The 60,948-nt window shown below is 44.4% G+C and overlaps 2 long non-coding RNA genes across 3 annotated transcripts; one reads left to right on the top strand and one right to left on the bottom strand.

The window, feature by feature from the left end:
• The first annotated feature begins 3,215 nt into the window (after positions 1 to 3,215).
• On the top strand, positions 3,216 to 22,382 carry LOC122224119. 2 transcript variants are annotated; one of them, XR_006204657.1, is made up of 5 exons: positions 3,216 to 3,644; positions 7,318 to 7,530; positions 8,247 to 8,341; positions 21,648 to 21,756; positions 22,237 to 22,382. It is a non-coding gene; the product is annotated as an uncharacterized LOC122224119 (long non-coding RNA). The 2 variants fall into 2 exon arrangements; XR_006204658.1 differs by lacking the exon at positions 7,318 to 7,530.
• Positions 22,383 to 29,727: 7,345 nt separating this feature from the next.
• On the bottom strand, positions 29,728 to 35,837 carry LOC122224117. The gene is made up of 3 exons (XR_006204656.1): positions 33,623 to 35,837; positions 31,996 to 32,124; positions 29,728 to 31,531 (listed from the first exon to the last, which is right to left on the bottom strand). It is a non-coding gene; the product is annotated as an uncharacterized LOC122224117 (long non-coding RNA).
• Between the last annotated feature and the right edge of the window lie 25,111 nt (positions 35,838 to 60,948).

Here is a 60,948-nt window from a genome sequence, read left to right as displayed (position 1 = left end):
TTTATTTATTTTGAGAGAAAGAGAGAACAAATTGGGGGAGGGGCAGAAGGGAGAGAAAGAATCCCAAGCAGGCTCCACACTGCTAGCACAGAGCCCAATGCAGGGTTCAAGCTCATAAACCGTGAGATCATGACTTGAGCCAAAATCAAGAGTTGTATGCTTAACCAACTGAGCCACCCAGGCACCCCAGGAGAGCTAATATGTTTTTAAAAAGAAAGAAAGAAGATGAAAATAAAAAGTGTTGGCAAAGATGTGAAGAAATTGGAACCCTTGTGCACTGTTAGTGGGAATGTAAAATGATGTAGTCACTATGGAAAAGAGAAAAGAGTATGGCACTTCCTCAAAAAATTAAAAATAGGATTATCATATGATCCAGCTATTCCACTTCTAAGTACACACTCAAAAGAATTGAGAGCAGGGTCTTGAAGACATATTTGTACATCCATATTCATAGAAACATTATTCATAAAGTGAAAATGTAAAAGCAACCCAAGTGTCCATCAATGAACGAATGAATGAATAAGCAAAATGTGACCTACACATAAAATGGAATATTGTTCAGCCTTAAAAATAAAGGGAACTCTGACAATTACTGTAACATGGATGAATTTGAGGACTTTATGCTAAGTAAAATGAGCCAGTCACAAAAAGACAAATACTGTATGACTCCACCTATATAAGGTACTTAAGAGTAGTCAAAATCATAGACACAGAAAGTATGATGGTGATTGCCAGGGGATAGGAGAGGAGGAGGAAACGGGGAGTTACTGTTTCATGGGTATAGTTTCAGTTTTGCAAGATGAAAAGAGTTCTAAAGATGAATAGGACTGATGTTTGCACAACAGTGTGAATTTACTTAATACTACTGAGCTATGCACTTAAAAATGGTTATTATAGTAAGTTTTATATTATGTGCTATTGAGTTTAATACAACACATAAGCATTTAATCGTCAAATTAACACCTTAGTGTAAACTCATTCATCAGGTCTCTTAGTTCCTGAAAGGAGGAAGAAAGTACATTTTAATAATGATAAGGGAGACAAAGTTATAGTAATCAAAACAGTGTGGTACTGGCACAAAAAAATAGACACGTAGATCAATGGAGCAGAATAAAGAGCCCAGAAATAAACCCGTGCTTATATGATCAATTAATCTACAACAAAGGAGGCAAGAATATACAATAAGGAAAAGACAATCAGTTCAAGAAATGGTACTGGGAACACTAGTCAGCTGCATGCAAAAGAATTAAACTGGACCACTTTCGTACACCACAGGTGAAAACAAACTCAAAATGAATTAAAGACCTAAATGTGAGACCTGAAATTATAAAACTCATAGAAGAAAAAATAAACAATATCTTTGAGATCAGCCTTAGCAATGTTTTACTAGATACGTCTTCTCAGGCAAAGGAAACAAAAGCAAAAATAAACTATTGGTATTACATCAAAATAAAAAGCTTTTGCATGGTCAAGGAAAGCATCAACAAAACAAAAAGGCAATCTACTGAATGAAGAATATACTTACAAATGAGTATATTTTGGATCTTATATCAAAAATATATAAAGATCCAAAATATATAAAGATCCAAAATATATAAAGAATTTATAAAACTCAACATCAAAACAAACAACAAATAATTCAATTTAAAAATGGGCAGAGAACCTGAATAGACATTTTTCCAAAGAAGGTGTATAGATGGTCAATAGACATATGAAGAGATGTTCAGCCTCATTAATCATCAGGGAAATGCAAATTAAAACCAAATGAGGTACCACCTTACACTTGTTAGAATGGCTAATATCAAAGGCAAGAAATAAATGTTGAAGAGAAGTGTGCAGAAAAGATAACCCTCATGTGCTATTAGTGGGGATGTAAAATGGACCAAATACTGTGGAAAACATCATGGAAGCTCCTCAAAAAATTAAAAATAGAAATACCAAAAGATCTAGCAATTCCACTACTGAGTATTTACCCAAAGAAACCAAAAACACTATGTGAAAAATTGTGTGCACCCCTATGTTTATTGCAGCATTATTTACAATAGCCAAATTATGGAAGCAACCCAAGTGTCCATGCCTAGATGCAAGGATGGATAAAGAAGATGTGGTATACAATGGAATATTGTTCAACCATAAAAAAGAATGGTATCTTGCCATTTGAGACAACATGAATGGACCTAGAGGGCATTATCTTACATAAATTAAGTCAGACAGAGAAAGATAAATACTATATGATTTCACTTATATGTGGAATAAAAAATAAATGAACAAATATGGAAAAAAAATAGAAACATATCCATAAACACAGAGAACAAACTGATAGTTACCAGAGGGAAGAAGGGTGGGGGAATAGACAAAATGGGTGAAGGGTCATGGGAAGTAGAGGCTTCCAATTATGGAATGAATAAGTCATAAGGATGAATGGTACAGAGAAAGGAATATAGTCAATAGTATTGTAATAGTGCATGATGCCATGGTAACTACGTTTGTGAACATAGTATGATGTATAGACTAGTTGAATTACTATGGTGTACACCTGAAAATAATGTGACATTGTGTGTCAACTATACTTCAACTTGAAAAAAAGAACAAGAAAAAATTGAGAGAGCAAAACAAAATATCACCTTCATTACTAATAGAGTTGAAGCAGGAAAAAGAAATAATGATATGAAAGAAGAAGAAGGTAAGACCCAAAGACCATTTGCCCAAGGAATACCTATGGGTCCTGGAGCCTGAGAAATGTAATATCTAGAAGCAAAAGGAGGCCATGTGCTAAAGGAGAAGAAGGAAGGCACAGAGTCGAACTGCCATCCCCTCAGTGTTCTAGGTTCTAAACTTTGTCCCCAGACTTCATACCCTCCTTCATACCTATAAGGCCCTGCAGCCTCTCAAAGCCCTTCCTGCTATTCAGTCTCTGACAGTCTGGACTTCATTCTACTGCTTGTGCATCCAAAACTTGCTCCACCTAGGAACTTTGTGCCAACTGCTTCCCCCATATATTTGAATTGTTCCCTCTTTCACCTAATTCAGGTTTTTATTCAAATCTCACCTTTGCAGAGAGTGGTCTCTCCAGGCTACTCTTTCTGCAAACACCCCCTTCCATCACATTCTATTCCCTTACCTGCTTTATTTTTCTTCAGAACTTGTATTGTTACCTAATAATAGGTCATATATTTGTTTATGTCTGTCTTACCCACACAACAAGAGCTACAGTAGCTACCATCAGGCACTACTGTAATCCCAGTTTATAGAACTGTGCCTGGCACTGAGTGTTCAACAAATATTTGTTGAAGGCATGAATGAATGATTCTCTTGACAAGGTGTCTGGGGGAGCTATGAAAAGAAAAGGGCTGAACAGCCACGATGGAGCAGATGGAAGTCAGTCCTGGAGGCCCACTCTCACCCCACACCAGGCAGCTCTAACTCACAGAGCCCCCAATGCACATTTTGCCACCTGTCTGTGCTTGACTCTGGCCCCACACTGTGCTGGCTCTCAGATTCTCCCCCTTATGAATGTCCTGCTCTGCCCTGCTTTACTTCAAATGATGCTGAACACTCCAGAGCCCAGGAAAACTGGGTTAGCTATTAGCAAACCCTTTGTCCATGAGGCCTAAGCAGAAGCTGAGCTACCAAAGTCCTCACAGGTAAAGTCTAAATTTATTACCAAACTTTACACTACTCTACTCTCTGCCATGATCTGAGCCCCATCTACTCCTCAGGTTCATCTTCAAATGCTGCCCCAGTCCCACTGCCCTTCTCTGTGTCCCCTGATGCATTGTGCCCAGGTCCCTTGGCCTTGGTACCTGCTATTCCTCTCTCTAGAATCACCAGCTCCTCACTATCAACTGCCACATACTTGTCCAACCCACATCTGGACAACTCCAATTAGTCTTCAAGGAGACTCAGATGTCATTCCTACAGCAAGTCTCCCTACCTTCTTCCCTGCCATTTTAAACCCCCTCCGGAAGAAATCAGTCACAGAACATTCAATCTGACTGTTAGAGAAAGGTAATTCTCAACAGAATGATACGTCCTTAATGCTTTGCAAGAATCCTTTCTAAGGACAGTTTTTCAAAGTTACTAATCGGAGGGTCCCAAGATCTCTTATTAAGAACAATGGGATTGCTGGGGCACGTGGGTGGCTCAGTTGATTGAGCGACCAACTCTTGATATTGGCTCAGGTCATGATCTCAGTGTTGGTGAGATCAAGCCCCCTAGTGGAGCTCTGTGCTGACAGCATGAAGCCTGCTTGGGATTCTCTCTCTCCCTCTCTCTCTTGCCCCTCCCCCACTCACAGACTCTCTCTCTCTCTCTCAAAATAAATAAATAAATAAACAAACTTTAAAAAATAAAAAAGAATCATGGGATTTATTCCCCAGGTGAGTGTCATGAAATTTGTCTCCTGTGCAACCACAAGACAGTTGACAGAGGAAAGCTTAGGCTTCATGTCTGTATAAAAGAAAGCTTATGGTTTTGATGTACTAAGAAATATTAAGGAATGGGGATGCCTGGGTGGCTCAGTCAGTTCAGCGTCCAACTCTTGGTTTCAGCTCAGGTCATGATCTCACAGTTCATGGGATCATGCCTAGCATTGAGCTCTGTGCTAACAGCTTGGAGTCTGCTTGGGATTTTCTCTCCACCCCCCTCTATGCCCCTCCCATGCTGGTGTTCTCTCTCTGTATCTCTCTCTCTCTCTCTCTCTCTCTCTCTCTCTTTCTCTCTCCCTTAAAATAAATAAATAAACATTTAAAAAAAGAAATGTTAAGGAATGGAAGGCACTGAAGCATGCGGCCTTTTGGGGGCATGCCTTTGCCTTTCTTCTTGCATTGCAGTTCTTAGCAAATGGTGAAGTCTTATTTTAAATTACAAGTCTTGTCCTTTTCACCCAATGTCTCTCTTCTATAGAGGTTCCCTTGGCACCCCTCCTTCAGTCTTTACAAATCCCCTGTAATGGCTGGTATCCTGTCTGACTCCCCTACTAAAGCATAAGCTCCTCAAAAACAAGGATGGTTTCTTACTGGGTTGCATCCCCAGGACTTATCATAATGCATGACATGGGGTTGGCACATAGTACATTCTCAGCAAATGCTTATTGAAGAAGTGACTAATTAAATGGATGGATGGATGGATGGATGGGCAAATGGTCCAGCAGAAAAGACTGAGGCTCAAAGAGTTTAAGCGGCTTCTGCCAGGTCCCTGATGCCAACAAATGACAGAACTCAAGGCCTCCATGCTTTCAGAATTGGCTGTAGGCAGTTATTTCTGGGTCCAGTTTCCCCTTCCATTCCCCAGGAATCTTTCCTGATGAATGGGGCCCACATGTGGCCTCATCTCCCTTGGGGCCTAACTGTGACATGCAAACCAGGCCTACTTTTCTGAATCCACCCAAAACAGGTGAGCATGTAGCAATCCTGACCAACACTGACCACCACAAACAACAGCTACCACTTGTTAACCAGGCACTATGGTAAGAGCACTTTCACTATCATTTCACTTGACCTTACAACAATCTTTTGAAGAAAGAATATATGATTCTTATTTTACAGAAAGGAAAATGAGGCCCAGAGAAAACAAGTAAGTTCAAGGTCATTGTGTTAGAAATTGGCAGAACATGGAATCAAGCCTAGAGGAAGCTGCCTCCCAAATTTTAACAAAGTTATGAGAAGCAGTGTTGCTCCAGGTCAAGATCCTGAGCTGTAGGATGAGTAATGGCAGCCCCTGCCCAAAGTATTTTCCATTCAAAGTCATACTTGTATCCAACATATCTTATTTCTAGTCTCATCTTGCCACTAATTCACTGTGCATCCTTGAGTTAGCCTCTACCCTCTCTGGCCTTGGATTCCCAACTACAGAAAGAAAAGGGACTAGATTCAATACCATGGGGCCCAAGAATCAAAAAAGCATGTCCACAGGGACCAAACTGGTGATGTGAACCAGTGGAGTGCATGAATATAGGTGATGACACCCACCATGGGTAAGCAGAGAGCTATAGCAGGTAGAGGATGGGCACCTTCTATAAGAGGTGGCTGGTGTCCCATAATGTCATCTTTTGATCAGAAATATCTTGATTTTTAAAAAGATGTTTATTTATTTATTTATTTTGAGGGCAGAAGGGCAGAGAGAAAGGAAGAGAGATAATATCCCAAGCAGGCTCTGTGCTGCCAGCAGAGAGCCCAATATAGGGCTCAATCTCATGAACTAGGAGATCACGGTCTGAGCTGAAATTAAGAGACACTTCATTGACTGAGCCACCCAGGTGTCCCAGAAATATTTTTATTTTTAAATGCTGGCCTCTATGAGACCAAATGAAAAAAACCATGAGCAGTTTGTCTCATGTCTTCCCATTATTTATCACCATTGTGTTCCCAATTGGGGAGCTGAGGTCTGCAAAAAGAAGAAGGTCAGTGAAAGAAAAAGGCTGGGGCAAATAGATACACAGCCCTGAGAAACAAACCATGAGGGGAACCTGAGCTTCTGCTGATCAGAATAACCAAAATACAGAAGATAGAAACTGCCAAAGCCAAGGGCAATGCATGGTATTTAAGACAGCCTAGAATAGGTTAGAGAATGGAGTCAGCCATGCTAATTCAGCCACACAAGTCCAGAAGGTACAGGGAGAGTGAATTTCACTCAAAGAGAGTGGTGAGTGTTTAGATTCATGTTCCATGTTCAGTGTAGAGCAATGGTTCTCAAACTTGAGTGGGCATCAGAATCACCTGAAGACTAGATTGCAACATCCATCTCTAGAGTCTCTGATTCAGAATGTCTCAGGCAAGGCTGAGAATTGCATTTTTAATAAGTTCCCTGATGGTGCTGATTTGGTTGGTCCAGCGATCACATTGGTAACCAGTGGGAATTTGGGTTCTGGTGTATGACTGTTTATGTTTGGAATCAGGGTCCATCGGTTACTAGACACTGGCAAATTCACTAAATTTGTCTGTATCTCAGTTCCTTCCTTTGTAAATTGAGGGCATTATTAGTATCTACTCCAAAGATTGTTTAAAAATTAAATTTGACAGTCTATATAAAGAGCTTTGAAAGGTGCTTGGAGTATAGTAAATACTCAGTGAATGCCATCAAATATTTCTGTTAGTAAAAGTATTTCAATGGAAGCTAAAGTGGGAGTACCTCAGGACTCGTAACACAGGAGCTGTATGATGAGGAAAGAGGAGAGAAGTTACTGGAACCCAGAGATGGTGAGGGTTATATGGAAAGGACTACATGAAAACTTCAGTTCTGGGGAAGAGTCAACTGTGACCCCATAGGGAAGGAACTGGAGGAATAATTACTCTGACTTCACTTCTCTCCCTACTTTAGTCTGCTGATGCTCCCCACTGGTGGAACTCAACCAGCCAGAAGCTTGGAGGGGCTGGGAAAGGGAGCCTATTGATGTAGTCCATTATAGCTCAGTCTTCCAGGGCACAGAGAAGGATGGAGAAGGATGGAGAGAAAACTGGAGGAACAAATGTAAGACACCAGCACACTTTGAAAAGGGCCTACAGATATTTTTGTCTACACCCCCACCTTGAGGTAAGGTGACCCCTAACCCAACTCATATTGGTGAGCCCCAGTGAAGGAGCTAATAGATTTGGTCCACATCCTGAAATGCTAGTCGCACATCAACATCAATCTGGTCACTGGCATTCCTGGCAAGGTGAGCCAGAAGATCCTGGTTTGAGACCTAGCCAAGGCTCTGTTAGTGAGCTCATTAGGCACCAAGCTTGGAGAAAACTGAACTCTTTGGCTTTCTGTAAGGGATAAGAGACCACCTTGGAGGAAGCAGAAAAAACAGGATGAATTTAGCAGAAACTTGAAAATAAGCACAGTAGCCTGATATATAGGACCAGCAGTGCCTAGGCCCTGGCTCTGGCCCTGAAGCCAACTCTCTGACCTTGATGAAGCATCTCTCCTGAGAGCCTCCCTCTCTGAAAGACAGTCACTCTCACTCCTGCCCTCTTCATCCACCTTGTTCCTCCTTATCCTTCAAGAGGTAGGGCCTGGAAAAGAATTCTAAGATGTGCTAAGTTGCCTTAGGCTCCTTGGAGGAAACCACTAGAGCAATACCTGATATAATTGTAATTGCTCATTATCTAAAATCGGACAGAATGAACTACTGCAAAATAATATACTGTAGGGAAGGAATCTGCTGAAGCAACGACTGAATTAAAATAGTTGCTACTAAATGTTTTCCTGAGACCAGTAACTTTTGGTGCTCTATTTAGTCATATACTGGTTTTCATCTCCAGAATCCTTGAACAGCACTGACGCTGTGCACTTCCCTGACACTGATGAAGAAAGTAGCCTGGAAGAGGCAAGTAGCCAGCTCTCCAAAAATATCCAGGTACAACAAAGCATAGAAGATATCACAGGGAGTTTACCATGGTAAGAGAAGATAGTATGTACAAGTATAGAGCACAATTATATTCACTGAAATCTGCAGTTGGAAAAGTAGAATTAACAGGTGGAAGCCAGAAAGGGACCTCAATGAGAGATGTATCCCTGTCCCCTGGATTCAGGTAAGGTGTCATTAACCAGACCCAAATAGCCTAAGGGACTTACTGGGGTCATCAGCCAGCTACTCAACCTAAATGTAAAATCCCTGCTCAAGCTGAAATACAAGGGAAACTTAAATAGGAATTATCTGTTAAATAGGCACAAACTAGATTTGGTTTAAGAGTAAGAGCTCTGCAAAAAAGACTTCCAGAATCCCCAAGATCAAGCCCATCCTGTCATAAAAGAAAGAAAAAGAAAGAGGACATAGAAGCCCACATTAGAGCTTTCTGAAAGAATTGAGTGATTCTGGGGATGTTGAACAATGCTTCACGTAAGGAACTCCCAGAATACCTCCATATGGCTTCAACCACCTATCCAGGTTCACTCTCTATCATAATATTTGTTCTTCTTCCTCCCAAAGGATGATGCTTGCATGGTAAATGAAAAGCAACCGAGAACCTCAAACTCCCTGATTCTTTGTTTTGCAGTACTCTCAGGGTCAAAGACAGCATCAGAAAAGACCTGTCCCATAGCAAGCAAATTGCAGAGCCTGGACTATCGCCAGGTTTCCTGAATCCCTTGGACCTCATTCTAATATTATTTAACATCCAAGTATCACCACCAAGGCCAAACGAGATAAAGAATGGTGATCCCTGATGTTAACTCACAATGCCTACCAGCTGCAGAACAATCACCTTGCATTGTTCCTCTGAGCAGGCAATCTCTACCTATAACTCATTCACTCATTCATTCATTCAACTAACATTCATTGAGTTCTTCTGTGTCTGGGCATTGTGTTTCAGTGTAGCCAATGGACTGGAAAGGAGCAAGAGCAGAAGCTGGGCCCAGACAAGAGATAATTAGTGTCTGATCTAAGGCAGTGGGCTAAGGAAAAGGAGATGTTAACAAAATAGGATTAAGGAAGTAAAATTAAAAGGATTTTGTTATGTATTACCTGGGATCGGAATAGGGGAGGTGAGAATAAGAGAAGACTCTTGTATGATTCCTAATTTCTGGATAGAACAATGGAGAGAATGGCAATGCCCGTCATGGAGACAGGCATACAAACGGAGACAGAGATGAGCACATTCAGAGGAAAGATAAGGAGCTCAGTTTGGGTCATGTTGAATTTGAAGTGCCTACAGAATATTGAGAAAGGGAAATCCAGCCAGGTCTGGATGTCACAAGATGTAGAAGAGGATGACATCATCCAGGGACAGTAATCTGGGGACAGCCTCACTAAGAGGTGAATAGGAAGAAGAATCCACATGAAAGATTGAGATAGAACAGTCAGAGATGTGGGAGAGGCAGGAGAAAGTAGGGCTTAGGACACCAAAAAGGAGAAGCTATCAAGAAAAATACAATAACCAACAGTGTCCAATGTTATTGATTTGTCATGTGTGATGAGAGTCCATAAAAATACTGGATAACAAAGGGGTCTCCAACGTTGGTAGTAAGATCATGTCAGAGAAGGGTAAAATAGGATTATCGCTCCCCCAGGCCTCCAGTATGAAGCTCAGCTTTTGGCACCAGCCATAGTACCTAAAGGAGTGTAGCATCCTAGTTTGGGCCTGATCTGGGACATAAGCCAGATCCCAACACTTTAGAAATGATGGTCCAGCACCACACACTGGGGAAGACAAATAAGTATGGCTTTAAGAAATTTGAAGCTCAAATAATTCCCCTTTTTAAGTTTATTTATTTATTTTGAGAGAGAGAAAGAGAGAGAGAGAGCAAGTGAGAGTGAGGGAGGGGCAGAAAAAGAGGGAGAGAGAGAACCCCAAGTAGGCTCCACACCAACAGCCGCATAAAATCTGACATGGGGCTCGACACAGGGCTTGAACTCATGAACCGTAAGATCATGACCTGAGTCAAAAACAAGAGTCAGACGCTTAACTGACTGAGCCACCAGGTGCCCCTTCTCTTTCTTTTCCTTTAGCCCTGTACACATCAGAATAGGCTAGACCCATGGCACAAAGTAAGGTTATCCATCAGTTGCCTAGTCAAGTGGATATTAAAGGATCTGCTGCCCAAGACTGGATTCTCTCCAACATCCAGGCCCCCAGAGTCCAGAACCAAGAATCTGTGGCTGTCTACCCCTACCACCTGAATGGTAATCCCTTCACAGTCTCTCCTGCCTGAAAAAGAAAGAGCCATTGCTCTTCGAAGCCTAGAAGCCCATGCCTGGGAAGTGAGAGAGAATGGAAGAGACTGAGCCAGCATGTGGAGAGCAAAAATGAAGGCAGTGGTTTCTGGGGGAAGATTCACTTTTCCCCAGATAAACAGCTGCCTGCAAACAGCCTACCCTTATATGCTTTGTTCAAGTCAGGACCCTAAAAGAGGTCTGCTTCTCACCAAGCCAAAGCCCAGATTGACAGCATCTTTTTGCTTTTCCCCAAACCTCCACTTTCTATGCCATTTGCCACCGAGGGGGAAAACATCTCCCATTTTGAACAGCACGAATTTAGCACACGTGGGCATGTCTGGAAGGGGAAGCCATGTGGAGGATGGCGATGAGCTTGTCTCCAACTCCACTGACAACTCAATAAGGGGAAATTGGCATAATGCTGCACTGGAAGGCACTTGAGATAGCAAGTGAATCACAACAAAGTTTAAGACTTGCACAATACCTCCTCCCTTTCCCAAATGGCCTTATGCCCATTGTCTCATTTAGTTCAGGGGCATCCCTATCAAGTAGGGTAGATTAGGATCAACTCATCCATTTTTCATTTGGTCGCTGAGAGTTATGGAAGGCAGATGGCAACAGAGTCAGAACCATGGGTTCTGTCTGTTGGCTTTTAACTCCTTCTACACTACCTAGTATCAGCCAAGGGCTTGAGGAACTGGAATGAATAAGCAAAAGTTGAGGCATTTCCTCCTTAGTACTTAGGACAGAGCCTGACTGTCTTGACTAGATCATACGGGGTACACTCCAGAGGTGAGGGCATGGATCTCAAGAGCTCTAAGACTGTGGATATTTGATGCTGAAGCAGAGCTGGAAGAAGAAAAAGAGGTGGGCACGGGCTTGGCAGAGCTTCCGTGAAGCCTCCAAGAAAAGCCACCAGATCTGGCCTGGTAGACAAAATCCTAGGACCCTGCAGTACTGGAAGCCCAAGCCAGTGGTTTAGTTTTTTTCACATCTTGGAAAATGGAGCATCTTATTTTTAACCTTTAAACAGAGGAGTGAGTAGCAGTGATGGACCAAGATAATGGTGAATAAAGGAGCCTCTGCAAAGCTTTAGGCAGGAATTGTGTCCACTCTGCAGAGCAGCTGGGGCCCAAGTCAGTTAGGAGTGCCTGCAGTTAGGAGCCAGAGCCTCAGGGCAGTTCAGATCCCTTGTCTTGGGACATCCCCTACTCAGTCTCCTGCTCACATCAGTCAGTGATGTTGGGAACAAATATATTGTTTGATCCAAATCCCCGAACTCCTCTGCCTCAAGCAAGGTTTTTCAGGGGAGCCTCCATAGTCTCTATGCTGCATCTTGTCACTGCTAAAGTGCAGTAGTTCCCAATTTCTCAGGCAAAACCCTGACCCCTACCCTTTCTGGGGCTTACGCCTTACCTGTTCAGGAGGGCATTAAACTTAGACCCTTGTTTATCCAAAAATCTCCCCTTACCGAGTTTTCCTTGAGTATAAACTTTCTCCTTGCAATTCTGGCTTTGTCCATCAGCAGTGAACATCTAACTGTGTCAGCTTAACTACAGCCTGGCTTCAGGTCAGGAGGATTTCTTTCTATAGTGGAATCCTAAGTAACTGACCATAGTTGCATTAGGAAGGGAGAGAATGGATAGATATCCGTTTAAACACTAGCATCCGTAGAACATTTTCTGTACAGGAAAGGTACATGTAGCAATGATCATTGAGCAAATGATTTTAAACCTCTAATAGGTACTAAGCACTGTGGTAGGTGCTGTTCAATTGTGAACAGCCCCTACTCTCACAAAACTTATGGTGGACTTATAGACAAGGAAATCAGCAAGTACAGTGTGATGTGTGCCATGACAGAGGATGCACAGGTACTATGGAATCACATGGGTGGGAGAACAAAGTCAGACTTGGATAAGGGGGTAGTGTCAGGGAAGGCTTCCAGAAGAGGTGACATCTAAGCAGAGATCTAAAGGGAGAGTAGTAGGTTGCCAGGAAGTAAAGGGAGGAAAGCAGTTGAGTATAGCTGGCATAGGAGCAAAAGACTTCTAAGAAATTAAAGAAAGGAAGGTGGAAAAGTGCTTAGGGCATGACCGAGCAGAGCCTTATGAGCTATGGTAAGCAGGAGACCTTTCTCCTAATGAAAATGGAAAAGTCACTGAAGGGGATTAAGGAGGTGAGAAGTATCATCAGATTTCCATTTCAGAACATGCATTCATGCTTCTATGAGAACAAATCTAAGCAAGGAAGGGAGGATGTGTGGACAGTGTCCAGAAGGTTACTGTGGAGATCAGGCAAGAGATGGGGAACGAGAGTGGGCCATGAACCAGGATTACAAAAGTGGGGCCAGGAAGGGGAGGACAGGTTCAGGACAAAGAAACAAACTTGCAGGATGTAGAATCATCACTCACCATGAAGAAAGGAGATAGGAGAGTCAGGGCTTGTGACTGGTAGATTCTTACTAAGCAGGGTGAGGGTCAGCAGAGGAGAGGCAGGTTGGTGGGAAGAAATGCTATCTCGCAAGGGAGCCAGCAAGACATCTGAGTGGGGGTGTCCCATAGGCAGTTAGCTATGTGTGTCCAAGCTCAGAGGACAGATCTGGGCTACAGCTTGGAGTCTGGGAATCATTAACACAAAAACTAGTAATAAAGCTAAGAGAGGGGATAAGATGACCTGGACAGAATGGGTAGGTAGAGAAGAAGGTGACTCAGAGCCCAGCCCAGAGGAAAACCACAGTGTCCGAGTTGCGTAATAAATGTCGTGCATCAGCTGCAAAGTCGGCACTGCCTAATCTTCATGACCCTGAAATTCAGGTCTGTCTCTACAAGACTCTCCCTCAGATTCCCACACTCAACCTCACCCCAACATGGGTCCCCCATAGGACACGCTTCTCCGTGTTGACTCATCAGACACTGGCTTGAGCTCGGAAGCTCCAGGCTAGTGATTAAATGTGTCCCTTATATATCTCCTACTACAAACTGCAAACCACGTAGGATAAGTACATAAGCGTACAAGGATGTACTTCTGCATCAGGGACCCACAAACTTAGGTGTACATAAACATCCCTGCACATAAACACACCCACACACCCTACAGTCTGGATTAGGTCATTTATGTCTACTCAAATGGAACATTAGAAGTGACTTTGAACTACAGGTTTTCCCCTAAAAAAAAACAAAAACAAACAAACAAACAAAAAACACTGGCCTAATAAGCAGTTACAACAGAAGGAAAAAGAATAAAACGTTTGTAGAGATTCTTCTTTATGTCTTATTCCATGATCAAATTTAATCCTCATGGCTAACCTGTAAAATGGGTTTTAGAATCCCAAAGGGATGAAGACCAAAATGTTCTCCTGTGCCTCCATGGGACAATAGCTTTTATTCTGGAGAAGGGAGAGTAGGAAAAGATTCTAACAGAATCTTTGGCATATGTATGATATACAGGTTGACTTTCTTTATTCATTTAAGAAATATTCATCACTGTCCTACTATGTACCTGGAGGCAAGAGTCGACCAAATGCACGTAAATATAGACATTCCTTAATTAGGATCCTGTTTACACTCATGATGGGCTGTAATCATTTTTGTGGGACTGTCTGATTGAGCCTCCTTAGAGAAGGGCTGTCATAGCTGCTTGTCAGAGAGAGATGAAGTCCTTGAATTGAAGGCTTCTGTGGGAATTACAGTCTTCCATTTTCCAGAAAGGCCACCACTGTTCTTTACTTCAGCTAACAAGAGATTACCTTTCACAACTGAGCTACAAATGGGGGCCTAATTGATGAATTTGCTAATAGCCTTCCCTTTATAGTGGCATTAGCCTAGTTGGGTCTTAGCTGTACCTCCCTCGGGTGAGGCCTCACACACAGTGATATATTCTGCTAGATTTATGGCTAAGAGGACAGGGAGTTTAACTCAGTAATTAAACATCCAATTTGCCACATGAGACTGGGAAATATCTCCATCCTCCCTCTTCCTTTTGCCTGTGCCTCAGTTTCTCTCGGTGGGAACGGGGCGGGGGGAGTTATCAATCCACCCAGTAGCCAACAGGTAGGAGTTTCTCTCTTCTTAGCCGCAAGGCTTGTGAAGGGCACAGAGAAGTCTGTGATAATGGGCCTTCCCTCAAAAGGTCTGCAATCAAGCATGATTGAGACTCTCCCATCCCCCATTTCTCTCACATTGTTAGGGACCGAGTGAGGTTTCCATTTCATTCTTAAGATGTTGCCAAACACCTGCTTCCTAGAGCTTGGAGTGGGGTAAGCCAGCCTGTGGGTCCCTCCTGTAACTGAAGCACTTCACTTGAGGACTAGTGGCCCCTGGGAGGGGGCTGCTAAAGAGCCTTGTTTTCAGTTGTCTTCATGGCTCTGGCAGGCTGACCTGAAAATGAATTGGTGATTCAATGATTGTATGATCTGAATCAAAGACGCCCTCCCCTGGCCACTGTGCTCCATCCAGCTCTACTGAAACTGGTTCCCTGACATCGGTGGTAAAGACCCTTTATTCATCCACTCCCCCTTTGGGATGGCACTAGATAAGCCCAGATTACAAATAACAGCTAATCTTTCTTGAGCATTTACCATGTGCCAGACGTATGTTTTTCGTGAAATAACCCATTTAATCCTCATAATAACTCAATGGGATAAAGTGCTATTACCATATCATAGATGATGGGCCAAGGCACAGATGATGATGGTAACTTGCGCAGCAGGCTGATAAGCTGAGATCCGACCCCAGGCGTGCCAGTCCCAAGGGCTGCACACTTCCTGTCACACAGAACTGCCTCAGGGGAGAAGTCAGTGGCCCACATGATTTAATTGTTTGGAAGGCACCAAGAAAATCCTTATCCCTCCTGCCCTCCAGAATTGCCCCTCAAATAAGCTGGTAATGGGCTCACAACTCTACCCCCAAAATAATTCCTCTGGCAACGACAAAGCAAATCTCCTGGGAGGATGAGGGGATCTAATACATGGAGCCTGCTACTGACAGGCTCCAATTAGCTATAGTCCCTTTCTCCTGCATGGAAGTGTATCACTTCCTTCCCAGATTCCCAAAACCTTCAGTGGGTGGGAGCTGGTGTAGGGCAAAGACGAGAATAAGCTTGAGGTTGGTGATATGGATAAAAAAAGGAGAGAGGCCTGAGTCAACAGCAGAGCACATTCCAAGTCTGAGAATACCCCAACTCAGCTACTTTCTGGCTCTACAACTGACCACCGCAGATTCCCATGTCTTCAACTGCAAAATAGAAATAGAAGGAGTTGCATTGTAATCTTGTTGTATAAATTAAATACGGTGATGCTTACAAAGTACTTAACACTGTCCAATGCACAGTACAGACATTAAGATGGCGGCTCTTGTTTTAATTATTGCTACTACACAAGGAAGGAAAGCCTGATAAAGACACTGAGAAGTCCATGGGCAAAGTGGACCGCTGAGTGAGCGGGAGGAAAGAGACTTGAAGGAGGGAGACTACCTTCATCGACTTTGCAACTACTCTGAGGCCTTTATGTATTAATTCAGTCATTTGTCAGCCATTTCAGCTCAGACCTACTGTATGTGGACACTGTGTCAGATGACGTGGTGGGTTGAACCAAGCTGAATCAAGTCCCCCTCCCCCAAAAAGTCCTAACCCCTGTTGCCTAGGAATATGACTTACTTGGAAATAAGCTCTTTGCAGATGTAATCAAGTTCAAATGAGGTCTTACTAGATTAGGGTGGGCTCTGGTCCAGTATGACCGGTGTCCTTTTAAGAAGAAGAAATACAGACACACACACAGGGGAGAAACCTATGTGAAGATGAAGGCAGAGACTGCAGCAATGTGTCTACAAGCCAAGGAATATTGAACATAGCTGGCAACAGCTAGGAGCTGGGGAAGGATCAAGAAACAAGCTCCCCCTAAGAGCCTTCAGAAGGAACTGACCCTGTTAGCATCTGGATCTCAGACTTGTGGCCTCCAGAACTGCCAGAGAGTACACCTCTGTTGTTTTAAGCCAGCCTGTTTGTGGTTCTTTGTCACAGCAGCCCTAGAAAATAAACATAAGCGATAAAATTACCAAGATACATTTAAAAAACAAAGTTCTTGTTCTGGAATCTTTGCTATTCATTTCACCCCCAGAAGAGGCTGGATGAGAGTCCAGGTTTAATCCAATGGCCTTGGGTCTGGCTTCCAAAGAGGCATACTTTGTTAAACAAGAGCTTCTCCTCTGGCCCACCAATTAGGACTCCAGGCTGGTGCATAAGGATATCTTACAGGAGTAGGCGGTGTGGAATGAGGATTGTCCCAGCCACAAGTCATATCAGGTCCCTGCCACCCACAGGGCATCACATTGAGGACTGTGAAAAGTGAGGATTGCAGGGTGGTAGTGGCGGCAGAAAAAGAAACCCTGGAAAACGAAAGGTGGGGGTGAAGTCTTGTTTTCAATTTCTTCCAAACCCACCATTCCTCACATCTCCTTTTGATATCTCCATTCTTCCTCTTCATAGTTTAAGTTTCTACTCTGGTCCCTCAGGTGCCTTCATAGCCTGGTAGGCTGGAGAAGAGAAAGCACAGGTCTTGGTGGCTAGAAAACTAGAGTTTGAATCTTAGTTCTACCACTCACTATTTGTGGGATGTTAGGCAAGTAACACTAACTGTCTGTGTGTCTGTGCTTTGGCTTTTTCATCTGTACAATAGGGATAGTATGTAACTCATATATGTTATGTATGTACATCTGGCATACATTATATAATGCATGTGTGTATGTATGTAATGCACAATAGTATACATTGACCAAGATGATATATGCCAAAGCATTTTAAATGTCATGTGAAAAGGAAAGAGATCTCATTATTCACAGTTCCTAGATCTTATGTACAGAAACTCTGGTTTCAGATATCACGTATCAGGACATACTACAAAATTAGCACAAAAATATAAAAACAATAAATCAGATGCTATGTTTAAAGGACCAATGCCAGTGTACAAATGCCAACATATAAATGGCTTTGACCTAGGAGTAAACCAGTCTCAATACCAGCACTCAAGATCTCTGTGATACTGGACAAGATTTTCCATCTTGTAGTTTAAATGATTTGTGTTTCCATCCAGCTCTAAGGTTCTATGACTTTATGAAAAAGTGCACATCAAGCTGTTTGCTCTTATAAAATTACACTTTAAAAAAACTCTTTACTTATGGGTCACCCATTACAAATCTGGGGAAAGCTGTGATGCTTGAGGGAATTCTAATAACAAGTGAAGCAGAAAAGCCATTTGATGTGTGAAATATCCAATGGGCTGGGTAACACTGGAAAGGCAAGTTTTCTTGAACAATCCTCTCCTGGTTATTCATATGAGAAGGCTAATGTCAGAATATCAGAGACTGGGTTGGAATACCTTGGAACAAAAGCCAGTAAAGAGGGTGAGACAGCCCTAATACAGCCCAAAATGCAAAAACAACCAGCCAGCTTTTATCTCCTTTTAGAATAATATGAACAAAGGTGACTCAGATTACACTAGAAGACATTGAGCCCCACTTAAGGAAGAACTTCCTTCTGAGATACATAAGTTTGGAGAAATCACCTTCTCTAAAACTTTTCTAAAAAAATTTTTTTAATGTTCATTTCTTTTTTGAGAGAGAGACAGAGTGACAGAGCATGAGCAGGGGAGGGACAGAGAGAGACACACACAGAATCTGAAGCAGGCTCTAGGCTCTGAGCTGTCAGCACAGAGCCCGACACGGGGCTTGAACCCATGAACCATGAGATCATGACCTGAGCCAAAGTCGGGTGCTTAACCAACTGAACCACCCAGGCACCCCTAAAACTTTTCAATGAGAGACCCAGCAGCCAACTTTGTGTCCTGGGTGAAGTGTATGCAGCAGCAGAAGCAAGGACAGAGCGACCCTTTGAGAACTTTTTGCTTGTGTTCTCTCCATGCTTTTTTCCAAGTCAGTTCACAATGGCACATAACGCCTGCATTTCACACAACACAATCCGGCTTCCAGTTACCTTGGCAGTTCACATGTTGTCATGCTGCCGACTTTTCCCCTGCTGGCACACTAGACTCCAAGGTGTAAGCACTGTTTTTACAGATGTTTGCATGTTCCACACTGGTGTGTGATAATCACTTTGCATTTCAGTTAGCAAAGAGGAAATGAAACCCACTCCTGAATTGGAGACAAGAGTGTTGTGTTTCACCCTCGTTGACAGCCAAAAGCCAATTTAGGACTCTCTGAAAAGCCGAATTTCCCTGGGGGGTGGGGAGTACGGGGCGGGGGTAGGGGGTGGGATATGGGTATCTTCTTAATGCTCCTGAGCTTGCTTAAGGATTGAAATTGGTGTTTGCTGAGGGAGGAAAAATCAATGTGGATTATGGTTTATGGATCACTTCAGCTGGAGAAGCAAGCAAGTGGGAGAGCTCATCCAGTTTGCACTTTTTCAGCAAGACTCCTACAAGCTAGCAGGCTAATAGCATAAACACCTATCCAGAGCTCACTACATTCTAAACCCTTTGCGCAAATTAATTCACTTAATTATCACGACAATTTGATGAGGCCAGAGAGGTTACACTCAACATAACACATCTACTAAGTTCAGAGCTGGATTTTAAGCCAAGCAGTCTGGTTCCAGAGCTGGCATGGTAAGTTAGCTTTCACACTCTTTGGAAGGAGATGTGAATACAGACCATCCTCAAAGAAGTGGGGCTGGATACTGCCTCCTCTTCTTCTCTTCCTCCTCAGTTCCCTGACTTTTGTGCTATGGGACCACACACTTCAGCTGAAAGGAACTTCCCGAGGAGAGGGATCCCTAAGCCACATACACCATGTCAGAAGTCAGCTCTGTGCTCTCTATAACACTAACCCCCTTGTCCCATTGCAGGATTTTTCCCAACCCATAATTATTATCACTCCCTGGGTCAGTAAGTCAATAGAACATTTAAAAAAACAAAACAAAACAGTCTCCAAAATGACTCCTTTGCTAAAACTCTTTTCTCACCCCTCGGGCTCTCCTCTGAGGTGCTAAAACCCCAATCAGGGAGTCATCACCATAAATAATGCATCAGGCTTTCACTAAGAATCAGTAAAGCAAGGAGCAGCTCAGAAAAGTCCATTATCCCCCCATGGTTCGTAATTGGGCATTGTGATTAATCCATTTATCTGCTATTCAGATGAACACCCCATAGTAAGAGTCAGTAATTACAGAATATTGAATAGGTACATGAATAGCCAAAATGTACCCATGCTTTGAGTTACTGCGGCAACTTGATTCCCAGAATCTTTAGTCATTTTGAGTTTTAAAGGTCCGCAACATTAGCAGAGAGGTGAGAGATAGGAAGCCCAATTTTCAGAATATCCTGAGTGGCTAAAACCCAGAAAGCTCATGAGCTTGCTTATACATAATCACATGAATCAGCTCACATTCAACAATTTATCAACATTTATTATCTGCTATGTGTCGGGCACAGTGTTAAGAACAAGGTATACCAAAGAAAAGTTCTGAAGAGACAGACATATAAAAAGCCAATCATCTTGTAATAAGAAAAGTGAGACGTGTGTTAAGAACACAGAAGAAGGAGAATGAGTACTCACTCCCCAAGAGGGTGGAGGATCAATGCAGATCTGGGAAGGCTGCCCAGAGGAAATGACCTTTGAGTTGAATCTTGCAGGTTAAGGAAGATTTTTTTTTCCAGAGAAGAAGGGAAAAGAGCAGCCCAGGCAGAGGGACAAGTATGCACAAAAGTATTCGGGCAGAAAGTGATCTGTACAGAGAATTGCATAGGACAGGCATTAAAGGACTTTGTGTACTATGCTAGGGGAACTGGACTTTATCTTGTATCCTGTATTCAGTAGGGCAACATGGTAAGATTTTAAAGAGATGTGTGAGCATGAGCAGTTTGGTGCTTTTGAAAACCCACTGAGCAATGATAATGAGGATGGATTGGAGAAGGAGACCAACAGTTGAGAGGCTACTGCCTTAGTGAGGGCAAAAGTGAAGATGACCTGCCTCAGGCACTGGGAGAGAACCGAAAAGGATAGTGGGATGGAACAGTCCGACTAAAGGCTTTGCAGACATTTCAGAAGGCCATATCAGAAAGTTTCTGATGATAGGTGGGGAGCAGAGGTGATGATGCGTTTAGTTGGGAGGAGAAGCCTATCAAGTAGCTGGACAAAGTGTAAATGATACGGATATCGCTTCATGTATGTTACGTTCCAGGGACTGTCACAGTATTTCCTTATATCCTCTGCCTACCCTGCACCATAAGGGAAATCGGCTCAAGTTAAAGGGGACTGAGGCCAAAGTAGTTAAAGAGTGCACTCAGTGCCACCCAGAACGTACCCTGCCCACTAAGCCTGTGCCCCTAGTGTTCCCACTGCCCTAGCTCTGAACTTCACTTATTGAGGGAGGCTTTGCTTACAACGTAAATAGCTTTATTCTTCACTTTTTCCTTCCTGTCTAACAATTCAAATGTCTTTCCCTGTCTTTACCTTGTGAGAAACAGCTTCTCCCATCATCCTTGCCTACCCCCAACATTGTATCTCTCCCTTCCAAAGTATCTCTATCCTCCCCATTCCTTTAACCCACTCCTATTCACACATGACATCTTTTTAGAAGTAGCAAGTGTGGGGCAAAGGGCAGTGAATCAGAAGTGAGGGCAATCTGGAGTGCCTGGATGGCTCAGTTGGTTAAGCATTCGACTTTGGCTCAGGTCATGATCTCCAGATAGTGAGTTCAAGCCCTGTGTTGGGCTCTGTGCTGAAAACTCAGAGCCTGGAGCCTGCTTCGCTTTCTGTGTCTCCCTTTCTCTCTTCCCATTCGCTACTCACACTCTGTCTCTGTCTCTGTCTCTCTGTCTCTCTCTCAAAAATAATAAACATTAAAAATTTAAAAAAAAAAAGAAGTGAGGACAGTCTGTGTTCCAAGACTGTCCTAGCTGACCAGGTGACTTTCAGAAACTGCTTGATCTCTCAGCCACAGTGTCCTCAGTTATAAAATGGGGATATGAAATGAATACTAACCTTTGCTTACTTCACAGGATTATTATAAGAGGAAAAGAGATAAAGTGCTTGCAAACAACACCAACAGAAAGTAGGAAAAGTGCTACAGAATTATCTGGATTGTTGGGCACTACTGACCACCAGACGGTGAGTTGCTTACGGGCAGGGGCCTGGTTGCCTTCATCTTTCAATCTGGAGTACCTAATTATTTCTAGTACAGAGTCAGTGTTTGATAAACACGTTGAATTAACGACAAGGACCACTGCCACCACCAACACACACACACACACACACACACACACACACACACACACAGGTGTCCTTGCCTCTCTCTCCCACCATAATGCAGGCAAACCCATAATACCTCCGCTTTTGGAACTACTGCTCTAGTCCTGGTGTGTTCCAAAAACAGCAAGTTCCTGGAGGAAAACCAAGTGATTGTCACGCGCCTGGATGCCTCCACTGGGCACGTTTGACCAAGTCTGAATTCCTCCCCTTCTCAAGGGAAGTTGCTAAGAACTGAACCCCAGAATCCCTCTCCTCCAAGGAGCCCCAGCTGGGTCTTTCCTTACCCCCTCCCACCTTTGTGCCAGGCATGCGACGTGTTTTTTTTTTTTTTCTTTGCAGGAGCTCAGCCGCCTCTACTGCTGTTTTCATTGATGCCTTGAGCAGACCTGGCATGTGCAACTGCTAAGAAGGGGGGGGAGCGTGGAGCCGCGGGGGAAGCAAGTAAAAATAGCCTGGCGCGCACCGCTCTGCCTGCTCTGGACGCCTTTAACCCTGGCCAAGGTGGGGAGCTCAGCAGCCACTACAGCACACTGCTGAATCTGACAGGGGTCTGCATCCAGACCCCGTGCAACAGCTGGGGTGCGGGGGCTTAGAGACCTGTGAAAACTTTTTTTTTAGAAACCCAGAAGTGGGGGGAGGGAAGAGCAGGAGAAAGCTGTTTCTTGCTTCTAGCACTCCAGCCACCTGGCTGCAGGGACTGCTATGTGCCCACTGGTCCAACACTTTACAGAAGTGCAGCCTTGACTCGGAGCTATTTTTAGCAACCTCTTCCGCGGGTGGGCGATCAGAGGGAGGAGTGTGAGGGGATTGGGAAGGCTAGCTCTCTGCTGTGAGGCTAGGCGCCTTTGCGGGTGGAGAAGAGGAAGTGTCGAGGGGATGAGCATGCTGGCTTTGCCCTAACTCAAGGAGACAGCGTTAGCTGCTGAATGCCCTACTGCTTTCAAGCCCCTGAGCGTGTTTGTTTTTCGAAATCGACAACTGCCAGATGCATACTGCTTCTAATCTCTCAGAGAATTGGGATTTTAAAAGCGTTGCTGCCTATTGCTATGGGGTAAAGGTTAGCTGCAGTTAAGACCTTACCGAAGATTGGAAGGGTCTCTGCATCGTTTTGCATTCCAGCAAGACAGAGGGACAATCCCCGTGCCACACCTCCATCCCCGCCTCACGCTGCATATGGGTAACCATATGTGAAATGTACGGCAGCCCCACCAGACACCCGGCTATTAATAGAGCCCGGGAGTTTGCTCTCTGTCTTTTTCCTGCCACCGAGTAAGGGATGATCTTCACACACATACCCCACTCCGCCCCCACCTCGGCGCACCGTTTCTCCAGGAAGGTAAGGGGGCTGCCCACGCTGATCCCCTTCGTGACTACAGGTGCCTAGAGCCTACGGACTAGTCCAGTTGTAACGACAGCAGGGTCACTGCGAGGCCAGGGAACACAGCCTCCAGTCTTGGGACGCAAAACCCAGCAGGGCTCTTTGCGTCTCTGGGCCAACTCGAGAGTAGAGAAAGGGCAGCTATTGGGCTGCCGAAGGCGAGGGGGGCAAGAGCGCAATCTGAAGAGCTAGAGTGGCCTCCTCCAAAGCCGCTGCAGGACGAATGGCTGTAGACCCATTTCTCCCCTGCAGCCCGCGGCGCGCAGCCCCCACTCGGCGCGGGCTTGGCTGCGGCAGGAGCGGGCGCTGTCCCTGGTTCTGAAGGTGGCCGCGACCAGAGCTCCCTCCCCGGGTTTAGCGCCCCAAGGCGGCTCAAACATTCCAGGGTTGCAGACCTCTCTCCGGCCCAGATCTGAGCGGGAGGGTCTCTTGGTGGTGCCCAAGTCCCACCACCCGCTCGGTGTGGCCCCACCGCGGCCCGGAGCTCTCCGCGGTGCTGCGGGGACCGAGAGCTGGGGGAACTGACTTGAGCCTGAAGGGTAAAGCTCAGGCAGCGTCTGGAGATGGTCAAGGCACCGCAGGGAGCCGACCTGGTCCCAGGATCACCCACCCCAGCTTTGCAGAAAGCTGGGACTCTGGACCCCTAATGAAGCCCAGAGGAGAGAGCAGGGGAGCGCTGCTGCCCAGGGTTTGGGACTTGGGGAAAGAGAAGCGAGCAGCGGGTGGCAGGAGAGGGAGATGGGGTGAGAGCGATTCTTTTGCATTTTCAAAAGGGAGGGGACCTGAGACATGCACTGGCTTTTCCCCCAACACACACACACACACACACACACACACACACACGGCCGGCAGAAGCAAGCGGGATGGAGCCGGGGAAAGTTTGGCACTAGGTGCTGAGCAGCGGCGGCGGTGGCGGCGGCGGCAGCGACAGCGGCGGCGGCGCGGTGGTCCGGGGTGGGCTGCCAGGGTCGCCGAGAGCCCCGGCCCTCTCGCCTCCTTACCTCGGTGTTCTCGGCAGCGTTCTCCGCCATTTTCCTCCTTAGGAGCAGGCAGCGGGAGGAGTGTTTCATGCCCATAAGAGCCAGCAAGGGTTTGATGATACAGAGATAGTAGAGAAAGAGAGAGCTGGTGTAGCTTTAAAAGAGAGAGAGAGAGAGAGAGAGAGAGAGAGAGAGAGAGAGAATGGGAGGAAAAAAAAAAAAAACCAACCCAGCCCCTCTGCTGGAGCGTCAGCCGATACAATCAACTACGGTTGAGTCTTTTCTGCAGTCTCCACTTTGTTTTATTTTCCTCCCTTCTCATCTGCTTCGGATTCCTTCACACAGTTTCAAGTTCTTCTCGCGCACCCGACCCCCTCCCCGCCCCTCTCCACCCGCGCTGCGGGCTAGGCTGGAGGGAGGCAGCCCCGAAGGCTTCGCGGCAGCGGCGGCGTCTCTTCTCCTGGCTGCTCGCAAAGTCCGGCCGGCCGGAGGCAGCCACCAACTCCTCTCAACTTCTGCCGATCGGCTGGGCGAAGCAACACGCTTCCTGCGCGTCTCTCCTAGGGGCTGAGCCGGGTGAGTGGGGGCGGGGTAGGAGGTTCGGTAGAGCGAGCGGCGGCTGGGTGCAGACGGAGGGCCCCCAGCGCCCCCGGGCCCGCCGCTTCCTCCAGGCTCCAGGGGTCTTTTGGCCGCCTCCACCCCCAGGGGCCGTGGACAACTTGCGCGGGGGCAAAGGGCGGCGCGAACGCTGCAAGGCCACGCTGGAGACTCGATGAAAGCAGGCGCCGGAGCTGGGCTCTTGCAGGTTCTTAGACCCGGGTGTATGTCCTCCCACCGAGGACAAGCTCTGGGCAAGATTGGGCCATAGTTACCTCGCCCCCATCCCACCCCACCCCCAACTTCCCAGATCCTCTGTCAATTCTTGGTTCCTTCCTTGGCGAATTATGGTTTCAGGAGCGAAGGGGTGGGTGTCTGGATGAGGGAGGGTCCTTAACTCCTTCAACTCTAAGGCTAAGTGTGCTATCATCTCTCCTTTTCTCCCACTGTCCCTGTCCAGGCACTTGGGGCTCCAAGCTTCTCTCAGGTTGAGAGGTTGGGCCAAAGGTTCAGCCAGAGGTGGCTCGGAAGAGACCATAGGAGAAAGTCAAATGGCTGAGCCCACAGTCCTGTTCCCCTTACCCTAGTCTTCCCCGGCAGCCCCCTGCCCACACATTTCTCTTCTCCCTCCTCACCCCTCCCCCATGGTCACCAGATTTTGAAGTCCCTTTTATGGGAGAGAGGGAGGATGTCACGTACCCATTAGGATTCTCTTGATCCTTTTTTAAGGGAGTTTGGGCGGCAGCAGGGGGTGTGAATTTTTATACAATGCATTCCTGTCTTCACTTTGAGAGCTTCTTTTTCTCTGTCTTACTGGCCATCTGTCAGGCGGGTGGGAAATAGAACGGGGGGGGGGGCACTCTGTCTCTCCCTTTGCAACAGGCCACTCAGGCTGGACTCCTTCAAAGACAGCTGCACTTTCAAGCTTTCAACCCACAAGTCAAGGACAGGGACCTAAAATATGCATGCTCCTTGAACACCCTGGCTCTCTTCACTTCATCCCTGTACTTGCATAGGGAGATCAGTTCCGCATGCGTGCCCTATTTGTTTTATCACCTTTGACAGCCAGGAAATGTGAGCCTGGTTGTCCTCAGCTAACCTCAGGGTCCATTGAAGAAATGGACCAGAATCTAAAAATGCCTCCATCACCTGGTCCTAGGGGAAAGAGAAGATGCATTGCAATAATTGGAGGAGGGAGAGGAGGAGGAGGAGTGGAGAGTAAAAAGAGTGAAAAGATAATGGGCAACAGGCTTGAGTTATTGGGCGTGTGTGCATGTGTGTGCATGTTATATGTGTTTGGGAAAGAGCTAATGTAAATGAAAGAATGAGCCTAACTCCTTAACCTTTTTCTTACTCAGACCACAGACCTTGACTAGTGTTGGGGGTGAGGAAGCAGAATCTTTGGCAACACCTACTTGGTCATCCTCCTTCCCTTTCACACATGCAGAAAGCTGTAGGGGGGTGAATGAGATGAATCTAAGGAATGGCTTTTACCCTCTTGACCCCCATTTTCTCTAAGCAGCTTTCTCAGAAACAGCAGATTTGAGACATCTCATCCTCTACGAAGAGGGTCTCAGTACTATTACAATCAATGAAAATCAGAAAGGAAAGGATCCTCACAGCTCTTTGGTCCAGTTCTCTCATTTTACAAATAAGTACCCTGAGATCAGAAAAAGGAGGCCATTTGTCCATGATCCTTCAGCCAGCTGAGGGAGCATCTGAGAGAAGCTCCCCAGCCTCCTGACTTTCAGCTTTACACTTTTCTCCCACCCTGTTTCTGCCTGTGCAGTGCATCCATTCTGTGACTAACCAGGGAGGAGGGGAGCGGAGACAAGCTCCCACCGAAATAGGCTGCTGCCTGTGCGTGATTATGTTGCTATGAGAACCTCAGTGGGTGTGTTTCCTCCGTTCTCTGTTGAAATCTTTTGCTTGGCTTGGCTTCTCCCCAAGCACAGACACAGCTCCCCTTAGAATGAGGAGTGGAGAGGCTGATATGGAGAGCTGCATTCTCCTGGCAAGAGTTTTCTATTCCAACCCATCCAATGCAGGCCCAGCCTGAGGCTGTGAGTGAGAACCATAGGCCACCATGGTAGCTCCGCAATGGCTAGAGTGAAAAGTCTTGAAAGTGAATAGTCCAGTCCTCTGTTGAGTCACCTTGGAGCAGAGAGTTGTTCCTGCTGTGTTCCCACCTAATTACAAATTCACAAGCAAAAGAATTGTTACTTTAAGAGACTAAGTTTTGGGATGCCTTGTTACACAGCAAAAGATTACCTGGACACTCATGTCCTAGGGTTGTGAGAATTGATGATGTGTGAAAAGTGCCTAGCACATAGTAGGCATCCCCACTACCCCACCATTCACAGGAGTTCAGTCTTTCTCCATCTCTTTTGCATAAGTATGTTAGCACAGCTCTTAAAATATTAAAAGAATTCCACAAAGAATTTACTGGATATCTGTTATATGCCTAGCTCATTAATAGGCACTGGGCTTGACAACAGGCAACAAAAGGTATTGGACTGATCATTGAGGAGCTCTCAATTTATCTACCTTGAATGCTTTGAAAGTGTATAGAACTTTCATAGAAGAGCTTTTGAAGGGATTTAATGGGAGGCAAGAAGATACATAGGACGACCAGACATACGCTAAGAAGTAGGTTAAATATTCTGGAACAAAATGCCCTTCCAGGTAGAGATGTCCTGAAGACACATTTTACTTTACTTACATCTTTGGTGCAACAAGATGTATTGAAGAGGACATGTGAAGTGCTTAGGATAGTGTCTGGCTCATGGGAAGACCACAAACGTTGTGTTAATGCTTGCTAGGCCCTGTGCTAGGCTCTGAGTCAAACATTACAGAGCACTTATTACATGCCAGAGACTCATCTAGACTTAATGTGTCCTCATGCAGTTCTTTCAACAACTCTTTTGGGAAAGTACTGTTATTATCCCTCAAAAACAGATGAGAACACAAAAACACAGAGAATTGTCCAAGTGTTACGTAAAGTCAGGATTCAAATCTAGTATGATTTATTCCATAGCATGACCTTCATGAGGTTAACCAGATTCTGTGAACAAGGCAGTGGTTCTCAAACTTGGCAGCAAGGTGGAGTCATCTGAGGTTTAAAAATACCAGTGCATTTCTTTGACCCCCAGAGAGTATGATTTAGTGAGGCCTGGGCGTCAGAATTTTTTTAATTCTCTAGCTGATTCTATTGAGCAGTCATGGTCGAGGACAACTGGATAAGGATGTGTGGAAAAGATGAAAGTATCCACAGAGAAAGAAGGTCTCTAAGTTATAGAAAGGGCCCCCCAAAACTATAGGAGCCCCACCACCACAGTATAGAAAGCTCCATCTCTAACACAGAAGTTCTTGAGAGCCACAAAGTTCTTGAGAGTGAAAATGTGCTGATGTTTTAGCCAGCATGCAAAGGTTGGAATAAGATTCTTGGGAAGGGTATAATTGGAAAAGTCATCTGCCTTTGTGAGATGCCACAGAGAAGTGAGTTTCCTGCCACTGGAAAGGGTTCAGTCAGACTAATTATTTGGCATAGCTGTTGCAGTGGAACTGCAAACCCTAGAAGGTTTAGCAAGGCCTCTGAGGTTCCATCCACTCCATTCTGTGACTCCTGAATGGTCTCCTCTCATTTCTGAGTCCTCCGGGAGGTATAGACTGTATGGTAGCTCAAGTTCAGGAGGTAGTCAACACTGCCTTGGCTGTTTCCCCAAATCCAGTGTCCCTGCAATCAGGATGCAATTTCTCTGTCTGAGAAAGCCTGGACTCTGGCTCATCCAAATGTGGTTGCTGCAATAAAAGATGTATAAGACATGTCCTGTGTCTTCCCCCCTCTTCCTTCTAGGAGAACCTCACATGTGGCCTGGGCTCACATATGGCCAAGGCACGCTGCAGTGAATCCTTGGCTCCTCAAGAATCGGGCCATAGCCATGATCCATCACTACCTCATGGCAGCTAACCCAGCAGTGTTCCTAATGTCTTCTGGGCCAGATGGGAACCCAGCCAAGGCTGCAGCAGCCAGCTAGCTACCTGGCTGAGCCTCCAGGCAGCCCCACACCTGGGCAGCTTTCCTGTACAAAAACCTGTGCAGTCCTATTTCTCCCTAATCCAAGGCCCAATTATTTCTTAAACTACATCTCAAAGAAGGACTTGCAAGAGTGTCCCCAGTACCTTCAAAGTCTGGGTTTCTTTTGTTTTTTCTTTTTCTGTTAAAACCAGAATGTTATTTCTTTCTCACTCTGATAATGTCTGAGTAAGTCAGTTCATTGTTGTTTTGTGCTGGATATGAAAACATTTGGTTTGATTATTCTAAAAATATCTGAGGGGCACTTTCTTAGTAGTTCTTCATTAATAGCTTAATCCTTGGTGTTTTGTGCCTCTAAAAAACTGAATACCATCATTATCTGCCTTTGTCTCAGGGTAAGAAGGACTTAAAAGACATCTAGATTTTCTCAATGGCCTATGATGGACCCCAAACTTCTTCAGAGAAAGGGAAAGAGGGAGATAGCAGTAGAACCATAAAGGTACTGAAATATTCCTTCTAAAATGCTATCACAACAGAAATTAGTTTTTTCTTCTTGGCAGAACTTGTACACCCCACTCCTTTCTTCCTTTTCAAATCTTTCATAAAGGCTTACCTTTTTCTGGAAAATCTCTCCTAAATCCTCCAAAGCTAACTAGAAATCAATTCAGTTTATCCAGTGCAATAACTCAATACACCTTCACTTTTTAAATTTTTTTAACTTTTATTTATTTTTGAGACAGAACATGAGCAGGGGAGGGGCAGAGAGAGAGGGAGACACAGAATCCAAAGCAGGCTCCAGGCTCTGAGCTGTCAGCGCAGAGCCCAATGCGGGGCTTGAACCCACAGACCAGAGATCATGACCTGAGCTGAAGTTGGACACCTAACCAACTGAGCCACCCAGGCACTCCTGAATACACTTTCACTTCCATTAGCCCTTATATTAAGTATTATGATCCAAACACTATGCTAGGCATGCTAGACTAGAAGATTAAATGACATATCCCTACCCCAATGACACATCTTCCAGGAAGAGTTGGTTATGGATTCAGGTCCTATCAGGGGTCATATGGATTGGTTCTAATAGGTTAGATATGGCTATAATCAATGGTTTATAGTTACATAGGTCTTGCAATAAAAGAATCTATTGATATGGACAGGGAGACCCTCAAGGCTATAGGGTCTGGACAAGAAGCATAGTAGCCTCCATTCAAGGAAGGCTGGGGACACATTTTCTACCAATATTCCAAAGTTTCTGTGTGTTTCCAAAACTTTTGTGGATAAGAAATGTTCAGCCTTGCCTCCCTGCCAGGCACATTATTTATATACATTGATATCACTTAGAGCATAACATATTATGACCTGCCCTAGAGCAGGTCTGATCTCTGGTGTCTCAGGTATAGATAGCCCTACCTGAAAATGCACAGTGAGTGGAGATGGTTAAACAAAACTGTGCTTGATTCCGTCAGTTTCATTTCTGGACCATTTAACCACCCTGATTTCTTTCTTCTCTTCCCAGAAGAAAGAGCATGGGCTTTGTGGTCTTACAGACCAGTAGGTTAACCTCTCCATCTGTGTAAAAATGGCTTAATGGTGATCTCTCTCTGGCAGAAAAGTTGTGACAATAAAATGAGACAATGCAGATGAAACACCTAACATAGTTCTCAGGAAATAGTGTTCTAATGAAAGTCAGTTTCTTTCCCAGCATCTCATCATATAAGACCATGTCTACCTACATGAGATAGACATATGGTGTGATGTGGAGAGTGTCACGCAAGGGTCAGCAGAACTGTGCCCTAGTCCCAGCTCCATCATTAAGTAGGATGGTGGCCTTGAGAAAGCCACTTTGCCTCTCTAAGCCCATTTCTTCTTCTTTAAAAGAAGGGATTTCCTTCCCCTTTATGTCTTATCATTTTATCCATGGTACAAATTATGATTCTAACCACACCAAAATCACCACAAAGACTGGTCACACACATCTCAAACCAAAATGCAACTCTAGTGGCCAAAACAAAGGCTGAAGAGTAGAACAGCCTCTCCCTCCCACTTGTAAGAGAGCTTGAGTAGAAAGTTAATTTCTGTTAATTCCAAGAATTTACAAAGGATACTTGTAGGTAATGCTCATTACAATGTTCACTCCAGTACTGGGCTATCATTAGAGCTTTCCAGAGGTCAAAAGGGGTTTCATTTTTTTAAAACAGTCCTGCTTGATTCTAGCAGCCTCAATGACTACAACCAAACAGTCATTATAAATGGTCATCACCACTTCATATCTCCAACACTTGTCAGGGGACAGAGTTCAGTGGGGAAACCAATGAATTTCTTGACAACACAGACTACCTGGATGTAGTCAGCATAACTTCATTGAAGTCTCAATGATCCGTATCAATTTCCAAACAATGCAAATCAGCAGATGATCCAAAAATTGCTTTTCTTCGACTCATTTTATATACTCAGATACACACAAATAGAATTTCTACCTGTCTAATGATTCTTGGTTTCAAAACATATTCAAATTAATGTGCTGTCCCACAGTACACAATAATGGTCAAAGATGATGGTCCAGAAAGCAGCCAGTTGTGTTGCTGGAGAAGCCAGTCACAGTCCTCTTCTTGCCAGAAACAATCCACTCTGTGGCTACTTCACCTGTGAAAGAACAAAAATCAATTATCACACCTAACACACCAGTCTGGGTCATGGATTGTTCAAGTTATTCCACAGAAAAAAACTACATAAAGGTTAGGTAACATTTTAAAATCACACTGCAAGAGAAGAGTGACTTCAATTTCTTGGACTATCCAGCTATCCATTTAATTCAAATGCAACTGTGGCTTTCCAGAGGAAAGGGCTTCTCCTTTCCTGGGATGGAAATACTGTTTGCAAAGCTAAGAGCTATTTCCTGTGGATATTGTTCTTCTCCTAGGCCCTCATGGAAGGGAGAAGAAGCCCAGTGACCTCAAAATAGTGACTTCAAGCCAAGTGTCCACTCCAGGCCAGGCACTGTGCTAAGTACCCTACTGAGTTCTCACACCATCCCCAGATGTTAGTTGCATTGTTACCCCTATTTTATAGATCAGGAAAGGACATCTCAGAAAAGTTAAAGAGCTTACTCAAGTCACACCCTTGGTAAGGGATTGAACAATGCTCAGAGTCCATGTCTTCCTGACTCCACCAGTGGAAGGAGCACAGACCTCAGAGGCGAACATGCCTGGTTTTCAATCCAGCCATAAACTTCTTATCTGCAAATAAATAAATAAATAAATAAAGTGGATCTGGTAAAACCTACTTCAGGGTTGTTGTAGTGACTGACCCAGAATCAGGCTCATCGTAGACCTCAAAATACGGGCATGATGGTATACAGCATGTGGCCGGATGTGACCGACTTAACTCAGCAAAACTGCATCTGCTCCTATGTTACTCTCAGCCATAAGTACAAGTATAAAAAGTACCCCCCACCTCCAGAGGCCAGAGTATCTGTCAACCTGGCAATGGCTCTAGACAGGGTAACTCCATCTAAATGGCAGCTATCAACCTGTATTCTTGCTGCAGTTCTTACTGTCACATCTGCTTAGTAACTGCCCTAAGTGGTGTCATTCTGGGTGGCATACCGTATTTGCAGGTATAGGGGATGTTGATTTTTTTTTAACTTCTGGAAAACTCAGCCACGGCAGTGGGCAAATCTGCCACATAACTATGTTAGGACTTAGTTACTGCATCCTGAGTGAATGTGGGATTAATCGCAGGAAGGAAGGAAAGATCCGGCACTTTAGCAGGTGGATGGTGGATTAAGAAGGAAGAGAATGATATCAAAACAACTTTGTATATATGCTCTGACTCTCTTCCAGCCAGCAAAGATGGCCTTTTCTTTTTTTGAAAGAAAAATTATATATATATATATATATATATGTGTGTGTGTGTGTGTGTGTGTGTGTGTGTGTGTGTAATTTTTTTTTCCTTTTTGTCCATAAACCCTGGGTCCATAAGGCCCTGGAAGGTTCAGGTTATGCCTTCTGGGAGGCTCTGAACAAATCATGCCTGCTTCCTTCTGCCTCATTTTTTCTCTAGTTAATACAAGATTGGGCTTCCTCCTTCTTCCTGCTGGTTGGGTAATGGAGTCCCTGACATTGTTTTTCTTGCTGCTCTTTCCCAGACTGAGTTTGGAACAAATTTTCTGGTCCTATAGAATCATGACCTAAATTTGGGTGGATAAGAAAGAGGGAAATTCGACCAATGAGCTATTGGACTTTTCTCTAACCAGGGCCAAGGGCTCCTTTCCCTGGTCGTGGGATCAGAGTTTATTTTTGTCTATTGGCATCTCAGGCAGGATTCAAATGATGTAAGAGGAACTCCAGTATAACCAAGCCACTCCAGCCCATCACACTAAATAACAGTTACTCAAGCTTCCCATTCTTGACCTCTCTTTTCAATTTTTTAAATGTTTGTTTTTGAGAGAGAGGGCATGAGCGCAAGCCATGGGAGGGGCAGAGAGAGAGGGAGACACAGAATCCGAAGCAGGCTCCAGGATCAGCTGTCAGCACAGAGCCCAACGCAGGGCTTGAACACACAGACGATGAGATAATGGCCTGAGCTGAAGTTGGACACTTAACCGACTGAGCCACCCAGGTGCTCCTCTTGGCCCCTCTTTTGACAGAGAATCTCCTTACCACCCTCTCCCTTTATGAAGATCCTCCCAAGGGTTTCTAGGAGACTCTGTAGGACCACATCACATGTACTCACATTGAGTCTCTCCCCCCTCCTCCTCCTCCTCCTCCTCCTCCTCCTCTTCCTTCTTCATCTCTGGCTTTCCATAGCCAATGTCCAATGACTTTGAGGTTGCTTTTAGGAGCCTTGCCATTGCCCAAGTTGACAACATCCCTCATGAGGATGCTGATAGCTGTACCAAGGCTGGTCTTCCAGCACTTTCAGCAAATTCCGGATGTCATGAGAAGCAGGAGCAGACTCGGTGAGCCCCCAAGCTCATTCCTTGCACTCCAAATCCCTTCAAGGCTCTTAGAGAAGCAGCCCCTTCTCCTTCTGGTACAAATTCTTCCATTGTTCTGCAAGGGCACAAAGCCCAGTGTCAGGGTGGAATGCCGAGGACACACCATACTTTCTGTTGCTCAGTTTCTTCCTCCCCTGTATTCCACACACAAGATAGTAGTACAAACTTCCCCATTCTTCAGCCATAAACAGAAGTGCCTATGATGGTCGACTCATGCAAATGAAGCCTTGGGGGAGGGGCAGGGACCTGGCTCCAACCAAGCCTGGATACCCATTACACAGAATGCAGTAGACTGAGCATCTTCTGATGGGAGATGGGTGTGGGCAGCACTGTCTTTTCCTTTGGGCTGCCAAGCATTTGTTCATGCCTTGTCAAGGAAATTTCTCACCAGCGTGTCATTCTTATATATTTAGTTGGATGGGTAGATAGTAGCATTTATGAAATGTCTACAACAGGGTGGACCCATTCTCACATCAGCCCCAACTTTGTCCTCCTATTTCAATGAATTCCAAACTCTCTCTGCCCCAGCTTCCCCTCCATCATACCACCACACCGTTGGTTATTAACACTCTTGGGGAAACAGCCCTTGCAGTTTATTAGCTATCAGCTGTTGGTGGCCTTCCAGAGGCATTTACATTGCAAGAGGAGACTCTGGAAGTCTACCTCCAAGTTACAAAAGAATGAATCTCTAATGGTGGAAGGTCAAGCATCAGTGACAGACTGGTCAGAACAGGATTTGTGGAAGGTCATCCTGCCCTCTTTAAAATCATTACACTCATTTCATTCTTCCACTCGCCACTAAGTTGTGGCCTGGCCTACAGGCTGCAGAGAAAGCATGGAGTTCCTTGGTGGGGGAAGGGGGAGGGATAAAGCACTGAACTTGAATCAGGAGACAAATTCTAGCTCCAATTCTGTCACGAGTTGCTGAAGACTCTGGGTTGGGGAGGTGTCAAGATAGGGACCCCTGAGCAAAAGGAGAGGGTGACTATCCCTGCCCTCACAACCGTTTGTAGTTCTGGTTTCCATCTCTTCCTCTGTAATGTGAGGAGTCTGGACAAGCTGAATTTGTGGGTCACTTTCAACTCTTTCAGCCTATTATTATGAACCTTGTGGCTGGCATTCAGTGTAGAGATGCTGTTCCCAAGAAAAAGTATTTAGGAAAGCTTGTGTTTCAAGGGCTCAGGCACTTGGGCCCTAAGAATAAATACCTAACCCTACCTGTCTTCATAGTTGTTTTTCTTTAGAAAAAAAAAAAGATAAGTTTTAAATATCACCTTGAGGAGTTCAAATGCTAATGGTCTCCTGGTAGGAATCATTTGTTTTAAAAAATTATGTCCAAGCTAGACTTGCAGAGAAGTTCTGTCTATAGCTAGAAGTTTATGGGGAAACATGTGAGCCAGGGTTATCCAGGCACATGGAAGGGGCAGGCTGGTGAAATACATCTGTAGACTGGGACTCCAGGCTCTGTGCAAGGCAGCCATAGGCAGCTGCCTGTTCCTCCACCACCTTCCCCATCACACTTCTTACCCTCTGCCCCTGCTATCAGTTTTCTCTGGTTCCATTCAGATGCTTTTAAGTGGCATATAGTGCCTGAAGCATGAATAAAAACATCTGAGCGTCTAACCTGACACTAATATAACATATAAAAACTCTCCACAGCATGTTCAAGAATCAAGAAATCTTTTCTTTTTTTTCCCCTAGGCAAGGATGCCATGAGGTCATGTGCACTCAAAGCTCTTTGAGGGATGGGAAGAACTCTCAAGCTGGTCCTTTCCCCAAGTCCAGTGGGTCTTCAGGGGAGTGACTTAACCTTTCTTGGCAAACAGCAAGTGAAATGCAGGAAAGCCTTCCCAAGAGATGCTAAAGTAGCTGCTTCTTTAGGGGTTATTTTTTTCTCAGCAGAGAAGAGAGTTATCTGAAGAAAATAGTTTAAATTCAGTACTTGGGGCACCTAGGTGGCTCAGTCAGTTAAACATCTGACTCTTGATTTTGGCTCAGGTTATGATCTCATAGTTCGTGAGTTTGAGCCCCGCATTGGGCTCTGTGCTGACAATGCAGGGCCTGCTTGAGATTCTCTCTCTCTTTCCCTCTCTCTGCCCCTCCCCTACTTGCTCTTGCTCTCTCTCACTCTCTCTCTCTCTCTCTCAAAATCAATAAATAAACTAAAATAATTTTAAAAATTCAGTACTACCTGGAGCCAGGGGACAGGACATGTGGCTTCAAGGGTCCCCTACTAAGTTGTACAATCTATGATTATAATAAAAGGACTAAAAAATATTAGCCAGGTTCCTAGGGCTCTTCTGAAGACAGGTGATTGAGCGTGGCTACTTCTCAGCCTCCCTCCAATCTTGAGAGTCAGGGAGAAACTGGGCAAAGGCCCACGTGAGTGGAGAGAGGATTAGCCTCCACAGAGGGCCAGGCCCAATCTCGAATAAGAGAAGCTGCCAGAGAAGCACAAACTCACATCAGGAACATGAGCCCCGTTTGGTTTTCTCAAACGTAATTATACAAAGGATAGAAATTTGAGGGGGAAAAATTACTTTAATAACATGAATTTTTAAAAACCTTCCAAATCTTCCTCTGTGGAGAAGGTCCAGACCACTTCCCAGTCAGAATCTGTGCCTTGGCTTGAATTCTGCTGACCCGTGAGGCAGCCCCATATGCCCCTCTCATGCCCACAAGGAGGCTTCCTGAAGCAGCACTTTGTGGATTCACCTGGACTTCTGGTACCTACAGCCTCCTACAGTATTTTTTACTTTTCCTTCCCAAGGTTGTCAGGGCCCCTTCCTAACTGGTCTTCCCCCTCCATCCAGGAGAGCTGGCAGTTTCCCAAACTGCCAGGTCACTGGACAGAGTTCCCAGAGGCCCAGGCCATGCTTCCCTCTACTCAGCTGGGCACACACCTGATGTTCTGAGTGATTTAAGCCTGCCATTGTACTGCTTCCAATCAAACAAAGTCACAGAGACTTGTTTACTGCAATATAGAGCATCAGTCGGGGAGAGAATTAGTTTCCCCACCCTCATCCTTCTGAACACTTAATGGGATGGCTTTGAGAAGTAAGAGACAGAAAACATTTAATGGGATGAAGGCAACCCCTAGCCATAGGTCTTCAGGCTTCAGAGACAAAAGCAAGGACTTGGATCAGGATTGAGAGGAGATTGCCACTATGTCCTGCCCATTCCACACTTTAATACAGTGAACGTACACAGGCAGCGCAGCTCATACCTTCTGGATGGGGAGTTGCTTCTATTTAGCCAATTGTCTGTGGAGAGAACAGATACATTCCCTCTTCCTCAACCAGATGCAAACTAATTGAAACTGCCCTGCTCTAAGACAGAAGTATGTGACATTAGCAAAAAGTAGGTCCTTGACTCCCATTCCCATCCCACTTCTTTTGTTCTATTTTTCATGACCTCTAGTGATTTTTTTATATTAAATATAATTCATTGTCAAATTGGTTTCCATACAACACCCAGTGCTCATCCCAACAGGTGCCCTCCTCAATGCCCATCACCTACTTTCCCCTCTCCCCCACCCCCCATCAACCCTCAGTTTGTTCTCAGTATTTAAGATCTCTTATGGTTTGCCTCCCTCCCTCTCTGTAACTACCCCCCCTCCCGGCCCCTCCATGGTTCTCTGTTAAGTTTCTCAGGATCCACATATGAGTGAAAACATATGGTATGTGTCTTTCTCTGCCTGACTTATTTCACTTAGAATAATACCTTCCAGTTCCATCCACATTGCTACAAATGGCCAGATTTCATTCTTTCTCATTGCCAAGTAGTATTCCATTGTATATATAAACCACATCTTCTTTATCCATTCGTCAGTTGGTGGACATTTAGGCTCTTTCCATAATTTAGCTATTGTTGAGAGTGCTATTATAAACATTGGGGTACAAGTGCCCCTATGCATCAGTATTCCTGTATCCCTTGGGTAAATTCCTAGCAGTGCTATTGCTGAGTCATAGAGTAGATCTATTTTTAATTTTTTGAGAAACCTCCACACTGTTTTCCAGAGTGGCTGCACCAGTTTGCATTCCCACCAACAGTGCAAGAGAGTTCCCATTTCTCCACATCCTCTCCAGCATCTATAGTCTCCTGATTTGTTCATTTTAGCCACTCTGACCGGGATGACATGCTATCTCAGTGAAGTTTCGATTTGTATTTCCCTGATGAGGAGTGACGTTGAGCATCTTTTCATATGTCTGTTGGCCATCTGGATGTCTTCTTTAGAAAAAATGTCTATTCATGTCTTCTGGCCATTTCTTCACTGGATTATTTGTTATTTGGGGTGTGGAGTTTGGTGAGTTCTTTATAGTTCTTTATAGGGCTAGTTCTTTGGATACTAGCCCTTTATCCGATATGTCATTTGCAAATATCTTTTCCCATTCTGTCCGTTGCCTTTTAGTTTTGTTGATTGTTTCCTTTGCAGTGCAGAACCTTTTTATCTTGATGGGGTCCCAATAGTTCATTTTTGCTTTTAATTCCCTTGCCTTTGGAGATGTGTCGAGTATGAAATTGCTGTGGCTGAGGTCAAAGAGGTTTTTTCCTGCTTTCTCCTCTAAGGTTTTGATGGTTTCCTGTCTCACATTCGGGTCCTTCATCCATTTTGAGTTTACTTTTGTGAATGGTGTACGAAAGTTGACCTCTAGTGATTTTTATAGAGGGAGCCAGCAAATGATAAACTATTTGAATCTGTTATGTCAGAGATGATTCTTTTTCATATACACAATCAAATCATAATTTTCCTGAGTATACAATTCCAGTTCAATATCTTCCCCACCCTCCCCAGTTGTGTGCATACAATTCCACTGCATTTTTGCTTCTAGCATTTCTAGTGAGAAGTCTGCCATTGCTATCATTCCATTTTAGATTTCATTTCAGATTTTTTTTTCCTCTCTGGAAGAAGAGGTGCTTGAACTCATGATCTCAAGATCAAAAGTCACACACTTTCCTGACTGAGCCAGCCAGGCACCCCACCCACTATTTTCTAAATAGTTTTCCTTTAGCCTTATTATTGTGATGTATCTAGTTACAGGTATTTTCTCATTCATCGCCTTTGAATCTTGAGACTTCTATGTTATACTGATTATTTTATACCTCCTGGTAAATTTTACTGTATTGTTTCTTTTCTGTTTACTTCATTCCACTCATCCTATCCTTCTGAAACTTCTTATAGACAGATATTAAAATATCTGAATATGTTCTCCAAATCTCAACTTTTCTTTCTATATTTTTATCTCATGATCTTTTAGGCCACATAAGAGAATTCCTCAGTTTTATCTTCCAGTTCACTAATTTACTCTTCAGTTATGTCCACTCTGATGATCCTGCCCATTTGTTGGTTTTTAAATTTTGTTATGAACATTTTTAGTTTCCAAAGTCTTTGATTTTTTTTTACCAATCCAATATCAGTACTTATTCCAATATCTCTAGAGAAGTCTCATTCTGCTTGGACTACTAACATTTCCTTGGGTGTGAACTTTTTTTAACTGCAGTCAGCACCTCTTTTTCACATTATTGTTTTTCTACACATTTTTGGTGAATCCTACATACACGCCCATTTTTGTGTAAAATCCACGTTAAATCCAGAAAATCCATGTTAGCTTGGTCAGAGGCAAAGAATAGGATGTACTATGGGGCAGGTTTTACTTCAACTTTTCCAACATAAGTGAGGGAAGATGCTTGCTGTTAGTACAGTGAGCCAGTAGGGAGTACAAAAGTAGAAATCCTTCTCCTGGGTTATGCTGGCCATCTGGAGCACTAGTTTGCCTCTCTGACCAAAACATCCAAGTGATCTCTATTACTCACCGCTTACCCTGAGGGGGTCAAATGTAGAGGTGTGGAGGGAATCATCTTCCTGGTAACCCCAACTACTTGCCTTGTTATTTACTACAGGCTTCTTTCTGCCCCATATTTGCTATTTTGAGACCAAAGCCCCATTTTTTAGGAATCCTACAGTAGCATTTGGAGATGTGGCTTCCTTCATCAGATCTTGACTACTTCCCATTCTTCAGGGATTCCTCAGTTTGTGATCTACCAAAGATATCCTTTCTTGTTTTCTAGCACTGGGTGTATTTTTAAAATATATATCATTTTGGGGCATCTGGGTGGCTCAGTCGGTTAAGTGTCCGACTTCAGCTCAGGTCATGATCTCACAGCTCTGTGAGTTCAAGTCCCACATTGGGCTCTGCGCTGACAGCTTAGAGCCTAGAGCCTGCTTAGGATTCTGTGTCTCCCTGTCTGTCTCTCTGCCCCTCCCCCACTCACTGTCTGTCTCTCTGTCTCTCTCTCAAAAATAAACATTAAAAATTTTTAAAATAAAATATATGTCAGTTCTATGGAAATATTTGTCATTGCATATGGGAATTTGGGATGGAAGGGTGAGATTGTCAATTTTTATTAATCCCTCATCTTAAACAAAAAATACATCATATGTTCTCAATAAAGGGTTATTGGTTGAGTGGATTCTCATGCTTCACTATAAGTTTTATTTGAAAATTTTCTACCTTTGAAAAATTATTGACTAACCAACTGCTTTCAGCATGCCCCTCCCCTCATTTTAAGTGGGTGCAGAATTTGGCATCAGATGGTAGGATCTTATTCAGGGCCTAAAGGCATGGCTTTTCTTATTATTCCAGATTTTCCAAGGATTGGTAAATTGAAAAAAGACCCTAATGTTTTTCATTAATAACAGATGCCCACATGAACTAATTAACACCCATTGGTGGCTCCTGATATTGAGTGCAACTTTGTAATCTTTAGGGAATATTAGTAAAATTTGGATTCTAGAGAAGAGGATGGTCCTTGGATAGCTCAAGAAGGAGATAAAACTGGTCTTCTTCTCCTCTGCCATTGAAGTACATGTAGAAGCTCAGGGATACTGTACCATTTTATGTCATCTGAGTGAAAGCCATGGTACAAGTTTCTGTCCTGCAATTCATGCTCACAATCCAGGAGACACAGCCAGCAAATGAGACATGGCTTCCTACAGAATGTGGAAGGGCCCAAGCCAAGGATCTGTAGAATAAATCTCTGCATGGGGTGGCAAGGTAAGTGACATGCCATCACATATAAGCTCATGAACAGTTATAATATATCATAAAGATTCTGATTCCATTGGAGAGTTCAGTCTACCCCTTCTGAATAATGTAGCCACTTCCCTACAACTCACCAAAGCCCTGTCATGTCCTCAAGGTCTCACTAAGTTTTATTTCCATGAAAACTTTCCTGTGGCCTCCCAGCCCACAGGGAATCTTTTTTTTTTCTTCAAACATTCACAGCATTATGGACAGTGTCACTGACTTTGACATCTCATCTTATAGTTTTGTCCTACTTTTAGCCAAAGTTACATCCAACAACTGTGATTATGCAGAACACAGGTTAAGGGAAGGAAAAAAATCTCAGAAAAGTAAGGAGAATAGTTATCACATTGTCCATGCAACACTCCAACCACCAAACCAAAGTTTATTAGCCTTAAGTTGAATATAAAGATAAGCTTGCTCGTTAAACAAAAATAATTCTCTCATTTCTCCAGTCAATCCTCAATTCTAATGGTTACAGCCAGTTAGAAGCTAAACAGCTAGAAGTTGACAAGAAATAACTGCCATTGGTTTGCAAGAAAGAAGCACCAACAACTGGAAAACTTTGGGGGACATTTAAGGAAAGGTCAAGTTAGAAAGAGATGAAATTGTGTTCTGTGAATTCTATTTTATAAGGCAGAAGATATGACCCTTTTAAACACCTCCATCAAAAGTATTTGAATAAAATGTTTCAGAATTTAAAAGTTATAAGAATATCTGCTGCAGGAAAATCCAGGTACAAGGGACACCCCATGTCCCAAGTGGAATAAAGAAAACTCAAACTACTTCCCCCTTCTGTGCTGCAGATGCTTAGCCATTTCTTGGCCGTGTCTCTTGACTTCTCAATTGTAAGATCCAATAGGGCAGGGTAACACCTTCTGTTCATTTCCCTCTCAATGACTGAATACACAGAAGATGCTTATGCATGCTAGTTGAATGAATGAATGAATGAATTCATGCATGCATGCATGTATCTAAAAAACTGATCCCTTCCTCTAACTTTTATTTTCAGGCCCAATGCCTTTCATTATTCTGGAGAAAGATTAGGAAGTGGGTTTTTAAAAATAATTTTTGAACAACTAGGAAGCCTTGTAAATAAACCACTGCAGCCCCACAGTGCTCACCACCCCTTTCCTTTAGCTTTCTCTTCACTTCCAGCGCTACTATAAGGAAAATTAGTTCTCCTATAATCAGTCACACTCTAGGCTGACACTACTAATATAAATTCTTAAGGAAAAAAAGACACTACAGAATGTTGATTCCCTTAAAAATCTTGCCTGATTTCTCCAAGGCTGGAGCCTTGTGGGCCCAGCCCCTGAGGATCCCTCTTCCCTCCACCATCTGCCAAATGGACAGACTTGAAGCCTAGTCCCTATGGAGCTGCATGCTAGGATACTTGCATCCAGAACCCACAAACAGCCCCAGATGCTTTGTCAGGCAGAAAATGGAAAAAATAGGAGTCTGCTATTAGTGCTCCAGGGAAGTCATCCCTCAATTGGCTATTCTGATTGACCCAGCTGTGGAAGTCTCTGCCGAGAAGGCTTTTGGCAGGGGCCCATTCAGTCTGCCTCACTTCATGACTTCTCTGCACAGCACTGAGCAAAACTCCTGCCCTGAGAGAGAGATGGGGGAGGCAGAGAGAGAATATGTGTACTAATGAGGGGCCTCAAGCACCTGTGGACCTTCTATATAAATTCAGACCAACTCATAGATACTTCCTGGTTCATTGTTTATAAATCTGCCAATAGCAAAACCTAATCCAAGTGGAGAATCAGACTTCAAAGAAATGGTCTACCCTCAGGTAGTCCAGCTGCTTTAGTCCTCCATTGCCCCACAGTCCCTCATATCTCTCACTCCACACAGCTGAAAGTCTTCCTTTTTAGAAGCCTCTGGAAAAGCAGCTTCAACCTCTCTCATTCACAAACACCCTGACTCCTAGCAAGAAGTGTTGATGTCTGCCTAACCTACACAGTTCTCACTTGCAGCTGAAGCTCCTTTTAAGGTGCTTGGCTCCTGGTAGGGCCAGAAAATATTTGAGTCTCTGCTCTAGTGTTGTGTTGGTAGAGAAGATAAAGGAATTTTTATTAAAGTCAGTCTTAAGACCAAGTACCCAAATGAGGACTTCCCTCTATAAAATTTCTTAGATTCTTAGTAAAAAACACATTCGTCCTAACCCAAGCCCAACTGCATTTCTTAGCAAATTATCAGAAAGCCAACTTTAAAAGCTCTGACATGGAAAAAGGCATCTAAAAAGAGAATCTAAGGTACATCAGTCTTTGACCCCTCGTCCTCCACGTACATCATACACTTATGGGATGTGGAAGAGAGTGAGCATAACAAACAAGAGTGTTCTGGGGACACCGGGCTCTCCTGGGAGAGGGGGAGCTCAGTAGCTGCCTGCACCTTCCCCTCCCCAGGAATCAGTAGCCCAGCACCCCACTGGGTAGGGTGGTGAGAGAGGAAAGCTTGTCCCACCAGTATGGCTAGAAGGAATAATAAGGCCCCCCAGCTCTTGCAGGACAACAGATAGGGTAGGGGGACGGGGGTGTCTGAAGATTGCTTGCAATCTATCTCCACTTCTATTAGAGATCAAAAGTAATGAATACCCCAGTAATTTCTAACAACTCAGGAGATGGTAGGACTCTACCATGCTAAGGGCTGCCAAGCAAGATCAACCCAGATCGTCAGGCAGAAGAAACCCCCAAGGATCCTTTTAGCTAAAAACAGGCAGGTTCACTCATGAACTGATGGGAAGTGACATTCTGAAATGCCTGGAAACTGATTTTGAAACAAAAGCTAAAACCAGTTTCATGGCAAAGGTCAGTCCTTGCTTGACAGTCCCTGGGGGCAAATGTCCACAATTCTCCCAGCTAACCAGAAAAGGAAACCATGTGTTTCCTCCAGGACTTTGCACCTCTGCTCTCAGATTTCCCTTATCCCCCACCACCAATGCCATCTTTCATGACCACTGCTGCTGCAGTACCTCAGAGACAGCCCAGGACCCTCCATGGCCACTAAGTTTGATTTGCACAAAGTAAGATGAAGACCCAGTTTACTCATCACTACATTTCCCTTCTCTCAGAAGCCAGGCAGTCAGCAATATGTGATGAAAGTCATCGATAGGTTAATTCTACAGGCACCCTCTGCGGGGACCCTGCCCTCAGGGAGCTTACAATCTGATGGGCTGACACCACCTGCTCCCAAGAGGAACAGAAAAATAAACAAGAATGAACATGTTATAAGCAAATCAATAATGAGAATAAGAGCTTGAATACCACCTGGATAGAGTTCCATGTTTAAGTTTGTTCATTCAGCAAATGTTTACTAACAGCTTGGTGTGCCTAAGGTACTACATAGGTACCAGGGATATAAAGATAAGTAAGACATGATCCCTACCCTGGAGGAGACGCCTTGCAAAGGGAGGAGTGCTTGAGAAGGTAATTGTAAGACAATGAAGGGCAGTCCTTGACAGGAGCTTGAAATGACTGCTTTGGAAACATCTAGGCCCAGCAGCTAGTCTTGGTGTGCTCAGGAGAAACTTCCGGCAAGGAACCCTAACGATTATGACAAGTTATTCAAGCAAAGAGAGGAAGGTGCTGAGGCAGGCACAGGGCTACAGACAGTGTAAGCTGGATGGAGAGGTGAGAAGGAAGTGCAGCATCTTCCCGGGAGGACGGCAGCTCAGGGGCACAGGATCAGAGGGCATTGTGTGTAAAGCTGACAGGCAAGAGGCAGAGAGGGGGAATAAATGTGCTGCATGCCTATAATGAGCAAGGAATTTTCTAGAGTTGAAAAGACAAGTATACATTACTTCATTTTATCCCCACAGCATCCTCTGAGGTAGGCACATTACCATCACTCTACACATAAGAACGTGGAGGCTCATAGAGGTTAAGTAACTTACTCAAAGTCACATAGCCAAAATACTGCCAGTATTTGAACACAAGTCTACCCGAGTTATCCCGAGTCTATCCAAGTCTGAATACTAGTCATGCTCATATTACCACAAGATGTGAAGGGCCTTGGACACCCCGCTAAGGAGTTTGGACTTTATCCTGAAGGCATCAGGGAAGCCCTGAAGAATTTCAGGCAGGGGGATGCCATGAACAGATTCGCATTTTTAGAAGTTCATTCTGGCAGCTGTGTGAAGAATGAATGGGAGAGTGTCTGCACACCAAGACAGAAGGAGCAGGCAGAGAGGCTGCTCATAAATCCCAGCAAGAGACTATGGGTGTCTGGAGGACGGTTGTGGCAGTAGAGGTGAAGAAGATGAACTCCACGTGGAGTAAGAAGGTAGAATCAGCTAAACTTGGTGATGGAGTGGGAAAGGGTAGAAAGGAGAATGAGCCATCAAAAGTAAGCAGGTGGAGCAGAGGAAACACCCACTGGGATTGGTCAGAGCTGGGTCTCACATAATGGTTAATTTGGCCAGTTGGGTGATTGGAGATAATATTTATCATGATAGGGAGCAAAGGAGAAGAGCAGGTTGGAGGGGTGAGGGAAGGAATCCTGTTTGGGGAGAGCAAGAGGAGATGCCCCTCCAGGCAGTGGCTGCCCCATCTGGTCCTCAGGAAGGACACCTGGCTGGGCTTCCATCCAGTGGGTGGTCATCAGCATCACAATCACATTTGAATTCTTGAAGAGAATCTGCCCACCCAAGGAGAAGGTGATGATTGAGAGCTGCAGAGAGTAGGCATAGAACTCTGCAAAACCCTAATCTCTAGGTGGGATGAACAGAAGGAGAGGATCTCAGGAAGAAGAGTGAAAAAGACCAGCTAGAGAGAAAGAAGGAAACCCAGGAAGAGCTAAGGCAGGAGAGCATCTCTGGGGTGGAGCTATCAATGGCATTCCACTGCAGAAGCTTGAGTCTGGGAGGCCCGAGAAGCAGTGTCCATTAGGCTTACAATCCAGAGGTCAGCAGCGATTCCAGCTGAAGGAGTTGTATGCAGCAATCATGGAAGTGTGGTCTGTGAAAGCAGATCATGAGGGTTGAGCAGTGAATGGGAAGGGGAAGCCTTAGAGACAATAAATGCAGACAACACTTTCAAGAATACTGACTGTAAAAAGAAACAGTAACGGGGCGTGGTTTCATAGGGACCCAGGGTTGGGTGAGGGCTTGTCTTTTTTATTAAAAGAGGCAGGAGCACATTTAAATGTTAATGGGAGAGAGATTAGGAAAAGCCTAGGGCTGTGAGAGGAGCTTCCAAGGAAGAAGCTCACTGAGGGTCCAGAGAAAGGATGGAACTCATTGCTGTGGGCAAGTATTAGCTTTACTCTAAAGAGCAGGTTATCATTGTTATGGGAGGAGAAGCTACCAGGAAGAGTGGGCCAGAGGGGCCAGAGAGTGGGATCTTCCCTCATAATGAAACTTCATTTTGACCTTGAAGGTACAAGGTGAGGTTGCTGGGAGTTGGGGTGGGTACAGATGAGTTAGTAGGAAAGAAACCTAGAGTGACAGGTAGAGGCTTGTGACAGCTTTTGTGGGCCTGCACATGAAGCTGGCCAGGGTCCAAGGAAGGGCTCTGGGCAGGCAGTGGCACCAGGGGCTAAGTGCAGATCAGAAATCCTGTGCCGGCCTAAATGCAGGAGGCTGTGTGAGCTTTGGCAGCTGTGCTCCACCTCAGCTAGGAGCAAAGTAGGCATCCAGCTGGACAGAGTCAAGGTCAGCTCCTCCCCAGCGGCTGACAGGAGCAGACAATGAGGCCAAGGAGTGGAAGCAGCACAGGTGTGGTTGGCACAATGTGTCACAGAGAAGCAAGTGATGGCATGAGGGGACTTCTTGGGGGTCTTGAGAGGAAATGGAAAGGCTAAGTCCTGGATGCAGTGAGGCCTCGAGGTCACAAGGCCGACAACCACAAGGACCAGAGCTGGGATGGAAGAGATCGCAGCATATCAGCATTAAGAGGTAGAGCAGTTCTGGGTAACGAAGATGAAGAGGGTGATTTTGACTGGAGTGACGGACATTGGCAATTGCAATAGCCTTGTCTCCACCAGAACATAAACATGCAACAGTCACATTCAGCAAGGCGTCACTGCTGGAGCTGTTCTGGAAACCTAGTGCCTTTCCTGCCTAGAACCTCCCTTTCCCACCACCTCTGTGTGCATTACATCTAGAAGAGCCTGAAAGGCAATGAGCTGGCACATGTTGGGACTCCAAGAGCTGCTGCATCTTTGACATGGGTGAGGGGTAGACATGAAGGAGAGGCTTCCTGGCCTCCTGTGGTCAGAGGCCACCCTCCCAGCACAGCATTCTCTGCCTCCCACCTCAGGGCCTCCTGTTCTTGGCTCCAGATGCCTCATGGCTCTTGGGCTTTTGCCCCCAACCTGCCCCACAGACTTGTTCTCTGACTAAGCCTTCATTTACCCCGTGAAGATTTTGGCACCACTGGTGGCGTTCCCCTCATATTAGATCCTGATGCTCTCCAGCTGTTTTCCAAAGGCTGGCTTCTGGACACAATCCCCACCTGCTATATTTGTAGCCTAACCCTGTTGGAACTGGTACCTGAGTCCCAGCACGGCAGCCTTGCTAACCCCCCAGGAGGTGAAGGCGAGACAAGCAGCTGGCATGTGGATTTGTCCGTTGATTTCCCAGTGGGCCTGTGCACCTGTGTCCACATGTGGCAAATGGCCTGCTCGTACCCTCCAGGCCCTTTGAGCTGGCCCTAATACTCCCAGCTCTTGGACACTTGAGCATCCAGTGTCAGACCCTGTGCTAGGAAGTATATAGTCACTTGGACTTTCCAAAGAACTTTGACGTGAGCATTATCCTAACCTTACAGTTGAGGAAAGGGAGGCTCAGAGAAGTTAAGTAACTTGTCCCATTGTGTCACAGCTTGCCAAGTGGCAAAGCCAGGATTCAGAGCCAGGCCTTCGTTCTACCAAAGCCCGAACCTCAATCTTCTCTGAGTCAACCTCCCCTTGAAGGGCTGATGTCAAATTCATGTTTTCATTTACACCCATTCATTCATTTATCAAACATTTGAGCACTTACTAAGCTCCAAATACTACCTTAAGATTTAGAAACGATAGGTTTAGCATATAAAAGGCAAAGGTTCAGGGCGCCTGGGTGGCTCAGTCAGTTAAGCATCTGACTTCAGCTTAGGTCAAGATCTCATGGTTTGTGGGTTCGAGCCCTTCGTCAGGCTCTGTGTTAACAGCTCAGAGCCTGGAGCCTGCTTCAGATGCTTTGTCTCCCTCTCTCTCCCCTTCTCCTCTCGCATTCCGTCTTTCAAAATTGAATAAACATTAAAAAAATAAATAAAAGGCAAGTGTTCGGATGAGCTAAGGTGTCAATAACCAGGGGCACAGTGAAGTCCATTTCTTAGGGCAACCTGCAGACCACCTCCTGTAGCCAGAAAGAGCTCTGCAAACCTTTCCAGTCACTCTTTCCTATTCCCGTTTACAGAACCAAAAACAAAGGAAGAGAGTAGGAATGAGGCAGTACCTTCCAAGCCTACCACTCTCTGCAACCTGATGGGGAGATCTGACTTGGAAAAACAGTGCTGTGGGTATTGGTGTCTCTCCCACACACACCTAGAGGCCTTTGGAATCTTTTCAAAGCACCCGCCCTCCCAAGTGCTTCATAGTCTTTATTGCCAGGACAAAAGTTCAGACAGGCCAAGTCTTCAGATACCTGCTACTCCCCCATTCAAACCCTCACCCCCTCCACCCAACACCCCCCCCACTCCATGTGCGCACACACACACACACACACACACGCACACACACATGCCCTACCACCAACAGTCTCCTTCGACACAGGAGAAAATGCATAATGTTACCCCAGCTATTGCTTATGGGACCAGGGACAGGCATCAGACTTAAGGGCAGCCTGTTTATTGGCCAGTGGCCCAGGAGGTGGCCTAGCATGAAAGTGGCTACTAACATGGGCCTAATTGAATTCTCTAGAGAAGTTTGAAGGTGAGAGAAAAGGCAGTAGGGTGTGTGACTAGAAGCTAAAAGACACAGAGAGAAGCCACAAGTAAGCAGAAGCCATGAAGAAGCAGAAACCACATGCTGTAGGCACAGAGCATCAGAGTCAGTAGAAGCAGAGACAGAGGAGTGGAGAGCCAAGTACCAGGATGGAGGGATTTTACCTCGTTGTAGAGAGTATGAGATAATCAGACCCCTGCAGCTGCCTGAGGTCCAGAATCCTGTTCCGAGCTCCTAGAAGCCAATCTGTCCTCAGTGTTTATGGAATCCTAAGGCTTTGAGGCCTCCCAATTTCCAGAAATATCCTTACAATAAATCCCCATTACTGAAAGTAACCTGAGAGGGTCTCTGTGCCCCCTGGGAGAGTCTGACTAATAGGCAGTCTCTTTAAACCTATACGGAGATTCATGGGAAGGGATGGGGGAGGGCTGGGAGCATGGGTGAGTCACCACACAGAGACTCTTGGTGGTTTTTTTTGTCACTCCAACCTGCCCTTCTCATTCCTGCCAAAAGCACAGCCAACTGCACAGCCCAGATTTGGCTCTCTATCCAGTCTTGAACAGCGCAATCGCCAAAACGCTCCCCAGGTACTACCATCACTGCCACTTGCTTTTCCATGAAGAAACCTTTGTTCCATCTGACCCCCTCACACACAAGCAACTTGGTTCTAGTCTCCCATTACTCAAGACATGGGTCACCAACCCCTGGACTCCACTAAGTGTGGTCCCAATGGAAAGCCACTAATTTACAGCAGGGCATCTTCCCTTTAAATGTATCTTTTCTAGTAGCAGGTTTGAACTTAGGCCTTTAAAAACTCCTAAATGCTTGCTTTCAAGAGCAGGTGCCATGTCCCAAAGCCTGTGGCAAGTTGGAAGCTTGGGGTCCTTGAAGGAGCCCGAGAATGGAAATAGCAATTTAGAACTAAGGAGCTCATCCAAATTCGCCAGGTTCACGTCTAGCTGAAGGAGGGCTTCCGTTCTCCTCTCCCTCTGCCCCTGAGGCTCCCTCTTAAACCACCTGTGGACACAGCTGTCCACCAAAAGCAGTGGCTTGTAATGGTGCATAGTTCCTACGATCTGAAACCATTCTGAGATGGGTGCTCACTTCACACCTACCCCATTTCCTCCACCTAGAAAACTATAGCGGGTACTTCTACACTGGCAATGGCTTCCCGGCCTTACAATGGAGGCAGGGCTCACATGTATCTCCCACACACTGAGAAGAGAGAACAAACCACAGAGAGCCGCTGAAAGGGGACAGATTTCTCTCCTCAGTGGCGCCCCGCCCTGACCACAGCCCTCTGCCATGAGCCCTCTTTCCCTCCACCGTAGCTTGCTTAGCGCTGCCCTTGGCCCCCTCCCTGAGTAAGAGGCACATCAAATATTTTGGGAAAATCACAAAAGTTAGTATAATTGGTGCAGTCGCCATGACATCCCAGATGCCCAGGAGACTGGATGATTTGAAACACTCTAACTGACCCCCTCTCTGGGGTTATTGAGATATGTGGGCATGTTTGCCTTTCCATAGATACAGTGGCATCTCATTCTCTGGTTTCTATGGGAGATGAGCCATTCCACATGCATTATCTTTCTAGCTAACTGAAATTTGACACCAAAGGTTTTAAGATTTCTTTAAAAGGTTGGCAAAATGAATTTTTTTCCAAATTACGTGTGATCCACTCCTCTGTCTTTTTAAACTAAGAGTTTTGAAGATAATGTGACCTTTTCGTGGTGACTTGCTTGGGAGTCATTAGTATGAATGCCCACTGTTGCCCTGAGAGGTGCTCCGTCCAGAGTTCAGGGACCTTGGTCCTCTTTATATCCTTCAGCACCTTGGCCAGCAGGGGTGTCCGGACGCATGTGTGGGATCACATGGAAGAGAACCCAGAGGTTATGAATCAAGACGCGGGCAGAGTTTGCAGCTCTTGATGGCCCTGCTTTGGGAGTCAACTTCTCCTTAGTGCCTTGCCATATCTTCACCCTCTTTCTTTTTTAACATTTTTGAGATATAGTTGACATATCATAAAATTTACCCTTTTATTAAAGTGGTTTTAGTAAATTCACAAAGCTGTGCAACCATCATCTCTAATTCCAAACATTTCTTCACCCCCAAAAGGGAATCCCATACCCATCAATTGTCACAGTCCCCCTTCCCCGCCCCCTGGCAACCACTAATCTACCTTCTGTCTCTCTGGATTTGCCCATTCTGGAAACTTCCCTAGAAATGGAATCATACACTCTGTGGTCCTTGGCATCTGGATTCTTTCATTTAGCATAATGTCTTCAAGGCCCATCCATGTGCCAGGACTTGCTACTCTCCTTGCTCCTGCTTCTGAGCATTCCCTTCGTCTTCTCCCTTCTGTGAGCATGGTAACACAGCTCGTTAGGATATGTGCAAAACAGAGTAAATAGAAAAACTGTAAGTATTTGCGCACTTTTATTTCAGGTGCTCAGAAGTGTTGCTTGCTTGCTTGCTTTCAATTTCCCAGCGATGTTCTCAATGGCCAAGGTTTCTGGATTTGTACCTCCCAGATAAGAAAAGGGTCAAGAATCATTCACTTCATTCTCATTGTGCTTCAGGTTTTTACAAATCCTTTTATACCTCTTTTCTATTTTGAGTCTCTCGGCAGTATTGAAGAATTAGTTCATACAAGAAAGAGAAAGGTGGCCCCCAACATTTAAGAATGGGCCTGATATTCACAACTAGGCTTCAATTTATTAGGAGTTAGCCATGGTGTTCTGTTGGACATAATAATCGCACAGAGCACGAACATCAGACACAGTCTCACTCTGACTCCAAGGGAGACAAAAAATAAGACTACTTCATAATCGTGTCTAAGGCCAGACGAAAAATCAGGCTGCTGTGCAAATCACAGAATATCAAGCACCTGGACAATACAAGTGACTACTGCTTCTTTACCAACCACAACTTGAGCCTGGCTCCATTCTTCTCATCTTCCAGATAAGAACTAAGATATACAATCATAGCATTACACCTGCTTACTGACAGTAGCCAACTCAGAGAAAGGCCTCACTTTCCTAAACACTCCTGAAAATCACCAGACACAAGCCAAAACCCCATAAGTGTTTTCTAACATTCTCTTAACTGGTGTGCATTCTTCCTTCTTGCGACATCAATGAACCCAACTTTGTTCAATCAGAGGTACGTTCTTGGTGGTTTTTAACTGGAGAATATTGGCAGAAATGAAGTTTCTACTGAGACACAGCAGAAACACTCATTTCCTCAAACCAAGTGACCCCTGCCTCTTTTATGGTATTCACATCTGAAACTTCTTGACTCTCTGCCTGTTTGGGAAATTATGCAGACCCTAGCAAGGAGGTAAGCTCAGAATTCCAGTGTTTCCTTGAGGCTTTTCTACTTTGAGCTTATTTTGTTTTCCTAGAAATTTGATGCTGAGGGACTTCTCTATTATCTGGTCATCTTTGGACTGTTCCCTGGTGAAATTGTTGAGTAGCCTTCTAACAGCTGCTCCAATATCTGTCTAATGTCTTAAGTGTTGTTTGTCTTTAGGTGGAGAAGTTGATAGGAAGAGCAGAGATGAGGGCCAAGAAGTCCATCCTTGAGCTGGTCTCCATGGCAGAGGAATTCAGGAGATCTCTTTGGATTAGAACCCTTTGGGACAGGCTTTACCCGAGGTCACCATTTCAAAAAGGCTTCTTCCCCAATTGGGTCATTGTGTTCTTCCAAGAAACTGCTCTCATTAATGTCTCTTCTGCCTAGAAGCTAGAGGACTTTTGGCTGGCCCCTGATTGGTGATAATCAGCTTTTGGCCTTTGACAAAGCTCCAAGACACAAAGTCTCCTTACAGTCTATTCCACTTCTCTTGGGGTCTTCTTTATCTAAAATGGCACGTTTCTGGGCCAAACACCCACTGCTTTATTATTCTTGAACATGTTAAGGCATCTCCTTATTTCTCTAACACAATATAAGAGAAAATTTGGAATTGCAGTGGCTACTTGAGGGAATTTTGACATGAACCAGATGGTACAGATATAGTACAAAAAGTGAAGAAACCCTCATGAAGATCTTGTCATGTCTAAAAGAGAGATCATTTTGTTTAATATAAGAGACACAGGATTTCTCCTTTGTTTCCATACTTCAGGGATTATTAAGTGCTGGCTTTTTATCATACAGTTTGATAAAATGTCAAGGGCCCAAGCTATTGTCTAAAACAGTATAATGTCACTCTCTTTCAAGTGTATATGTCAAAACCCATTTTTCTAAAGCTAACCTTTTTACCTTTCCTTGCAGAAAGAATCTCATTAGCCTTGTAGTGATAATTTCATACTTATTGGAAGCTAGCTCCCTCTGATTTTGTTTCTGTCCTTCGATATTCCCACCTTTTGGAAATTATAAAGATAGCTGATCAAAAGCATCATTCAGTTGTGTGTGTGTGTGTGTATGTGTGTGTTCTAGCACTGTCTAGAATCCAGATAAACAGTCAAAAATGTCTACATAGGAAGTTGTTCAATTGTGTCCCTTTTTGTCAACACTAGAAAGCATATTTAGATAATAGTCTGTCTCTTACTCTCTCTCTCTCTCTTTTTACCACATTTGTGAGATAATAAGAGAAGGTTTTAGCTCCAAGATAGAGAGTCCTGGGCTTGATTCACAGTTCTTAAAAAAATTGACCATATACAAATATGTCAGTATGATGTTTTGCTTTGAATAAGGCCTTGGTTCAAGTTCATACTTCCCAAGTTTCTACATTGGTTTTATGATGTAGGTAAGTTATGCTGTTTCCATAACTTATTTAAAAATAAAAACATATACACATACATATAAAATTATATTCAACTAAAAAGAATCAGGATAATGGTTCATTTGGGAGGTGTTTATGTAAAAGACATTGAGGTTCTGGCTCATCTGCTTCCTACTGTATTTTGACTCCTCTCCTTTCTTTGCTCCCTTACAATCCACCTGTTTTTGACTCTCTGAGGTCTTCTGCCACTTCAGAAGAAATGAAACTCTTGTGGTTTTCTCCAACCTTAACTACTGCTCTGAATTTAACTGATTTTTTACAAATTTAACTCCTTTTTAAACATTTAAGGTGTTTAAATGTTTAACACCTAAGGTGTTCCCTTTGGGGGGAAAAGGGATTCCCTTTTGGGGGTGAAGAAATGTTTGGAATTAGAGATGATGGTTACATACCTTTGTGAATTTACTTCTACCTAAGGTAGAAGAATATTTATTCTTCTACGTGTATCTTCTGGTTCTTAAGTTTCTCTTACATAATCCAGACTTGATTCTATAAAAAACTGAACCTTACTCCACTTCAAGAAGATGCTTGTGCTGAGGTTATTACAATCCTATCGGCAAAACTTAGCCCATTGAAAATGGAAACTACTATCAGGGCTCTTTTAGCTACAAGGGTCAATCTGTTCTTGCTTTGCAGGAACTATTTGAATCCACTCAAGGAATCTGCCCAAATTGAGGGACAAATACCTGGCTCACTACTGTTATGCTAAATTATGCTTATTCTCCCATTCCCAGTCTTTGACCCTCTAGGGGATTACTTCTCACATGGACATTGGGTTTACACCCACCTGAAAAACACTAATTTAACCTATGTATCCAGGATAGCTGTTAGAGACTTTCAAATGCTTCAAATCACTACCATCCCCCCACTGGATCACATTCCCCTGAGAAGTATACTCAGAAACCTCCAAAAACAGGCAAGCACAGAGTACAACATGCATACTCTGAGAGCTACAGTTCCCCCAGCAGGATATTCATACAGCAGAGACAGATAGTCCAAACTTGTCTCTGGCCATAAACAGACACCATAAATGAAGCAGATTCTCCTCTAGAAATCCAGCAGATCAGTGCAAACTTCATTAGCCAGAGTTGATCATTGTGTGGATAATCATATGGCCCTAAAGTTTGTCTCAGGTAGTCAAAGAGAAATTTATATTGCAGTAAAAATGTCTTGCTATCCCATTGTCAATACTATAGGAAAAGCAGGGCAGTATGTGACTAAGTAAAAGAGAAAGCCACCTGGCTCTCTAAAACAGACCCAGATGGATTTTAAGTACATGTTTTCATTGTCTGAGTTTTATAATCTGGGCTCTTTAAGACCTGTCACAAGGAACAAATCAGCCTTTTGTTTGTAATGATTGCCTGTGTGGCAGTTAACTGATATATTATGCCCAGGGTCTTTGGTGCTACTGTGCAGGAATTATCAAGTCACAGGAGCCAGTAATTCACCTTGCAACAAAAGAAAGAGGAGAAGACCAACCCTTAGTCCAACTACATACTACACTCTCTGGACACCCTCTTGATCCTAATCAGTATAAATTCAGTAAAGAGCAAAATCTGGACGTCAAAGATAAATGTCCTATAGCTTGAGTCTGTCTCCATTGCCAAAAGGAAGAATCTTTGGCTGGAGGTCATTGATGCATTAATCTATCTTTTTTTTTTTTTTTTTTCAAAAGGAAACAGAGGCTCATGGAGGTTAAGTGACTTGCCCAAGTTCACACCGCTAACCTATAGCAAGGGCATAACTTGAACTCTGGTTGTAAGACCCGGCCAGGAATCTGAGTACATCCTATTGAGTTGCCTCCCTCGGTACCAATGAGAGAGAAGGAAAACTGGGAGATCATCAGACTTGCCATGCCGGAGCTACCAGCAGCTTTCCTTAGTCCCACAGAATGTCAGAGCTCAAGGAACTTTAGATACCATCCAGTCTAACTTCTCAGTGTATAGATAAGGGGACTCAGGCCCAGAGGAGAAAAGTGACTTGTTCAAGGTCACACAGCAAATTAGTGGCAATATCCAGATGTCATCCAAGATCACCAGAGCTTGGTGCACTGAAACACCTTTCCATTCATCAGTGGCAGGTGCATTCATCCTTCCTGGTTGCTGGAGGATGTTATCATGTTCTGCTTCAGTGCCCTTCCTCCTAGAAAGAAATATCTCCAGACTGAGGTGGCCACTTCCTCTCTTTCAGCCATGTGGAATTTCTCTTATAATTTTAATTAGAAACAAGGTCATCTACATTTCTTAAGTGACTGAGTCTATCTTGAAAGAATTCAACTCTCCTGTGTACGTGTGCACTGTTCTTCATGCCAAATGGAGAATGAGAAGCAGTGCATATACCCTTAACAGGAGGGCAAGCTACAAGCGCTGCCCCTTTGGAAACTTCTCAAGGCATCTTTCAACCCACCCATGCAATTATCTTCTAAGTTCATTCTCAAAATGGAGATTCCAAATTTCAGGATCTATTTATATCCAGATGACAGTGCTACTTCCCAGCTGAAAAAAACCAAACTTTGGTAACTCCCTATGTCTTCAAAATAAAGTCACAAATCCTTAACCCATTATCCTAGGCCACCCGCTGTCTAGTTTAGCTCTACCTCTAGAGCTCACGCCCACTATTTCCTCTGCAGACACTTAGTCTCCCTTCAGCAGATCAGATATACTACAAAGAACTGCTCCTCTTTCTGAATCCCAAATCTGTTCTCTCTCTCAGCAAATCAAATACACGTACCAGCGTAAACGTCTTTTCTTCCCTAAAGGTAGGGTCCCTAGTTTATTTTTGTCCTCCTTACTCAGCAGAGAGAGCCTCACATATATCTTAATATTGAGTAAATGAATGAGTTATGCTTGAAAAAATTATACTTATCCTCCCCCTCTGTGCCTGGGAAGAATCAACTACTACTGAAAACAGATAATGTCTTTAGGTTTTCTCAACAGAATATAAACATAAAGCTCAAATGAGAAAGCAAGCTGAAGGAAGTGTGACATTGCTTTATTGGTAGGATCTTTTCTCTCTGAAAGTACACTGAAGAATAAGAAACACATTACACCAGGGGTTGAGATGGTATCTACTATCTTTGTGGTTTGTGTGCACTTTTAAACCAGGATTCATGGCTGGGGAAACAAAAGAACCTCTCTGCCTGTATAATTTTGTTCCTTTCCTTTATTGCTTTAAATAGGCAAGATGTGGTTTGCATTCCTTCTACCACTAATGTTGTTTGCTTTCTGTTCCTGAACAAAAATAACTTGCCGTTCATATTGCTCTCAGAGGTTGTTAAAGATCCCCTCCCCCTTATGCATTCCACTCATTTGTAACCAAGGTCTTGAGTGTTGCTAACAGAGGCTCCCTCGGCTCCATATCTTCTGTGATAAAGCAGCAAGTGGTGGGTCTAATTCTATTAAACACTGGATAATATCAGTATCCTTTAACCTTACTAGGAGAGTCCTGAAGCTGGAAGGATTATGTTGTATATACAGTTGCTCTAGGCAAGGATGTGTCCCAACATCCCAGGAGTATAAATATCGTCACCATCACCACTGTAAGGTGATGACAGCTTTTTACAGTTTACATATCTTTTTCCTGGTTATTCTTCCTCCTAATCATTAAAAGCATCTTGCAAGATAGGTGTTACTCTCTAGAGCACAGCCAAAAATGCTAAGTGGCCTGCTCTGGAGCACACAGTTTGGCAGGGCCAACATTAAAAAAGGCAATGCCTTTTCCTCTAAGCTGCAGCAAACCTCCACTAGAGTTTTATGAAAGTCTAGCTTCTTGGCAATATGTAGAAAAAGCAACTATAACCTTCCTTGATATTCTAACCTAGCTAACAACCTTTTCAGTCTAGAGAAAATCTTCTAAAAGTCCAAGACAGGAACACGTGCTGCATACCTGCACTTGTAAACATTCACCCCTCAACTATCACCTTCACTCTGAAGCCAGAAACTAGAAATTCTCAGAGTAGCATTTCAGTCATTAAGGCTCACTTTCAGGGCAAGTCAGGATTTGGGTTCATGCCTCCCTCCTCCCAGATGTCTCTGATTTAGGGCCATCTGCTAATTCCACTCTTTCTATATGCACTCCAGGGATTTCTACCACTCAGCACCTCCAGTAAGGAGGGTGATCCCTCAACGTGTGTGGCAGTTAATGCTTGCCATGCCTCTTCCATCTGCCTGCAGTTATGTCACAAGATCTCAGAAAAGGACTAGCCAGGTCTAACAAAGACATTTCTGTGACTTCACAAACTGGCTTCTATCCATTCAACCCAAAATTAAAGTGTTTTTTGATATTGGTTACAGTCAGGGGCTGCTGGCCCTCCTCAAGCACTTTCATTCCTTTGCATACCCTCAACCTGGCTTCCCTCTACCCCTGCCAGCAGCTTTTCATAGGAGCAATCATGACACTTTTCCTGAACCACATAAGGAGATTCCTAATGAGAATGAATGAATGACCCAACTTGTCTCTCTGTCTGAAACTTGGCCTGCACGTGAGGGACTTCCTGCTTTAAGAGAGGAGAGAGACTATCTCAGAAGAAAGAGGAAATCGTGTCCACTAAGGAAGCAGTTCTCTCCAGTGAGGTCAGGGCAGGGCTGTTGGCAGCTTCCGTTAATTCCGTTGGGGCAGGCAAGTGGTGATTGGCAGTTAGTTCTGAGGTTGAGCTGAGGATGCTGGGATGGATTTTTAAGTGCACAGTTGGCCCTTATGTCATGAGCCTAGCTTAAGTGCCCAAGGAAATGGAATAGCAGGGAGAAGGGATATTCGCAAATAATGCCAAAACCTCTTGTTAGTCTTTGGCTTCCATATCCTTCCCCAAAACTTTAGCTCAGGTGCTAAGCAGCCCAACATCTCCCCGGTTCCTTCATGGAAGACGTTCCTGCTGGCAAACCAGTAGCTGAAATGTTGGCAAGATAGAGGGTTGTAAAATTTACCCTAGATAATCTACAAAAAGCTTTGTTGGAGTTAGGTTATGCATCTCTGAATCTGAGTTAGGTTTGTTGGGTCAGTGACCTTGCTCACTTATTGGCTCAAGAATTGACAGAGGAGGTATCTAATAAATGCCTGTTGGATGGATGGATAAACAGCTAAATTATCTTTATCTGAGCCTGAAAATTGCCTTTACCATCACAGAGGTAAAGCCCCAGCTGCTTCAGGCCAACACCTGTTGGAAGAATTCCAGTCGGTCAGCCCTAGGAAAGTGGGCAAGAAGTCCACAACAAGGCTAACACAGAGGATTTCCATCCTCCTTTTCTTGCCCTCACTTCCACTGTGGTGCTAAAAAATCCCATCAAGGCTAGTCATCAAAATAGCATCAGCAGGATACAAAAGAATAACTCTTTGTTATGGCCACTAAGAGTTTCCTGAAAACCTGGCTCTCTCCCTATAGCATTGCCTCGTGAGCAAGGTGGTGATGAGCTTGGCCTCTGAAATCAGGAAGCCCCAACTTTGAATCCTGGGTCCTCTTATTAACTAGATGTGAGACTTTGGGCAAATTACTTAACCTCTCTAAACCTCAATTTCCTCAATCTGTAAAATGGGGATAATATTGGGTAAAGCACTAAGAATAATATCGTGAGTATAGTTAGTGCTCAATAAATGTTTTTTATTACTCCTGCACTCTATCCTGCCATTCCCTTCTTTCTCCTCCTCTCCATTACTTCTAATGACATAACATTGTCTATGAACAGCCATAGGGTAGAATGACCAGAAAAACTAGGCGGTTTTGGACATCCCAGAAGTTATTTACAAGCCTAAGAGCAATCACTGTAGTCTGACCAACTGCCTGATCTTTTGAAAAGCATGATTAGTAGCTGATAGTGTCCATAAGCCCACATGTATTCCTGAGAATGACAGAGATGTGCGTCTATTCATAAAGTAGCTCTTAACTGTTTAGAAGAAAAGTATTTTGTGCTCCCAGCATATCTCAGATGGCACCTACAGTGCCAAGAGTCTGCTACTTAATCAGTGATGTCACCCAGAGAGATAAAGGGTGGATTAAGCCTAGGTCTGTGAACTGGAGTAACCCACTTGTTAGTGGCTTAGTCCCCTCATATATAAAGCATAAGGTATTGGACTAGGTACTCACTGAAGTACCATTAAGTTTTAAGACTTAAGGTTTAAACAGTTCTATTTTAGTCCAGAGAGGGACCATAGAAAAGTAAAATACAGCTTAATGTCCTAGAAGGACAATAAAAATATTTCTATTTGAAGTTAACCTAAAAAGTGGTATAGTTGCATGTAAATGCAATGGCCTGGGAAGTCAAGTCTTCTCAAACATTTCTCAGCACCAGATGTGGCACCTGGAACAGAACAAAGGGGAGGCCAATAGATTCTATCCCCTACCGCTCTCTCAAGAGGACTCCATAGTGAGAAAGAGAAAGGGAGCCCCCAACTCTCCCTGCCCCTTCACTGGCCACTCTCAAGCTGAAAGTCAGGGGAAAGGGAGACTCTGAGGTCTTCCATTACTGCTGTAGACACTAACCAAGCCCCTCCCCCTCCATTCCTAGGTTTTGAGACTTTCACCTGCACCCCCACCCCCAAAACAGTCTCCCACTAGGTATTAGGCGTCAGCTGCGCTTCACCTGCAAAAGGTCTTCCTTTGCCAGTTTTTGGCACAAACTTTTGCATATTGTTTGCATAAATTTGCAGGTAGGGTTCAAGAGGCCTTGACTCCAATTATGCAGGAGAAAACATGACTGCATTTGCAGTAAAAGGCGACTACGGGGAAAGCATACTTGATCTGTTGTGGAGTGTTGGGAAAGGCATGCTAACTATGTTGGCTGGGATGTCCATACTGTAGCCCCAACACCTGCCCCGCCCCCCGCCAGCTAACACTGAGGTCCAAGAAATTGGAGCTCTCTCAGTGTTGGCTTGAGGTCATGCCTAGTAGGTAGAAAAAAGCTTTGCCCAGTCATGGGGGAAGAATAGAGAGGGTGGGAAGGGGGACGAGGCCCATGTATTCCATCCAAGAGGAGCATTGAAAGATAGCTGAGAGCCCAGGTTCAGAGCTATTCACTCCAAACTGTGAATGTATGATAACTCAACACAGAAGTTCTTGTGTTCTAGTGAGTCAAATCAGGCTATGACTTCCAAAATAACTGTTCCCAGAACAGCTCAACGAATGAAGGTGTCTGGCTGAAAGATGGAAGTTGGAATGCTTGCCCCTGCCATCAGCCCTCAGGCCACCTTCGCAGAAATTAATGACCATGCCTATTTGTACTGCATGTCCACCTAACTTAAGAAAAGTTCTTAACTAGAAAAGCAAGTGAGTGAG

This window comes from Panthera leo, chromosome B4 (assembly GCF_018350215.1).
Source record: "Panthera leo isolate Ple1 chromosome B4, P.leo_Ple1_pat1.1, whole genome shotgun sequence".
Taxonomy (NCBI): Eukaryota; Metazoa; Chordata; class Mammalia; order Carnivora; family Felidae; genus Panthera; species Panthera leo.
The sequence above is the reverse complement of the archived record's forward strand: the minus strand, read 5'-3'. Positions and strand labels throughout refer to the sequence as shown.